The sequence below is a fragment of the Nelumbo lutea genome, chromosome 8 (genome assembly GCF_056320005.1).
Source record: "Nelumbo lutea isolate HS-2025 chromosome 8, American lotus-T2T, whole genome shotgun sequence".
Lineage (NCBI taxonomy): Eukaryota > Viridiplantae > Streptophyta > Magnoliopsida > Proteales > Nelumbonaceae > Nelumbo > Nelumbo lutea.
Window position 1 is genome coordinate 8,156,877 of NC_142691.1, and position 60,606 is coordinate 8,217,482.

A 60,606-nucleotide genomic window follows, 5' to 3' on the forward strand; every position below is an offset into this window, starting at 1 on the left:
GGCATTCAAATTCAATACCTACAGAAAGGACATGTGATTAAAAGTAACTGTGTCACATTAAAAGCATTTCGAAAGCTATAAAAAGAAAATAATAATAAAGAGAAAACGCGGAATTGCTTCAGCATACCAAACCAACCAAAAAGCAAAGAACGTAAAGTGAACAACAAAAGGACCAATAAGACACTAGTCATAGTCATCTTTATTGAAAATAATTGAAAAAGCTACTAATAGACAGACTTGTGCATGCTTTTGGAAGTACTGAGAGAATGAAAGGAACAACCACAACACCTAAAGAAATTCTATGCATCATAAGCCCACATATAATGCTCATGATGAATCGGGTAGTCTCGTGGAAGTAACACCTTTTGCACCTTCATATGTGGCTTGTGATGCTATTCTATATATATATGCGTGTGTGTGCAGAGAGATCTCTTCCAAGTAATGATCACAAGTTCAATCCATCTTCCCCTATACTCCGTTTTCTTCTCCTTCTGTAACTCGCTTGTTCTTTGCAGAAAATAAAGCATATCTACAGATTCACTGCAACACTGAACTCGGGAGGAAGAGGGTGAAAGAAAAGAGATGAGATCTTCCAAGGAGCCAGTGAAAGGAGAGATGGGAAGCAAAGATAGGAAATCTGTAGCTGTGATTTTCAGGTATGCCGATTGGGTTGATGTTGTACTGATGTTGTTGGGTACTGTTGGAGCAATCGGAGATGGGATGTCAACAAACTGCTTATTAGTCTTCGCCAGCCGTCTCATGAACAGCTTAGGATTTGGAGAGACACAAGAGAATCAAGGAAATTTCATGGGTGGTGTAGAAAAGGTTAGATATCAGATCCCCATTCAATTCTTTTCATCATCTGGTGTTCTTGTTGGTTTTCTCATCCCTTTGCTCTCTTTTTAATTAGCTATCTGCTGGTTTCCCTTCTTCCACACTAAAATTTTGGGTCCTTAATTACAGTGCAGTCTGTACTTTGTATACTTGGGCTTAGCAGTCATGATGGTGGCTTTTATGGGTAATTCCTGATACTAACATCTCTTGATCATGCATGATAACTTAAGTTGAGAATGAGAAATGGGACTTAAACTGATTTTAGTGAAGAAGAATATGTGCAGAAGGCTATTGCTGGAGCCGAACCAGTGAAAGGCAGGTACTGAGGATTCGTTACAAATATTTGGAAGCTGTTCTTAGGCAGGAAGTTGGCTTCTTTGATTCACAAGAGGCAACTACTTCTGAGGTTATAAACAGTATATCCAACGATACTTCACTGATGCAGGAGCTTCTAAGTGAGAAGGTATTAATCATTTCAAAGTCAAACCATCATATCATCATTTAGCTCATCTATCATGTTCATGACATACCATACGGTTGCCTATACCATATATATATATATATTCTGTGCTATATATATATATATATAGTAGTATAATAATATAAAGCGGAAAGAGCGCAGTTTCAGTCAGGTTGTTTGATTCTAATTAGACTTGGAAATCTGTGATCCCTTCCTACTTTTAATGGGTGGCCACTGACCAGACTACCGCCAGAGTGAATTTGAAACCAAACTTTCTTGGAAAGAATCAATGGGTACTCTGTATAGAGCATATAAATAATTCACCGCTAGCTTCCAACTTCTTAATATATAAGATTTATAATGCTAAAAGAAGCACATGGGTAAATAGGATGTATATTATAAAAACATAGTTTATACAATCTAGATCCCGAAAACTCTCCTAGACACCTCCCCATCCCCGAATGGCAGCCAAAGAAAAGTTGTTTGGTTGTTCACCACTATCTGTAAAACTGTTTTTCAAGTCTGCTCTAGATTCTTTCTTAATTTTATTAGGCGCTTTAATTACTGGAAATTCTGCAACAAATTAACTGATCAACTTGTTATAATTTGTTTTCTGTTATTTATATATTTTTGGGTACAGGTGCCACTGTTTCTGATGCACATGTCTGTGTTCATCTCTGGACTTGCATTCTCGATGTACTTTTCATGGAGGCTTTCCCTGGTAGCCTTTCCTCTGGTTGCTCTTCTGATTATTCCTGGAATGATATACGGGAAGTACCTTCTCTACCTTTCCAAGAAATCCTACAAGGAATACGGCAAAGCAAATACCATCATAGAGCAGGCTCTAAGCTCCATTAAGACGGTTTATTCGTTCACCGCCGAGAGGAGAATTGTGGAGAGATATTCAGCAATATTGGATACAACAACAAAACTGGGAATCAAGCAGGGTATTGCCAAAGGGCTGACGGTGGGAAGCACTGGGCTTTCATTTGCCATATGGGCTTTCCTTGCTTGGTATGGAAGCCGATTGGTCATGTACAAAGGAGAAAGTGGAGGACGCATTTGGGCTGCTGGGATTTCATTCGTCTTGGGTGGACTGTACGTAGTTAATTTTCTCTTGTGATCATATGATTGCTAATTAGATCTTTAGTTTATTTTACTAAATTAATTAATCTGATGTGGTTACTGGTTACCCTCCCCAAATGTAATGCGTGCAGGTCTCTGGGCATGGCTCTCCCAGAGCTGAAATACTTCACAGAAACTTCAGTGGCTGCAACTCGTATTTTCAGTCGGATTGATCGAACTCCGGTCATTGACGGAGAAGACAGGAAAGGTCTAGTATTAGAGCAAGTTCGTGGTGAATTCGAATTTGAATCCGTCAAATTCACATACCCATCTCGACCCGATACCGTTGTGCTTAAAGATTTCAGTCTCAAGGTTGAAGCAGGAAAGACTGTAGCTCTTGTAGGTGCCAGTGGGAGTGGAAAGTCGACCGCAATTGCATTACTGCAACGATTTTACGACGCCGACGACGGGGTAGTGAGGATCGATGGAGTGGATATTAAGACGTTGCAGTTAAAATGGATTAGGGGGAAAATGGGTCTTGTTAGTCAGGAACATGCCCTATTCGGGACATCCATAAAGGAGAATATCATGTTTGGAAAACCGGATGCCACCATGGATGAGATCATTGCTGCAACCATGGCTGCAAATGCTCACGACTTCATAAGACAGCTTCCTGAAGGCTATGAAACTAAGGTGGGTCCAAGTATCCGGGTCGTCTTTCATCTCTTGCTTATTTTGCCGTGCAACTACGGGGTGCTAATTAAATAGCTGGAAACCGGGTCGGGTCCAAGTAAAACCAAAACTCACCCCCTATATATACACGGTAAATTAGTTACATGGTGAGAGAAAAACAAAAAAAGCATTGAATATAAAAATAAAAGAAAAATATGATGAAGTTTGATTTGATAGAAACTTACAGAGAATTGAAAATTAGGGGAAAATTCATAACAGATAACAGATTTTGTAAAATTCTTTAAGAATTTCCCTTAAATTTTCTATTTCTCTTTTATTTTATATCAAACCAAACACAGCCTAAGATTGTTAAAACCGAACAGATATGAAAATGGAAAGTTCACTGGATCATGGGTTGACCACTTTAACCAATATGGTCCGATTATTGAGTCCATATAACCATTAAAAACATCATTACCAAAAGAAGGAAAAAAACCATAAAAAACGATTTTTTTTCTGAAATTTGAAAAAAATTCAGTCCAGAAAGATTATTAATTTAAGCTGGGGTTTAAAGCAAAATTTTTTATTATTAGGACTTTTGCCATTTCATTCCTTCGGAATAAAACAAAATTTCTTTCTGAAATTTGAAAACATTTTTTCCAAAAATTCAGCAGATAATATATCATATATCTTATATTTTAATATATAATATTTAATTGTCTTTATTCTACATGTGGACCATTTTTCATTATATTTTAAAACTCCTTGGTAGGTGTTTACTTAGATGAATATATTAATTTATAATATTTTCTGCTTGCTTTTATAATATTGATAAAAAATTTCATCAGTTAGGCCGCATTTGTCATTTCTTATTTTAAAGACTTATCTGATTTTTATGGTTAAAATGCTCATATGAACACTAAATGTAAAAAGGAGATATATCCTTAAAATAAAGAATTAATGCCAAATGCAACCTTAATGTCTCTAGATTTTGTCCTACAACTCCAACTCCTTTTCTTTTTGCATCTAGAACTTTCGTTCTAAATTTCTGGTCTATTCTTTGACCTCAAATTTTCGTAACTTTATGACAAAGCCATGGAATTAATGTGAGATTATTTTATTTAAACAAAATAAAACCTTAAATTTCCATAAATAGTTTAGTTAAGTAAGAGAGAGATGTTTGCATTTGCTCTCCACCGTTAACATCAACTCAACTAAAGGTTTGGGCTGCCCATCAATAAAAAAAAAAAAAAAAGAAGAAGTTTGGGCTCCACCGGTTGTTGGTGGGCCCTCGCAGCGCCAGCTTTAAATCCCAGTCAAATGAACGAAGTGTCTAGTTATTATTTATATATTTAGTCTATTTTGAAGACTAACCCAACCAAATGATTAGTTTTTTTTTTGTCGATAGATAATCCAAACCAAACCAAACCAAATGTGGATTGTGGATGCATGCGTCAACTTGTCTCCTTCTGGCCTGGCAAAAATGATGTTAATATCTTACACAATTGATATGTATCAGCTATGGGCCCCATACCCGTTATCACAACCACAAGCTTACGATATCGATCCACGTCATCACATACATCGATGGAATGGGAAACCCGGAGTCATCAACCCGACCCGACCCGACCATATCCCCCTTCTACAAAGTTGTAACATACTAACATTCTAAATTAATTGATGTGTTAATTTGAGCTGTTGGACAGGTTGGTGAACGCGGAGCTCTTCTATCAGGGGGACAAAAACAACGGATCGCCATTGCTAGAGCCATCATCAAGAACCCGGCAATTCTCCTCCTTGACGAAGCTACGAGTGCCCTTGATTCAGAATCCGAGACACTGGTCCAAAATGCCCTTGATCAGGCCTCCATGGGAAGAACCACCCTGGTGAGACTCGAGACTCACTGCTGACTGCCCTAAGAACTACTTAGGGCTCATATATATATATATATATATATATATATATTAAAAGTCAATATGATTAGATGATTTCAATTGTCATTCAATCAGTGTCTAATCTTTTTTATTCTTGAAAAATAATCAATTTAACAATCAGGTGATTTCACACAAGTTCTCGACGGTGAAGAACGCAGACCAAATCGCAGTGGTCAATGGCGGTTTTATTATTGAAATTGGATCTCACAACGAGCTCATTAATAAAACAAACGGTCATTATGCAAGACTGGCAAAATTACAGAGGCAGTTCAGCTGTGATGATACTGAACAAACATCAGAATTATGCCATATGTCTTCATCGGTTTCAAGAAGTAGTGCTGGCCGGTTAAGTATAAACAAGAGCCCCACTTCATTTGTGTCACCGTTTCCTGTCAAGAATCCGTTGCCTGTGTCTTATCCCCCTCCATCTTTCACTCGGCTTCTGTTGTTGAATTCTCCTGAATGGAAGAACGGCGTCATGGGAAGCCTCTCTGCGATTATCTTCGGTGCAGTCCAACCCGTTTACGCCATAACCATCGGTGGCATGATCTCTGCCTTTTTCGTCCAGAGCCACGGAGAGATGCGCGCACGGATCCGAACATACTCCTTAGTCTTCTCCTCCCTTTCCCTCATCTCCATACTCATCAACCTCTCCCAACACTACAATTTCGCCTACATGGGTGAGCACCTCACCAGAAGAATTCGATTGAGAATGCTAGAGAAGATCTTAACATTCGAAACCGCATGGTTTGATGAAGAACACAACTCAAGTGGCGCCTTATGTTCCAGGCTGAATAATGAAGCTTCCATGGTTAAATCATTAGTCGCGGATAGGTTGTCCCTTTTAGTGCAGACCTCTTCGGCCGTGATCATCGCCATGGTGATGGGTTTATCAGTTGCTTGGAAGCTTGCACTAGTCATGATTGCCGTTCAACCGCTGACAATACTATGCTTCTATACAAGAAAAGTTCTACTCTCTAGCATTTCACTGAATTTCATAAAGGCGCAAAATCAGAGCACCCAGATCGCAGTGGAGGCCGTGTACAATCACAGGATCGTTACATCATTTGGAAGTTTAGGGAAGGTCCTTGAGCTCTTTGATGAAGCTCAAGAGGAGCCAAGGAAGGCAGCGAGGAAGAAATCGTGGCTAGCCGGGGTAGGGATGGGTTCTGCACAATGCCTGACTTTCATGTCATGGGCTCTGGACTTCTGGTTTGGTGGGAAGTTGGTGGAATCAGGACAGATATCAGCTGGGGACGTCTTCAAGACCTTCTTCATATTGGTGAGCACCGGGAAGGTTATAGCTGACGCCGGGAGCATGACGTCCGACCTAGCCAAGGGCGCCACTGCAGTTGCATCGGTGTTCGAGGTGCTTGACAGACAATCCCTGATCCCGGGGTCTTACTCTTACCATGTAAGAACCAATTAAGAACCTTTCTCTCGGTTTTAATTAATTAATTAAACTCGATCCTTAATACTTGTTCATATGAGCATTAGCTAGCAAGCTGCACTAGATGGCTGCCCTAGAGATGATTCAACCAATAATATAACACCTCATGTCAGCCATGCCATGCACGCGAAGGAGATTAATTGGATGACGTGGAAAGTTATTATTGGTTGAAAAAGCCCCTAACACAGCCAAAGCGCTCAGATAATCCGAACTACACTTGGGCTAGCTAGTCTTGAAGCATTGTTCTTGGGCTAGTATATAATATATGGGCTTCCTGTACCAAGCTATGCAATTAATTGAGCAAGAATTTGGCTCATCATGCTGCAAGGGTTAGCAATCTGGGTGCCACAAATCAAAGTTGGGCTTTAGCTGGGGCTGTTATTTTCAGTCCATGTTGAAACCAACAGATCATATTGAATTCAGCCCATATAATGCATGTCCACATCTATGTCATGCATATATAATTAAGTTGCACGTATTGATTGATGGAGTTGATTTTGAATCAGGGGCCGGGAAACGGTACCTGCAGTGGCAGGAAGTTGGACAAGGTAAGTGGTTGGATAGAGATGAAGAAGGTTGATTTTGCATACCCAAGTCGACCGGGATGTCTAGTGTTACGCCAATTCAGCCTAGATGTGAAGGCCGGCAAGAGCATCGGCCTAGTCGGAAAAAGCGGGTGCGGCAAATCAACAGTGATAGGATTAATTCAGAGGTTCTATGATGCAGAGAGAGGGACGGTGAAGGTGGATGGGACGGACATAAGGGAACTTGAAGTTGGGTGGTACAGAGGCCACACCGCACTTGTGAGCCAAGAGCCAGTCATATATTCCGGCAGCATACGTGACAACATCGTCTTTGGAAAGCTAGAAGCCTCCGAGAGCGAGGTGGTCGAGGCTGCCAAGGCTTCTAATGCACACGATTTCATCTCGTAAGTATTGATCGATCGATCATGTATATCATCCATCAGGTTTCCTTAATTACCATGAGACGACCCAGCGGCATCACATTATAAATTATAGTCAGGCAGTGGTGATGATCCATGAAGCTAGAAGTGGATGAATTCTTATGCATAAATGCACCTTAGTAGTTAGTACCTTACCTTATTAAAAAAGGCTTTGCTTGGACCACTTACTTTAGATTCGGGCCGGCCACTACTAGGGGGCTAAGGGGGGAGGGGAAATGAATTCTGCCCCACACTGAATTCTAAATGATTAGCCCGCCCTAGGGCGTGCTGCATGCAAATGGATTATTGGATATCCAATACCAATAGCTAGGAATTGAATCTTATCCACAAATATTGGAAATTGGATCAATTCAGATATTGGGTCATTACTAATAAAAGGCTGCATGCATGCTTAGATAGATTTGGGTTGTGCTAGCAATATAATCGGAGATTGGTAAGTAAGTGCTGATGATCAATGTGATATATATATATGCATGATATGTGATATCATAAAATTTGCATGTGAATAGGGCGCTAAAAGATGGGTACGAGACAGAATGCGGGGAACGTGGAGTGCAACTATCAGGGGGGCAGAAGCAGAGAATCGCAATAGCAAGAGCAATCATAAGGAATCCGACGATACTGTTACTGGATGAGGCTACTAGCGCCCTCGACGTTCAGTCGGAACAAGTTGTGCAGGAGGCATTGGATAGGATCATGGTGGGGAGGACCACCATTGTAGTGGCCCATCGCTTCAACACCATCAAGAAGCTCGACTCCATTGCTTTTGTTGCAGATGGAAAGGTGGTAGAGCGAGGAACTTATGCACACCTCAAGAGCAAGCAAGGTGCTTTCTACAACCTTGCTACCCTTCAAACATAAGCCATCTATATGTATATCTATCTCTCTCTCTATATATATATATATTGCACTTGTCACTTGTGTGTGATCAACTACTTGTTAATTTGTCACTCCTAGCTACCTCTTAACTAATTAATTAATACGCAGGAGGAAAGAATGGAGTAGTAATTAAACAGATCTAGTGGCCGGCCGCCATGTAATGTAAATTGCCGCCTCATGTTATATATATCATATCATATCATCATAAATGAAATTAGTATTGTAAATTGGAGTGATCAACTTGTGAATTCATATATAGCCTAATTAATTAAACCCGGCAATGGCCTACATATATAAATTAAATGGGTCAATCTCCTAATTACCTAAATTAACTTGGGTGCAGCTCAAGAGTCAGGATCTAGTAGTAGAAACTAGAAATTAAGAGAGACCCAATAACAATAATTATTAAACGTAGGATTGGGCTTGAATTTACTTAGGCCACAGAGGTAAGGGGGCCTAGGGAAGAGATGGGGCTTTATTTGATTCTGCAACGGACCAACCCGGCCCTTGTGTACAAAATTCAAATGAAGTGTGAAAGACGGTGATTGTTAGAGTAGAGCAGACCCATGAGAATAGATAGATTAATAGAATATGGGCTATATCATATGCATCAGTCACATCCTGTCTTATTTGAAGGGTGAGAAAGCGAATAATGGCGCGGGAGTTTGTTGCTGGTGTGACTTCAACTGGGGATGTTGGAACTTGGCGATGTATCTGGCAGGGTTCAAGGGTTTTACGTACGTGACCTGCTATTTATATTATATACGCTTGATGCTTGAAGGAGAGTGCAGAAGCTAAGAGTGGAGTGGTCCCAGGTGTAAACGTGGTGGAGCTCTAAAGCTAAGCGTGAAAAGAAAATTTCAAGTGGGCGGGCTTTGTAAAAGTGAGGGGATAAGAAGGTTGGCGATGACATGCACCCATCTTACAAGCCCAACAGAATCTATCGACAGTCCTATGAAAGGATTCTACATATATCGGTCATCACTCATCGGTAAGGGTGTCAATGGACTGGTTTTGGATTGGATTCCGTCTAATTCAAAATCAATTTGGACGGATTAGATGAATCAATAAGACATATTAGATTGGACCAATCCAGTCCAAAATATTTATTAGATTGGATTAGACCTGATCCTTTCATAACAAATTTATATTGGATTGGGTTGGATTAAATCAATATCCGGTCCATTGATATAAGATAAGAATATATGTATTAATGGACTGGGTTTGGATTAAAATCAATCTAAATCAAAATGAGTTTGAAGAGATTGAATGGTACAGACATTAAATTAGACCACTCCAAATTGGTCTAAAACATTCATTGAATTAGATTGGACCTGATCTATTTATAATGAATTCACATTGGACTGGATCGAATTGGACCAAATCCAGTCCAAATGACACCCTTCATCAGAATGATGAAGATAAGGTAGTAGTGATTAAGATGATTAAAAGGTCAAGCACCCACCATTTCAGGGGATGCGTGGCTGGATGCAAACCAACAGACGCCTCTATCTTCCTTTTTCAAAGAGTTGTGATGAATCCGCCGGTACATTATTCTTACAGTACTGGCTTAAGAATATTTCTAATCAGGCTTTGAATGGTATAAGTGAATCCATCATTTCGTTCGGTTACAGTTACGCCACGTAGTGGTCTTGGTGGACCAAAAGCAATTCTAACGATAGACTAAACGGAGTTACAGTATTTCCGCTTAGCAATTTTCATTCTTTCTTTATTAAATTGGTATAGGTCATCCGAAGTTAGATTGTGGTTAGCACAAATCAACCCGTTGCCAGTATTATGTACGTTGCAAGAGCGTATTAGGCGAAGCATTTGGTGAATGTAGATGGTTGGAATGGGGCTCTCTCAAAACCTCAACTTGAAAAACTAGAGAGAGAGAGAGAGAGTTATTCAAACAAACATCTTATATATTGATTCATGAAAGCAACGACAAAGAAATCGAATATTGAGCCTTACTACACTAATGGCACCTAATTAAAACATAGAGATGTATTACTAAAACCCTCATTTTTACTTGAGAGTGAACTTGGATGCAAATGCAGTTGGGGTTCATGGAACACATTTCACCAGACTGCATTATGGTTTGTACTTGTCTCGTCAATCGTTATCCTCACTTGGGGAGACTCGCTGTCTCAGCCGGTCCAGCTTGTCTCGCCAACTTGAATATCAAACACATACACAGAGAGTGAAATTTAATTTAACTTGACTAGCTGAAACAAATGTGTCTTTATTGGGTATTAATTGAATAAACAAAACACAAATAAAAACCACTAGGAAGTTATGATTACCTGAAAGTATGTCTCAAGTTTCTTTCTCAAAGTTGTATATTCTTTCTTAAGTTGTCGATAAGTCCTTAAGCATCTGCAGAAAAAAAAAAAAAAAAAAGGCGGGCCCACCAAGAAAAGATTATAAGTTGGAGGAAGGAATCTCTTGTTATCTCTCTATGTCTATATCTATCCATCTATCTTCTTTTTCCTATCGTGAGGGGGACCTTATAATGTTTGGATAATATGCTAGCTAATTGGAATGAGAAAAAATAAGTCATTGTTATGCCAAACATTGACCAACAGTTTACGGAATACATTTTCTGAATTTCTAATTAAACAACTCAATATTTTATATATAGTCCCAGATTATATGTTTCTGCTGGTAGGATAAGTCATTTATCAAGGAGCTTGAACCCAATAAGAACCTGTTCAATTTCAGACGTCTAACTGTATCTTCATTTCACTAATAACATGCATGTTTTATGAAACTTGAGAAATAGAAAGAAGAAGAAGAAGACCCTTCAGCATTTCCTGCCTTGCAGAACTCCCTGAACTGTGTAGCCTCGCTCTTTACCTTTTTAGCTCCAATGCTGCCAACAAATGACCTTCCGTTAGTGTCTTTTTATTATTAAAAGTAGGTGAAAAGAAAACAGTACTAAATCTTCGCAGGGCAAATTACTAAGACAAATGGCACCATAGCAATGGCATGTGGCATATATATACGAATAATTAAAATTCCACCTCTCTATAAATGCAAGCTAAATTGAAGACAATGACTCTCTAACGTCATTAGGCCCATATATATCCAACAACTCATTCTGTCAACTATATATCATCTCACAATTAACCTAAAAAGAAAGGTATATGCCATCTCACCGGAGTTATGAAAGAAAAAGGCATATACCACGTTTCTTTAATTTGTACATCAATTTAAAGGAAATTTATTACATAGTTTCGCCAATTTCCAAGTATTCACTTTTTAGACCCAATTTGAATTTCCTTTTATGAAAAGACCAAAATAAACCTCTTTTCTTATATTAATTACTTTGATAATGGCATAGAGTGAATCAGTGCAGCGAGAGTACGTACGTAGTAATTAATTTCTCCGGTATTATATGAAGATCAATTATCTTTTTAATTGTACCTTGAACTACTACCCTTGAACTGGTGCATGTAGGTGTCCAGCTTATCGAAATCAAGAGGGCTCTTCTCCCTGCATAGACATAGACAAATGTAGCTCCTTATTATTATTTTTATTTTTATAATCGTTATTATTAGAAAGCAATGAAGTAAGAATATATATGCGTCTACTTTAGATTGCTCACATTGCCTGCTCTATGTTGAGTATTAATCTTGCTGAGTCCCTATAAAACAATGTCACGATTTCCTCCACAAAATTAGGATTAACATCATCCTGCAAATCCTCCAGCTGAATAAATTGCTCATCAAGGTATCCCTGAAACAACCAAAACATTTTTATTTTTGGTATTTCTTTTTCTGTTGAGAGGACAAAAAAACACTTTAATCCAGTAAAAAGAAGAAATTCTATAAAACAACAAAGAAGGATATAGATGCATGCATATCTCTTTCTATCCCTAAGATATCTTATCACTTTTAGACACCGGCTAAAAGTTGTATAATCCATTCCATTCAATGAACAATTAAATTAAGCATTGCAACTTGCATGCTAGAACGATATCCAAGGCAACCTCATCCTACTTAAAGAAAACCAGATATGCTATTTTCTAATGCAAATTAAGCTACCAACACAAATTGAGTACGTTACCTCATTTTGATATTCCTTGACTACAGATGTACATGCATGCATATAAATTTCTTACCCAAATTTAATAAAAAAGATACAAAACTACCTATTCTGGAAATTAAATGGGCTTTCATTTCCTGAGGAGAAGAAGCAGAACAAGACCTGATCAAAGAGGGACCTTCTCATGTAGGCAACCTGACGTTTCAAATCCATCCTTATATGTGAAAGAAACGGTAGAACAGAGACAAGGGTTTGAAGCAATGGACAAGAAATAATGGAGGTAATAGATAGAGATACAAAATCCTCCTACAATAAGCTAGATAGGGAATAGAAGCTTGGGTGGGAATGAATACAGATCTACCCATGGCAGAGTATATATAGCAGAGGAGGGCAGAGATCTAGAGAGAGATGGCACAAGGATGAAGGAACACATTCTCTGGTGAAAAGGAAGTATGTATATGCACGCCTTGCTGTAAGATATGTGAACAATGGATTTCCATTTTGATCCCCATCAGAAAATAAATGTTTGTATTTGACCCACGTCAAGAGAAAAAATATCAGATACTTAGCTTTTTTTAGGCCCCGAGTTAAATAATAAAATAAAATAGAATAAATGCATGCATTTGAAAAATATCAGATATTTTAGCTTTATGAAGACCATGTGATGAAATGCACGTGGATTCCAAAATCCAAAACGTTTCTCTTCGTTAGGAACGTTTCCACCGTTTGGGGCGCTTTATTCACTCCATCCCCAGGAATTGAATTTCTAGAATCTTTTAAAGTTTAAACCCAGCTACCCCGGCCGGCCGCCCATTCACATGTGACGATAATACATAAATAATAACAATAATATGACGCTCTAATTATAGACCCGGCCTGATCGGTGAACCAGTGAATTTCGGGACCTGAAAAACATGAAACAATGTCGTCCCTAGCTTGTTGAATATCCATAATCCAGCCTATTGACAAATTTAACTCCAATGTTTTATTATTATTATTATTATTATTATTTGATAAAATGTCAAATCTATATTCATATTAATTGTAGGAAAATTTTTTCAAAAAGTGTAGATGGGCCCAAAAGTGAAAGTAATGATGTTTTAGGAAATGGACTCAATTGGGTTAGAGATTCGCTAGCCGGAGTCGGAGGTGGAGGGGATTCAGCAGCAAAGTTTGAACAGTTGGGGCACTGAATGGCCAATATTCCAGACTAGCGGCTGAGATTGGGCTTCAGGGAATCCTCTATCATATCGCTTGACATTGGATGGTATGAATTCCGTCCTTCGGGTTGCTTTTATAAACTACGCTGTTTGTGTTATGGTGGCAAGAGGCCTCTTTTGAACAAATATAAAAAATAAAAATAAAAAACAGATAAACTTGGAACACGTTTTGTTCTACTGTCCTGTAGTTAAGCCAATCTGGTTTGGTTTCACTCTGTTTGCAATATGGAGTGTGATTTGAGTAAAAGTGTAGCACAGTGGCTGATTGAATGGTTGGAAAATGGATCAACCCCAACCCCAATAGGAGAGACATGTCCTATTGAGTGGGGTTGTATCGATGTAGTTCATCTGGTGGCATCGGAATTTGAACATCAACCTTTTAATTTTGCACTCTATATATTTACATTTGCACTCCTTCCAAACATAGCCTTATAAGAACACAAGTCTATATCAACTGTGCTTCAATCGAGCCAAAGAGTATGTTCCATTGGCTGAACTGGAGCTTCCAGCACATGTTTCAAGTGAATGGATTAAGCCTCCTCGAAACTGCATTAAAATTAAGGTTGATAGAGCTACTAGTACCGAGGCTGCTGGTGTTGGTATTGTGTTTCCCATTTGTTTTCATGAGCAATTCCCGTCTTCATGCACATCACTTGAAGCGCAAGCTTTCGATGCCCTCATTTATAGGTTTTTCCCTTTTCAGTTTTTTTTTTTTTTTCTGAAAGACCTTATTCAGTTCTTAAGTCTGACTACGATAACGATATTTCAATTTGGTGGCATTTGGCATTTTGGTGATTTTGATTTCTTGTAATTAAGGTTGTGTTTGGTATCATTCCTATTTTATGTGAAACGCTTTGGGTTTATCAAATTTGATGTTCCAAGCATATCATCAGTTCCACACATACATTTTCTAATTGAAGCAATTCATACATATGATTTGATATCATACTTCTCACCAATTTATATTCATTCAACCCAAAATTTTTTAAGGTAAAAACAGTAATGGTACCAAATACAACTTAAATTCAAAACATTTATTCATAATCAATTGTTTATAAAGCACTTTTAAATCCTGAGATTGGGTTTCGTTTCCTTTTTAGTCTTTTGTGTGCATGTGTAGATCATATTAGCTGAATGCATTTGAAGTTCAATGGGCTGTGGAACCAATGATAATGCCCCATGCCCATCAAAATACATAGGGCCCATACTGGTTCTACATCCTGCTATACATTCATCCTATTCAGCTAAATGTTTGTGTTGTGTATGTGCGTGTGAGAGAGAGAGAAAAGAGGGCTGCCAGCTTCGCATGAAAGCCTTTTTTTTGGCTCAAGGACAACATATTTGAGCTTTCTAGATTATTCTTCAGACATAGCTTATAGGTTATCCATGTGCATGTGGAGCCCATCTTACAAATCCAAAAGCCGCTTTGTGAGAACCTCCCAAACGGTGCCAAATTTGAAATGAACAATGGAGTTGGATTCTATGAAAGGCATTTTAAGGGAAGATTAGACAGATATTCCGATCAATGACAACTTTGTTTCCAACTTTTAACAAAGGTAACGATTATTTTATTTGATTAAGATGACTCGCTAGACATGGAATGGATCAATGGATTCCCCAAATTAAAAAGCGAAAATACCCATAAAAAATAAAATATGAAAGCTTATTGAGATAGATGATATTTCACCAAACAACTAATTCAACTGTTCTTTCTTTTGTTAATGCATAAAGAAAATGATCATTTACTAGAACACCTTTATAGTTTCATAGATTTTATTTAAGCTTAACCTATAATTTTTATTTTACTAAAACACTTCCTATAGGTTGCAACCTATTTACTTCATCTACCTTTTCTCTAATAAATGTATGTTTTTCCATCTGAAAATAATAACATGATCACCTAAACTGAGTGAAAAATGTTTAAGGGCATGGCCCCATGATTGTTCATTACTTTATTCCAAAATTATTCCTAACACTTCTTGGTATAGAAAGTAAAATTGACATAATATAACCAAATAAAGTGATTGCTTGTATCTTATTAGGGGAAAAATGATATTTTTTATTTCAATTTCTTTTGGTTAAATTTATTCAAATAGACATTAGGGGTCAAAATTGTATCTTCCACTGTCATCTAATTTAATCAATAAACGACTCTTAAAAGAAATAAATAAATAAAGGTAAGGAAAATATACCCACCCATCATGTTCATGTTTAGCTGGGTAGATAATTCTGAATGCATTGGCAAGTAACAGCCACCATTACTTTTTCTTCTTTCTGTTTCATTATTTTGAAGTGAACGACATATCATATACATTGTATGCTACTTTTATATGATTTCATTATTTTGAAGTGAACGACATATCATATACATTCTATGCTACTTTTATATGACACGTGTCAAGTATGATGTTCTTCACAAAGCACGTATACATCAATAATAATCATCTCTATTTTGTACAGCAATCCTAGAGATACGACGCCTTCTGGAATAAACAATCTGAGCTTTCAACTCGCAACCCTAATCTGGGTTGGCCCTACCTATTTAGTTCTGTCAAATGCTATTATTTCCTATTCACAGGTTAAGATTAATTCAGCTTTAGTTATTATATATATAATATTAAATACGTAAATATATATATATATATATATATATATATATATATATATATATATATATATACATATCTATGTAATATTTGTATATACAAGTATAAAGTTAAATAGTGTTCATACTTTCAACTCAGCCCAACCTTTTTCGAGTTGGGTGTGCCTAACCTGGTTGAAGCTGCAGCCCTATATTTGCATTGTTGAGAAAGTGGAAATGAGTAGCAGAAATTAGATTCACCCCATTTAGCTCCAAACTAGGGGCAAGAATTATATATAAAACATTATATTTTTAGTGGCATTTTCCGCCTGATCAATGGAAAATGGAATGAGGAGGGCATCATCATGACAATAATATACAAGTATGAAACTTGTTTGAGATGTGTGGGTGATCTTATGGGTAGTAAATCCAATCTCTAGTCATTCCCATCACATCAAATTATTGTTTGAGCAGTGTGTTTCCACTTCAGCTCTGAAATTCAAAATATACATATTCCATGTGATTAAAGATTTCCGCTTTCAAAAAAGAACAAAATGTATATATGTAAAGAATAAAGATTAAAGATTAAATTAGGGTTTCTGCCATTTCAAAAATGGAAATTGTTAAAATGAAAAAAAAAAAAAGTGTTATTTGTAGATTCTAAATTGTCGTCAAATCCAAGACATTCCAAAATGTAAATATCCCCTCTATTGACGAATCACAAATTTGAAGGTTCTTGAATCTTTTTGGGGCCCAGTCATTCTGAGGCCCACTTACAAGTTACAAGGGAAAGAATAGGGAGAATTGGTTCACATTAAAGAACGCAGTGATGTTTTGTGCATGTGGCTTCAAGTTCATAACTAACCAGATAAGGGAATAAGTGTGGGCGCAGTTTTTTTTTTACTTCATGATTTCATGAATCATGAGGCTTAATGTGGGCCCAGTTTTTAACAACCCGGAAAATGGTTCAAATTGGCAAAGAAACCACCTTGGAAGCAAGCTTTTCCCATTGCTACTTGGTTTTAAGAGAATAAAAAAGAGAAGGAAATTGGACGATGTTATTTCACCAGTGTAGACTATTTGACAAGTTGGTGGTTCATTCATTGAATTTCTTTTCTGGTACACCAGAGCATAAGAATCAGATTGGTAGACGATTTTAAAACTCAGAAGCAAACCTTGCTGATATTCAAGTATAGTCTAATAATCTGATTTTTGACCAGTGCCCGCCCCACTGCTGATAGGATGACTATGATGAATAATTAGCAGTCACAGTAGGGTACCCAATTTTCTTTAACCTAAATTCCATCTCTTATATACTAACCAGTAACCAACTATACAGTAATCTGAATCTCTGATGCAACAGCTCTTTCTAAGGAATACACAAGACATAAAATTCCTGCCTTTTTCAATGATAAATGGTTCTTGTAAGTGGAGAATAATAAAAACAGCACAACCAGAGGGTAAAAGAACCAAACCATGAATTGAGCAAAAGAGAAATATCACCATAATGATTGACTGACATGAGAACTTTAGCTTTTAGAAGATAGGCAGTGGTCCCTGTCATGTCTCTCTCTGGCTGCAATTTTGAACAAAACATTCAAAGGGAAAGAATTGTTGAGAAGATATGTTCCCTTTATTCCTTTGCCACCTACCCAAGACAGAGGAGAGGGGAGACTGTGAGGTTACAATACGAAGCTATCACACATAAACATCAAGTCTGTCCCATGGTTTTTTACAATTGGATGGTCACATCCACTCATTTGCCAAAGAAACAAAAGCTGTGGGTGTGTGGGTGGAGAGGGATCAGAATATAATTTTATATGTTTTTCATACAGATTATGATTCTTGCTTTCCATCATTGTCATCTCTGTTGATAAGAATCCCAACCTCAACATGATATACACTACAAGTAATATCAGGTTTGATTGGAATCAATAATGAACAGTGAATAATATTACAAGTGAAAGTGATATGCCGATAAATATCAGTTCCTCATCTAGAGTTAGAGTTGTGCTGACCCAAGAATAATGTAGAATAATTTCTTCCATTTCTTCGCCAAAAGAAAATGCTGTCTAGTTCTAGGGTAAGGCTGTGTTTGTTTTCATTTCTGTTTCCACCTGAAACTGGATACGACCTGAACTGAATTAATCACCTATTTTTGTTTTAAAAAAGAAAGAATTATTCACCTATCAAGATCTGACACGTAGCATTAACTTTTAAAGATGGAGTCGACAAAGATGCTAACTCACCACTTGGATAAGCCAGCACATCTTCTGTGACTGATTACAAGCACCTGCTCAGGTCGACAAGGACACTAGCTGAGCCGAGATATTTAAGTGGCAATGATCGAGCATACAACCAACACACACCACTTGGCGATAGTATGATTAGGCATGACCACACTGACTCGATTACTATCATACTTATACAAGAAAATGGGTTCCCCCTGGCTCACATACCTTAACCCATCGGTCTAATACTCTAAGACACACCCAACACTCACACCTCACATACTTGGGTCAATCACACCTCATCTCTCCTTCCACCTCACCTACTTCTTCCTCTTGTTACTCTTATCCATACTAACTTAATCCGACTTTGAGTTTTATTGATTTGGGCATCATCAGAAACATTTTGGGTTGGTCAGTATAAATTGATATAGAACTGTTATTCAATGATGTTTATAGTTAAAACAGGTATACCTTAAAAATGCTTGTGTGGGAGGCTGTTTATAGAAATGTCAAATTGATGCTTCTTGACCAAAGGGGGTAAAGCCTAACCAATATTAACTGAACTGAAGTGACTCATGTGATGTGACAACGCAAGAATACACAAGCAACAACAATATTAAAGATCAATGGTTCAAAGTTTGAGAGAGAGGAGAGGGGAATGCTAATAAAATTTGTTTATTTTTTAGAAGTTTTCTTGCTCCTTACCTTATCTATTTATTTATTTTTTGGTTTCACTACAAACTTCATCAAATATTTGTGTGTGTCATAGACTCATCACAGTGCAATTAATCAATTGCAATGCTTAATAAAATATTTGTATGTTTCACTACAAACTTCATCAAATATTTGTATGTGTCATAGACTCATCTATGGCTCACATTATACCAATGAAAAATTGCTATGCTTATTACTTAATTAAGCAATTGTTCTGCTTCCAATTCACAAAGGTATTGGTATCGAGTCCTAACTCCTAAGGCATCCCCTGTAAAGAGGAAGTACAGGGTCAAATTGTGGAAGGCAGGCTGTCCACGTTGTGTGCCAGTGGGTCCTGTTTGTATCCTGTTACTAATCCCACTAACCCACCACTAATTAGGTATAGCATACAGCACCCTGACCCCTATGGGGTTAAGGTCACATCAAGGATACCGAAAAAAAGCAACGGTCTATTAATGTGCTCTTTTTATTTTATTTTGTCACTATCATCTTATTCCATCAAGAGGTGAAAGGTCCATTCTATGTTGGTTTAAATTACTGTGTCATATCACTCAGCTTTATTGAATTCCATGAGTATTGAAGACGAAGAAATTAAGATTGTTAGTGACTGTTTTCAATACCAAGGTTATTTAGTTTTTGAGCTAAAATAAGTAAAAATAATTAATATAGGAGGATGTAATATAACTGTCTGGAAAGGTGAGATCAAGTTTCCCACATCAAAGAATTACCTTCTCGTGGGACCTTCTTGACAAGCAACCTTCTCTTATCAAAAACTCTGTTCAGGAATAATTCGGAAACATGTGGGCATTAATGAGATCATCCAAAAGTTTATTTTGAGGTTGCCTTCTTATTTTTGCTCATCTTTGACAGAAAGTCTTGCTGCAGCATTGATTCTGCTCATCTCTGTAAAAAATCTCATTGTGTGGTACACATCAATGAGAAAAGCATCCGCTAAATCAGAAGCTTTTACAGCTCCCTCTACTAAAAACACTGTCCAAATTAGTTGAATTGAACATGATTTCCTCATAGGAAACAGAGAGGCAGAGGAAGGGATTGAGAAACTAAAAAGACAGCAACTCAGTAACATCAACAACAATGTAAATCTCCATAGGCACAACTTTCAAATTAACAAAAAATCTGCCTCTGGCTTGCCCATTGTAGTTAGAGTTCGTAATGCTAAATGGAAAAGGCTCACTGTGTCCAAATTAAATGAACAAAACAGAAACACATATGCATACGGCTACAATAAAGTACACATGTATGTATCCATTTACATGCATCAAATTCATACTGGATGCTACAAACAAAAACATGCACAACAATATCTATAAAATTTGGGCAAAATATTTATCAAAGTAAATAGGTAATCAATATCAATGTTTATTGATTATGGTTAGCTACTATATAATAAATAATATGCATATGACATACTGATGCCTGTGGATCTAAAATCCTATGGCTTTGGACTTAAAACTGAACTGAGGTGGAGGCACATTTCCAGAAGAGAATGAATTTTTAGGACAATTAGCAAGGGCCTTGATTCTTGAAAGATCCCAAAGAATCAGGGTTTCTTTTGTTACACATTAAGACATAAGGATTTCTTTTCTTAATCTTACTTCTGGCACATAAATAGCCATATAGCCACTTTATTTCTGCTAAAGAATCTGCTATTTGCACTGCAACTTTCTTTGCTCTCAAGGAATTAGATTCATATCTTATGACAGTATGACCACACTCATCTTCCCTTTTGTAGGTGAGATTCCAAGGAGCTATAATAATTAGCATAACAAGGCTCTGTACATGCCTTTCCTTCCCCCTATCAATTCTATGTTCTTTCTCTTTCCATCCTTTTTTTTTCTGTGAGGGAAACCATCACTCTAGTTTCTCCCTTATACAAAGTCCATACTTTGAGTTGTCCCACGTAACAATGTTTTAAAACACAGAGGCGTAAGCCTCCCAAACACAAAGAGGCATAAGCCTCCCTGAGAGGAGGGGGATGAGGAGGAAGAAGAGGAAGGAGGATCTCATTTTTCTTTATTTTTAATAAAAATCTCACGTCAGTGTTGACAATGGTACTTAAAGAGCCAATAATCTTGTTAAAATGGAAAGCCCAAAGTTGGTATTGGCTATCTGTGATTTTGGGAGGGGTCAACTGGATATGGACCTAACATTCAGCATTTTTCTCACACAAAGCCACAAAGTGACTTCTTTTAAGACCTCAAACCCATGTTGTCATGCTTGTCATCCAGAAATTTTGTCATTGCACCAAGCAATGGCCTCTACTAAACCAAACATTCTTGTTCAGTTCATGGACTCCAGAAATATCTCAAATACTGCAACAGCTTCCAGGGCATGTATGTAGAGGCGAGATGGAATTAATGATTGTCTATAACCGTACAAAAAGAGAATGTGGAGGCATGATGAAAACTAGAATAGATGCTCAGGCAAGTGAACTAATCCTCCACAAAGAACAGGCAGGCATCTAGACCTATATTACCAGACCATCACAGTAGCTCCATATCATATCTAATATATATACACACTAAAGTAATGATTTCAAGGCAAATCTCCCTATAGTCAGACATGCGGCTCATTTACATTCAGACATCTGTCATTCCAAAGATTTAAACAAAATGGATACATGTCAAATTTTGATTAGTGGTAGTTCACGAACAGAGCCCACTAGACATGTGCCAAATTCTAATTAGTGGTAGTTCAAGAAAAGAGCCAACTAACATGGAGAGTGGAGCCTACCACCATGTAGAGTTGTGAGAAGTGGGAATCTCCCACTTTCAATCATTTCCTAAAAAAAAAAAAAAGGAAACTGTGTTATTAATTAATGTTAACTATTAAACTAATTAATTAATTCTAGCTATTATTACTTCTAATTAATTAATTACAACTATTAATTACTAATAATAATTATTGTTAATTACTAATTAATTACTGTTAATTATTTCTAATTAATTAATTCCAAGTATTAATTACTAATAATAATTACTCACTGATAATAATTAATTACTGAAAATTATTTCTTATAATAATTACTGATAATTTATTACTCACAATAGTGCTCATTATTAAATCGAAATGATGATTAATTAATGACAATTAATAAATATTTTCATAATGGTATTAATAATTCGGAAATAATCATTTTATATTTATATTAACTCATATTAATTATTTAAAAAATAATAATAATGCTAACTATTATCAGAAATTATAATTCATACATTTATATGAAATAATTAATTATGTTATTATAAGTAGTTATAATTAATAAGATTATATTAGTTAATATAATTACATTATTATTATTGTTACAAGAAATTATAATTAATACTACTATTATCATTAATTCTTATTATTCTCCAATAAATACTTCATTTAGTGAAAGTTAAACTATATATTCAATATTGTTAAACTTAAAGAATTATAAAAGCAAATATTATTTTATGAATTAACTAAAAGTTGTATTTATAAAAAATTAATTACTTAATAATAATAATAATAATAGTAGTAGTAGTAGTAGTAGTAGTAGTAGTAGTAGTAGTAGTAGTAGTAGTAATAGTAGTAGTAGTAATAATAATACTTTAATATTACTGATTTCAGAATAAATACAAACATAATAAGAATATATTATTAGTTAATAATAATAATATGCTTATTATTATTACTGATTTTATAATTATTAATACACTATTAATCTATTAATAATACTAATTATTATTAAAAAATGTTAATAGAAAATTTTAATTACTTAAAAATGTTTTCTGAAGTTACCCATTTTAATTCGGATGGATAAATATTTTTCATTTGCAATGCTAACCATTTTATTTTACTCTTATTCAGTTTTTCAAAAGATAAAAAAAATAAATTAATGATATTTACCTATTTTTATCAAATTATGTATTTGTCAAGTTATTGTCATTGATGATGACGATGATGATGAGTCAACTTTTTGAAAGAGAGGAGTACTAATAATAATTAATGATTTCTAATTAATTAATTTCAGCTATTAATCACTAATAATATTAACTCACTGATAATAATTAATTATTGATAATATTTTCTTATAATAATTAGTGCTAATACTTAATTACTAATATTAAACAATTACTGATAATATTTCTCATTATTAATTTGGAATGATAATTAATAACTATTTTCACAATAGTAATTAATAATTCGAAAATAATCATTTTATATTTATATTAACTCATATTAATTATTTTGAAAATAAATATTTAATGTTACTTATTTATATTATAATTATTATGAGAAATTATAATTCATACATTTATATTAAATAATTAATTATATTATTATTATCACTAATTATAATCAATGCTTATATAAATTAATATAATTATAGATTTATATTATTATTATCAATAAATATAATTAATTATAACTGAAATAACGATTTCTGATAAAAATTAATTACTGATTATAATTACTTACTGATAATTAATTCCTTAATTATAACAATGATAATTATTACTTTGGAATGTTAATTAATTAATGATAATTAATAAGTATTTTAATACTATTAATTATTAATCAGGATAAAATAATTTTATATTTATATTAATTCATATTAATTATTTTATAAATATATAATTAGTGTTACTTATTTACATTATTATTATAAGTAATTATAATTAAACTATTATTATTCTCCAATAAATATTTCATTTGGTTAAAGTTAAATTATGACCTTTCAATTATCCATTATTTTTAAACTAAAAAGAAATATAAAAGCAATTATTATTTCAGGAATTTACTAAAAATCATAATTATAACAATTAATTATTTCATAATAATAATAATAATTTAATATTACTGATTTCGAAATCAATACACACATAATAAGAATATATTATTAGTAAATAATAGTAATAATAATATACTTATTATTATTATTATTGATTTCATAATTATTAATATATTATGAATCTATGTTATTCGATAAAGACATGGAATAAAAAATATTCGAATTGCTACTAAATGAATGATCTAAAAATCTATGAGTATTCTGATTGACTTGAATTTGACACATCAACATGCCCAAAATTATAATTTCAGCCTACATTTCCTATTTCTATCTCCTAGTTCGCATAATTCAAACAAAGCATTATGTTATGTACATGTTTCCCTACCTTTTTCCTAAAGATAAATTCTAGCCAGTCTACGTACACAGTGGGGAGCCTAGACTTAAAATCCATAACCATGATCGACAATAAGAAGCGTTGCCACCAAACTTGGAGGTGACTTCCATACTTAGGATGGTCCCATTATTCTCCTTTCTTTCATGTTTTCTCTGTTGGATGGGCTTTGGAGTTCTGATTAAATTATTAATTGATTGTAGTGATACATGATTATTTGATTGTAGTCATATATTTTTCTTCTCTTACTTCAAAGGATGGATGCATTTGCAAATATTGTTTAGCATGGATTGTTTTTCTTAGCAGCTCTTTGAATGATTTTTTTCTTCTTTGCCTCTTTGAATGGATATCATTTAAATGCTTTTTATCCATTCATATGTCCCTAAATATTAAGTAGTATTGGTGATATTTTTATAAACATCCATCTAATTTTACTATTTTATAAATAGATTAATGATTTTAAAGTTATTGATACTTTTTGGGGGTGGGTTGCTCAACAGGACATTGATTTTTTATTGTTAAATAGTAAATTTCAAATTAAATGATACTGTAGTTGCCCCTTACTTAGTATGGGGTCATTGTCTAGATAAAACATGGTAAGTCTCTTAAATCAAATAAATAGACTATCCTAAATGTCTATTATAACTAATTAAAAATAAAATAATTCAAATTAAATCAAATAATTACTTGCTGAAAATTACTGAATTAAGTAAATAATAATAACAATCAATTATTTATAGAAACAATAATAGTAATAATAATAATAATAATAATAATAATAATAATAATAATAATCAAGTGCTTAATTAAGTAAATAATAAAAAACAAAATAACAATCATCAATTATCATTAATGTTTATTCAAAGCATGCCCCATAATAATTACTGAATACAATAATTAAACCTTAAATAAGAATCGATATTTATTAACAGTCATTAAAATTGTTAAGCCAAATCATTAATGTTTATTCTTAAATTCAAAATATGAATTAACAAATCTATTATATAATAATTTTAGTCGATTGGAAAATAATTATTTAAATAATTACAAATTTAGCTAATATTATTACTATATAAAAAATAAATTAAATACTAAAATAAATTAATAATAAAAATGATTAAATTAAAGTAATAAATGGTTCAAGTTGAATTTAGTGACCCGTATAATTTTACGGATTTGACATATAAGGGTCAATTTATGTGAACCCGTAGACTGTATGAGTGTCTTAAAAAATGACAGCTTATAAACAATAATAAAAATTGGTAATAAAAATCATTAATGTTTATTCATATATATATGTATAACTTCCACGTATTTGCATGCAATAGGTGCAGAATATTCAAAATTATTTTAAAATTTGAAATTTATAGAAAATCTTGAAAAATAATATCAGATAAAAAAATGGTAGCATGAGATTCAATCCATTTACATTAAATCGTATGGTCAGTATGGAATAACGAAAAGATCTAGAATAGTCATGATTCCAGGTGATTTTAATGAAAAAAAAAATACCATTTTTTCTTTAAGCACATCCCGGACAGGGGAAAGGTAAAAAAGGAATATCATACTTAAAAGGATACTACATTCTTCTAATTATTGTTTGGTATATATATTTAACGTCAAAATTCTGGTGGGATATGATACATTAGTGCTGATATGATCGCACCCAATTTTCCAAATTTTAGATGCATGAAGAACTGTTTTTCGTTTGGTTTCAGCAATTCCATAACTAGCTGTATGACACCCTTGAAACAAATTGAAATATAAATATTTCATCATTACATGAATATGAAAATGAGTAGATGGATTTATCAAAGTTACCAAGTTAGACACCTTTAGAGAATATCATATATGTATTATATTGGTTTCTTTTTTCATCTTTTGATTAAAAAAAAAAAAAGTTACCTATTAAGAAGAGCTGAAGAGGGTATGAGAAGTATCAGTCCTGACAAGGCTAAAAACTAAACACATGGAAGAACCGTACACCAAGCAATCAACCAGCAGCACTATGGAAGGAAATATCAGATTTCACTGTTCGCCAAGTCTCTAGCAAGGATATGGATACATCTGTAGATTATTTTCTAAAATCCTTAAATCTGAATTCCCACCAAACCATGACATTGTAAATTTCTTCTCTGAATAGAAAAGTTTACTTTTTTAATATTAAAAATCAGGAAATATCACTTGTTGAATCTTTTGGTTCAAAGGCTCAGTTTGAAAGGAGGACAAATACAAATATGTAGAGTGCAAATACTTGAATATGGAAATAGGGCTACATTACGGAGGGAAAAGTCCTTCCATTAATAAAACTGGTAGAACTTCTTTCCATTATTTTTCTTCTTCTCCATTTTGATCTTCATTTTAACAAACCGTGTTGCTACTTGCTCTGTTTTATGATTTCTAGTGAAGCAGCAACCAACATGTTCAGAAAGAAATTGTTCCGGCACAACACACTGAGGAAGTCATAACTATTTTGCTTACCTCCTCCTCCTTACGAATGACAGCACCGCTGGTTTCCTCACTAAAAACACTTGGCCGCATAGTCATGGGTTGGCTTTGGAATGGACAAATGAACTCAATTATGCCGCATTGCATTTGAGGGCGGCAATGTGAGCTTGACATCTTTACATTATGCTCTTAAGCTCAAGGGGCGATCATGGGCCTGGCTGAGCCGGGCATCTGTGACTCTGTTTCTACTTTGTATTGTATGTGTGCGTGTAATAAATAAATAAATATAAATTAGATTTGTTAAGTCAAAGCTAAATAATATAAAAGGTCATTTATTAAAATACCTCGTGTAATTTTATTGATTTACTAAAATATATCTTATAGTTTATATTTTACTAAAATACCTCTTATAATTTGTAATGGATTTAATTAATCTTCTATTATATGACAGTGAAAAAATGGTAGTATCGATCTTAATGTTCATTTAAATAAATTTAATCAAAAATAAATAAAAATATTATTTTTTTCTTAATAAAACACAGCCAACCACTCTATTGTTCACTGCCTTGCTGTAATATATATAGATTGCAGGCTGGACCAGGCTATGCCTGAATACCAAACCTAAGCCTAAACCTGGAATTTCCAGGCTGGGCTTGAGATGATCACCTCAATACAAGGCTTGAAATGGTCTCCTCAATGCAAGTCGAACCAAGTTGTTTGCTGAGGAGACTGATTTGTCCCTGGGCACCAACAGGGGTCAAAAGGTTAGAAGTTATCAACTACCTGTTTAACCGACCTACCAAACATTCTTGAAGATTAAATGGGTAGTTGATTCCTCTATTAGAGTTATGCTGGGTGGTTCTAAGTTCTAACTTCTAATCCTTGTTGGTGTTCAGGGACAAATCAATCAATCTCCTCAACAAACAACTCGGTTAGACCAGCATTCGCCTTCAGTTGAACATTTTGATGTTATCTTGAATGCGATGGTGGGGGGTGGGGGGGAACTTTTTACTATAAACTCTGCGCTGGAGCTTGCTGTTCAGAAAAATTGGCGTCCTGTTTTGTTTTGATTTTGTCTGACGCCAATACTATAGTATATTTTCTTTCTTTAGGAACTCTTCTCTACCCTGGTTTGCTGGGGATTGGACTGATTCCATAAACTCTTTACCTCTTACCTCTTTTTGTTAAAGTTTCTTTTATGTTTGTTCCTCGTAGGTTTAATATGGCCGCTCACTGTTTGCCCAGCCCAGGTGGCTAAGAACCTTTCTTCTGCTTCTATTTGTGGGATATTCCTCGTTTCCATCTGCTTGTATAGTTGGTCCTCTTCTTTTGTTAATAGATCTTTGTTTATCATCAAAAAAATATATGTTGGGCCCTACACACGGTTAAAGGAAGCTAAAATTCTGTACACAAAAGCAACAAGATGGTGGTTTCTATTCCGTCTTGTTTTATCTCTCAAAAGCAATTATTTCAACAACTTAGCAATAGCAGCAATAACATGGAAGCGAGTCTTTGAGAGTACTTCTAACATAATTGCTTTGCTATCATTAATAAAGATACAGCTAAAAAGAAGACAAACAGAGAAGTAGATGGTATTGTTCTGAAATTCAAAGAAGAGAAATCCATGTCATAAAAGCGAACAATGAAATTAGTAGGTAATTGCAGACTCGAGAAGCCGCTCAAAAAGAAACACCTTCAATTGACATTGGAGAGCATTTACAACATGTACAATTAATGGCAGTATTGACACACGGATATATAACTGCCCTACCCAAAATAAAATAAGGATTGATAATTCATACATATACAACTGCAAATTAGGGGGGAAACATATTGAACAAGGAAAGACCAACACAACCCCATTAACATTACATCTCTACAATGCAATACTGACAAGCAGGTTGGTCCTCCTTGGACAAGTTCTATGTTCCATGTTGTTCCAAAGAAGAGAGAAACCACCCTGTCATAGAAAGTTGGAACAAAAATAATAAAAGCTTGAGCCTTCACGTCAGTATCTTCCATCCGACAAAAATTTTCATATAAAAATTAGGCCATTGTATCCAAATAGAGTCGGCAAAAACCAGTGGAGAGCACAGAGAAATGGATGCTACCAGATACACAGCCTTCATTGCACCATAAGCTGCATTTTTGTCCACATCTCTAAACATAACTTTTGCCCACGATGAATCTTTTCCAGACTAAATTTTAATGCCAACACAGAAAATGGTAAAAAATAAGACAATAACATTTCTTGTGGCTTTAAAGCTTTCGACTCAAAAAGTATTTTGTTCAAGTCATTTTGGCAAGAAAGAAAACAAGAAAAAAAAAATGTATGTTTTCATGGCTCAAAGCTCTTTGATGACTTAGGATTTTTTTTTTTTGTTTCTATGCTCTCTCCTTTTTCTATTTTTTTTTTCTTTTCATATTTTAGGACTGAATGAAGGTAGGACTGAGATCTTCAAAAAAACCCAAAACACAAACTGAGAAAAAGGGATTAAGGATTTCTTTTCAGGAAAAAGAAATGGTTCAGTACCTTTATCCCCATCCACCTCCAAGGATCAAACCAAATAAAACTAAGGATTGATTTAGCGTATTGCAGTAACAGACCAAATTTTGGCTGTTACAAACAGAGCACCAGTACCCCATCACAACTGGACGGATGAGAATGTTGAAGTCCATCACCAATCAGCTATACAGATTAAGCAATAACCGCAAGCGGCAATGCTATGATATCCACATGGTGCTCTCTCCATGGTTTCACTATTGAATCACTAGATCATCCATCAGCAATAATCTTATGATGACCTTACCCTTAATCCAGAAAGAATTTGGATTGTTGCAAAGAGGGACTTGGGAAGAATTATCCCCCATCCTTCTCATTGTCTCTGCTGGCGCTTCCTCTTTGATTTTAAATCGACAACAATGACTGAAATGTTATCAGAGCTGTTTTTCCTGAAAGCTATGTCAGTAAGATGGTCAGCAACAGCTTGTGCTGGTGGTGATGAACTTCCATCAGCTGTTGCACACCTGCGACGCCACCTTAATATTTGACGAGCCACCTCCCCGACCTCATCATTGGACATCACATCCCAAAGCCCATCACTTGCCACTATCAAACATTCATCATCTTCGCTTCTTGTCATGAAAGTAACTTCAGGTACTGGAATGATCCATGGCCGTAAATACCGATCTCCTGAAACACAAATACAGTCAGTAAGCAATAGTGCCACAAAAGGTGCATGGGACAAATTACATGAGAAAGAAAAACCATTTGTTTAATGACACATTTAAAATCAGTTCAACAGAACTTGCTCCTAATGAGACCCAAGCTTTTTTTCTGTGATTAAAAAAAAAAAATCGATCTAATCAGTGATATATGATTTCTACCAAAGCATTCAGTTCAAAATAGTCAATCAGATCAGCGAAAAATGAGTATCCATTCATAACATAGCTTAGTAACATAAATATCACACCTTTCTGACTAAAAATATGAATATTCAACAAGAGAACTTGTAAGACCTGAACATCATAAAATGCCTTTCACTTAATAAATAAGCACAAGGAAGATGCCCCTGTTACAAACCAAGACAACAAATAATACTTATAATAAAAAAAAAACAATTTTTGTTGATAAATAAAAAAAATCTTGGCCTGTCAAGGAACCATTCAACCTAAAAGCTTAAGCTATTAGATAAGGTCCCTAAATAGGTTTTTATTCTCTAATATGCCTCCTCACGTAGAAGCTTATTGGGCTTGAAGCATGGACAAGCACAGGCCCACCATACCTTGTCCTGGAGTTTAATTAATTATAATATGGTGCAACGGATCGAACACTAGACCACTTGGTCAAACAGACTTTGCTACCATCTCAAGGAGCAATTCAACCTAAAAGCCTGAGCTGTTAGGTGATGTCCTGAATGGGTTTTTATTCTCCAACACACCCCCTCATATGAAAGCCTATCGGGCTTGAAGTATGGACAAGCACAGGACCACCCATACTTTGTCCTGAAATCTAATTAATTATAATGGGGTGATGAGAATTGAATACTAGACCACTTGGTCAAACACAGTCTGATACCATGTCAAGGAACCATTCAACCTAAAAGCTTAAGCTGTTATATAAGGTCCCCTAGGTTTTTATTCTCTAACAAAGTCAACTTCATTTTTGGTAGGACTTTGCTAATAGATGCATCATTATCCTTTCAGAGTTGATGATGCTTTGACAAACTTGTTTTTATTACAATATTTTTGGTATTCCAACTACAGCATGTACGTTCTCATGTCAAAGAGAATGTATGCGTGAGGATCTTTAGAAAATCCATCAAATTCTGACAAACCATTTAATAATGATTAGTAAGCATAAATCTAGGATAGTTTTTAATATGTCAAATCACAAATACAACTATACAAGCACACACATATATACATATACAAGGCATCTCAAGGTGTGATGTATCTGCTCTATGCTTTCAGGAATGAACCTCAAGGATAAGCCTTGAGGTGTACATAAGAGGAATTTTCCTTGAACCTTGCCTCCAAAAAAAGCCTAAAGTTGGTTCAGTATACTGGAGAAGGCTCATGCTCAGGTTGATCATCTCAAATTAATCCCTAGGTCAGAGCAAGCGTTTTTTTTTCATAATAAATAGAACTCTGTTACAGAACAGGATAATACAAAAAAAACAAAAGGTGAAACAAGCACACCCTTGTAAGTAACTTCAAAATTTAAAAGTCTAGAATAAATTTCACCTTAAAGGGGAAACTGGACAATTTTGTGATTGCTCTAGTGACTAATATGTTATAAGCTGTGGTTGACATAACTAAACATAATTAATTTCAGTAATTTCTGAACACAACAGGCAAAAAGAAGTTGGGAATGTGGGGTAAAAAGAGAACCTATAGCTCGGGACATAGCAAGTACTCCAAATACCCTAGCACCATTCCAGTTTATGACTCTCCCCCCCCCTCCTTCAATCCTCACCAGTTCATCTTCTCTATCAGGCTGTAAAAACAAAAATGACAAATTGCATTTAGAGTTAGATTCAATGACATGAAGAAAGATGATGCAAGATCATTAAAAGTTAGTCAATCAGGATATATTGTATGATTGATAAAAAAATTCAGGATACATTGTATGTATTTATATATTTTCAATCCAATGACCAATAAGTCAAACCAAGTCGCATGAAATTTCATTGAAATAATAACAGAGTCCATAGAAAGGACTGAATAAAACTAAGTGGTTAAGAAAAGCAAATGTGTGGATTCTGGTCAATTGCAGTATTTTCAGGAAATCCAGTTTTCAGCCAACATCCGAGGCATTTATCCCCTATATGAGGTGAGACTGAAGGAATGGAAAACAATCCAAGAGAAACAGAAATATGCATAGTTGAACGTGGAGATCTTGATAAATAATACATTTAATTTAAAGGTAATCAACATCCATATGGGAAAAAAGCAAGATCCATTAAAAAACTAAAAAAAAAAGTTAGAGATGTCTAGTATAACCTTGTGATCAACAGTTAAAGGGATGGCTTGAGTGCCTCGACAAAGCACCGCCCTTGAGTCACCGCAGTTGGAGGAAATAATCTGACACCCTGATACAGCTACTGCTATAGCAGTTGATCCAACTATTTCTGGCGCTATTGCTTCTGTCACCACCTCATTGTCAGCCCTCTCAAAACCACTATAAAATGCTGCTTCCCACCTCTTACGCCACTCATCCCCACCACCTCCTAGCTTGTCCCATTCCTCTGCTACTACTTCATGGATCCGCTCAGAACAAAATTTGGCCACCTATCAATAAAACAAAGTGCACTAATGTTGGCAATCCATTTGTGGGATTCAAATTGCCTACAAGTAATGTCACTTAGAAACAGGATCAATGAGGACAGACTATTGCAAGGCATGCCATTTGAAACCAACTACTTATCAAAAGAAGTGATTCACCACTGTACAAGTTCAGAAATGGCTGTAAATGCACCCAATGTTGGTCCCAACTATTTGGTAGGGTTAGACTCGATAAAGTCCTAACCTTTGGCATTTTGATTGCACAAAGTGGTCGTTCTCAAACTCGAACCCGCATTCTCACACTTGCCAGCCTGAGATTTTACCATTACACCATGTAATGGCCCCTTCAGTAATGACTGTAAAATGAACCCAAAACTAGCAATCTAAAAATGGCCTAAATTTCCTAGACCGTGTTGTGAATCCATGGATCTGTCATCAAATAAGACTCCCCTTAAAAACCACCAATTTGTCATCAAAATTCAAAGGTTTCAACTGCATGGTCTCGCATGAGAATGCTTACATTGAATTATTTTGAAAGAAGCAAAGTGGAAAAATGCCAACATGGGGTTGACCAATAGAGGTTTAATAAATGGAGACCTACAAATCTTTAATCCATTATATACACAGAGGCATGCATACAAGATACAACGATCTACAGAATTACAGAAGTCCATATTAATACAAAACATAGGGAGCATAATGTGCAATTTCCCAAAATTTGCTAATACAACCCATGAAGTATCCAATTTAAGGTGTCCGAAATACCAAAAGGAATTTTCATGATTATAAAATTTCATCATCATCTAAGCCTTGTCTCAATTATATGGGATCAGCTACATTAATCCTCAATTTAGGCACGGCCTAAATGCAACCGAGGTGATGCAAATACCAATCCTGAATTTAGACATGGCCTAAGTATCAAACAATCCCCACGCCACCCACACACAGATCACAGATCACAGAAAAAATAAAAAAAGAAAAGGAATAATGAAAAGGAAAATTAAAAAAAAAAAAAAAGTACAAGACTCCAAGCCCCAGAACCACCATAACCTCAGCTAAATTTAATTGAGTTCATGATGCAAGAAAAATGCTTTCAGAATAAAAGAGTCAAAGCTGTCAACGGCCAGACTGAGATTCACACAACACCACACCCCATCCCTGAATTTGCACGAGGCTACCTCATATGCCAATCCAACGGTTGACAGATTAAAAGCATGTGGTCATGATAGTTTCAAATTACTTTCACCGAACACACCGTCAGAAAAGTCACTTTTTTTTTCTAGCGGAGCGATTTCGGAGGAGGAAAGGCATAAGCATGCATCAATGTCATGCTATTTCTCCTTCTTTTCTTTTTTGCTTTCTGTTTTGCTTTTCGGTTAACCATGAGGCCATGACCACGCCAATGTTGTTTCAGGACTCATGACTCGTCAGGAGAGGAGAATATACCCGCCCCACAGGCCACAACAGAACATCAGTCATCCCTTTTCTCATTCTGTGTACCCTTTTAGGCCTTAGCCTACACTACAGACTACACTTACACAGATGACAGATGCACTGATGCACACACATGCTCCCCTCTTCCCACTCCCCATCCCCAGTAATCGGAAGGGTGGCGCCGCGACCTAGCTTGTGCGGGGCCCACTCGTTTGGACCAATCAGAACCGTGACATATCCCCATCTACATATAGTGACATCATTCAAAAACTACTGACATCACAGCCTGAAATTACACGTGTCCCATATGGAATAGGACCGGACACTACAATAAATAAAGTTTCCTGATATGGAGTTTGTTTTCTTTTAGAGACCACTGTTTGTGTGCAACGTGTCCTTTCTCTGTCATAACAATTTTTTTTTAAATATATCCATTCATTCAGGACTTTTTGTTGCTTATAAGGCGAGAATTTAATTTTCTCGCAGTATCTCACAAGATAAAGCCGATCTGCTCACGGGAGTTGGAGTACCTCAGTTTCTCGTGAGATTATGGTCGTGTTTCTTCTCATTAAAAAGAAACAAAAAAAAAGCTTTTTTATTCTTCTCCTATTATTATTATTAGGGTATTATGAAAAAGAAAATATTAAAGAAAAAGAAAATAAAATAAGAAACCTGGGAGCCTCCATGACCGTCGTAGACGCCGAAGAAATGGACGGGCGAGATCTCGCCGGAGTTTCTAGAACCGGAGGCCGTACAACCGCCAACATGATCGCATGTGCAAGACATAAAACCAGGAATAACGGCGACGGCATCCTCCATCTCTCTCCGCCTCCCAATGATGGAAGTGAAGCCCCACGTTATTCCTTTGTTCTTCCTCCCCACGCACCTCTCCCTCGCCATCAGCGTCACCGAGAACTCCTCTCCTCCTATGTTGCTGTCATCGCATGGAGCAGGGCAAACCAGCCTCGGCACTACTGCCTCTGCGACGACTGCGGTCGGAATCTCGCCGGAGCTGCCACCACCGCCGGAGATGTCGCTGGAGCTAGTGGTGCTTCTACTGTCTTCTGTCCCCAAGAGTGAAGATACGCCGGAATCATTCGATGCCACGTCGAATTCCCGGTGAGATCCGACTGGATGGAGATCTTCGTCGTCCAACGGATCCATCTTCCTCTCGAAACCCTCACATTCACCAAAGCAGTCAATCTGATATTAGATAGCGTGGAGAGAGAGGGAGACAGGAGTGTGTGCGGACTAAGGACAATCAGGGCAGGCCGACAAGGAGAGAGAAAGAGAGGAGGAGAGAGAGAGAAAGAGAGAGCGGGGAGGAGAGAGGAGAGAAAAAGAAGGAAGAGAGAGCGAAGGAGGGGCGACGATGGGATAAAAGGGAGAGGAAGTTAAGCAGAAAAGTGACACGTGTGAATAGATATGAGTAAGATGGCACACGTATCCGTAGTGTGAACAGGAAAAGCAGTTTTGATTTCAGTCGTACTCAGCTACGTTCCGTGGTACCACCACGTGTCGATGCTTAGTCTGTGGATGCGAACCGTCACTTGAGCCACGGCTTTGGGAACTAGCTTATATGAAAGCGAAAACTAGGAATGAAGTCAGTCCATGATTCACCCGTGTTCACTAAGGACAAAATCCCACTCCTAACATCCCATTCGAATCTCATTATACCTTTACCTATGATAGTAAGTAACAACTAGGTTAAATCTTAATACTAAACATTGTTGGTTAAAATCAAAAAAATCGAATCGAAATTTTTGGTTTCGGTTTGTTTGGTTTCATTTTTTTTTGTTTTGGGTTTTTTATTCGGTTAGTTCGATTTTAAAAAATTTTGATTTTATTTTCGATTTTCAGGATTAGAAATTTGATTAATCAAAAAAATTGAATTAATCAAAATTTATTATATACATAATATAATATATATTATATAATATTAATATATATAATATACAGTAACATATACATATATTATAATATATATAAATATTAATATATATAGTATATAATATGTATTAATATAATATTAATAAAATTCGGTTTTAACCAAAATAATCGAATACAAAATTTGGTTTTGTTTTTTTGATAATTTAATAATTTGGTTTCAGTTCGGTTTTATATTTTATAAATTCGGTTTATTCGGAATAAACTGAATTCTCACCCCTATATTACATGTTGTGTGTCCACCGGCACTATTATACTAGGCTCTTTGTTTTTCTGAAAGTGGGGCGGGTTTTAGTGTGTCTTGAAAAAAATAAAAAATTTTTAGCGATTCATTTACTCATCTAATTAATATTTTCTTGGACAAGTTAATTGACTAAGTCTATCTTTATTGTTATTTATTGTTTGACTATTATCTTGCACCACCCCCCAATTGCTTAAAACCTCTCTTATCTTTATTGTTTGACTATTATCTTTATTGTTTGTCATAAGCGGTTCACATGTGACATACCGATATCTTTTTCAAAAATTCCTTATTTACCCTTTTATGATTAAAACTGCCCTTTTTGGTTTGGGCAAGACGTTTCTCCTCTTTCTCTCTCTTTATTTTTTTTTTTCTTTTGATTGTTTTTATCTTCCCCTACAAAACTGTTGCTTCCTCTCTCTATTCTTCCATCTCTTTCTCTCCCCCCTTTCTTCCATTGTTCGATTTTCTTTTTCCCTTCATTTTCCCCCTCTTTCCCTTCCCCTCGTTTCAATCTGGCAACGGAGCGTCGCTCTTTACACATTCTCTCTCATTTTTTTACTCTTCACACTACATCACTCTCTCTATTTCTTTACATCATTCCCAACCACACTAGGCTCATCACTCTCTCTAACTCTGTACATCATTCCCAACCGCACTAGGCTCATCTTCTGTCAGTGGGTTCAAACCCAATTGGCAGCCATTTTCTTTTTCGCATTTTTTATGAAGATGAGCTAGTTGGGTTTCAGTTGAGTAGAATTGAACATGCTAAAGCCTAGTTTCGTTTGTTTTTTCTTTTTTTTTTCTTAGCTTAGCTTCTCCACATCATTGTTGTGATTGAGATGTGAGGTTGGGGAAGAAAACTGACGAATGTGGTTCTGTCAAACCGAACCCTATAGGCCTTTGACCCCAACCCAATCCGTATATTGCTTCCTGCTAGGTTTTAATAGCATGTATATTTAACTCATATCTGTTAGTCTCAAAGATTGGACCGTTGTTGGCTTTGTCTTTCTTCCCAAAACCAATTTCATACTCTGATGAATGTTGTTAATAATATTGTCTTTAGTTTTATCCCCAAAACCTATTTCATGCTTAGATGGATACCGTCGGTCAATATTTTCAAACTGTCGTTAACCCAGACGGCCGGACCGTTTGGCCCAAGAGCCATCTAGGCAACTGGCTCTGTTTTGTCCCGAACTTGGAATCTTGTAAAAAACCATTGAAAAAGTCAACAAACCATTGACCCGGGCGGTTGAATCGTCGACCCGTTCAAAGGGTTTTGATTGTTTTTAATTTTTTTAATTTTTAAATTTTTGATGTCAGAACAGACTGTCCTTTCGAACCAAACGGTCAGACCGTTGACCTAAAAATCGATGCCCAGAACTATTCCATTTTTAGGTCATTTTTTAAAACGTTGCCATCGGTAATGATGTCTTTATTTTTTCTTTTATATCAATCTTATATATGCTCTGATGGACATTGTTGGTAGTGTTGTTGTCTGTTTGATCTCATTTTTGTCTACTTTAAATCTGGCTTTTTACTTGGGTTTCAATTTAGGTGTGTTGCTTGAATCTGAATTTTGTATGCCTGTTTTCAGTTTTATTTGAGTTAGATCCAGAAAGTGTTATCAGTTTGTCGGCAAATGAAATCCATTTCTTGTTTAGTGGTTAGAGGTAGTAAAAATAAATGAATATTACATTAATAAGAAGAGTAAAAAAGATGAAGGATTCCTGAAAATTTTCCTCAGTTGGGTTTTATTTTGAAATTTTGAAAAATAATAGAAAGCAAATTTGACATTTCATTTTTTTGTTAGCACTTAACAGTGGTGTCAATTGTCAGAAACAGTAGAGGTATTTTAAGATAATCTGTAAACAGTAAGGGCAGAGTTAGTCAATTAGCTAAACCATAAGGATAGTTTAAGAAATTTGTCCTATTTTCTTTATTTGTAGAATTATAATTTTAATAATGTTACTTTTTTAATAAAAATGCATAACTTTACCTCTAAAATAAAATAACACTAGAAAATATACTGCTAACTTATATAAATGCATTTACTCAAATAAATCACTTATTGAGACGAGAATGAGGCCTTAGATGTGGCATCCATAAAACGATCGTATGATGATAGGTGCATATCCATCTTATAAATAAACTTTTCATTGCACGTCTCGAAAAAGAAATTAGAAAGAGAAAAAAAACGAAAAGAGACGTTGCAATTTCATGGTCAAGAACTCAAGATGATCTGCTTACTTCGAACCAACAACAATTCAAAAATAAAAAATAAAAAATAAAAAATTGGTGGACCTATTGAAGTATCAGGTCTCCAAGTGGTATCTGTCTATTTGAATTGGAATTCAAAATTGGATCGATCCATAATGGGAATTATGAATTCAATCTAGCACGAATCCTAATGCTGTCTCGAGTGAGCTAGATGAGTCTTGAACTGGTAAATTGGACGAGTTGAATTGGATCCAGCAACATGTGAACACAAATGGCCAAAGACTTCAAGGTGGTTCTCTGGGAGAGAGATTTTGACACTCAAGTTAGTAAGAGCAAGAGAGGTCGGTTAGGCCAAGCTGTATTAGAAAGTAGACTTGTTTACAAGCCGAGCTTCGGGTTTGACTTACACACTGTATCGGGTTTGGACTTTTGGCCGAGGCTCATTTAAAATTTGACAAAAAGCAAATCCGAACTCAACCCATAAATAGGTCTACCGGAGAGCTGAGCTAGTCATATGAGCTGAAGAGTATAATAGAAGTTGAAGTGTTAGTATGCTTATTGCAGGAATGCATAGACGGTCTTACCTTGGGCAACTTGCCCTCATTAGATGTCTAGAGAACAATTACGCTTTCCATTCATGGGGCAAATGTCATCCTCTTAAACAGATTTCAGATCTGTTTCTCACAAAGTGTTCCTTACATCGATCTCATGCACAATACTAGTGTGAATAACAGATCCAAACTCTCTTTAAACAATCTCTTATTGAGCAGTCTCCTGACATGACCTACACACTCTATCATGGGTGGGGGGAGGAGGCTCCAAGCAACTGCACCAACTTGGGTGGTTAGTTCGAGGTCTACCAATGTTTGCCATTCAGACACATGGTGTTTCCTCGACATTAGCTTGTTAGTCATGCTCAACCTGTAGCCATGGTTCCTTGAGATCGACTAGCTTGTACATGTGTCCTTCCTGTCTTCTCCACGTGTTAGTCCTTGACTACTTAACCATGTAACGATCCTTGTTGGATGTGGGCTATGGTTCCATCAAATCCAAAAATCCAAACTCCATAATAGCGATCCTTGATTTAGATGTTTTATTTACTTTAGTGGCAAAAGTAAATTTTTTATTTACTTGGTATTCATATCCCCAACTTTGTTCTTGTTTAAAAATACAAAGTCATACACATTGGTCAACATTGAAACATTCCTAAAGTAAATAAAAAATACAATGAGAAAATGATTAGTGTTAGGAGGTATTTTCCCAAATTATTACACTTATTTGAAGTAATTATTTGGGGTGTAATGTTTGATGAGCCACTTAACAAATAAGTATTTATATTTATAGAAATGACAATTGTAACTATGAAGAGTTGCCCAAAACTAACTAAAAATGAAAAAAAAAAGAGAGGGGAGATTTATGCACCTGAATCTGCCACTAGTTTGTGTTGGAGTTCAAATGAAGATTCTGAAATGAGGGCATTTGATGAGATTCTGAAAGAATGATGGGGTCAGTTTTGTGGGTTGTTTTTTTAAATATTTATTTAAAAAATAAGTACTTATTCGCTCCTTTTTTGTCAAATTCAAATGAGTGCTTATTTACCACTTATTCTATGGTCTCACCACTTATTTTTTAAGTACCTATTTAAATAACTATTTAAAATAAGTGATATCAAACAGGGGCTAAAAAGGATAGTAAGAAAATTCAAAGGTAACATAATGCATAATTTAGAAATTTTAATTAAAATACAATCAAACTTCATAAAAGGATAGATTTAGGAGAATATCACCCATAGAACAAGGGTATCATTTTCATCAGCATGGCCCAAAAAAAATTCTCGGCTTAGGCCTAGGTTTTGTGCTCAAGGCCTCAAACCTATCCCAACCACAACCCACATATACTTACATATATATATTATTTATACATATGTATACATGCTACTTTATGTTATATTTTATATATAAATATAATAATTTGACACATTTAATATTTTATATTATAGAATTTATAAAATAAATCTTATGCACATATTATATGACATATAATATAAAAAGTTATACATATTTAATATTTTATACATAAAAGTTATAGGCCCGAAATCAAGCCAAGTTTTTCCTAGGTCTATGTAGGTTCGGGCTTGACCTATAGCCTTTTATCGCAGTTGCTAAGCTCCACCCATGATCATCCCTACCATAGAATTTGAGTAAGATGAACAAAATGGTGGGGTGCACCCTCTATCTTATGTGATATGTGAATAATACTTTGGTTAGGAGAAAAAATCTATAAAATAGTTATAAGGCTAGCTATGTTGTATGAAGAGTATTAAACAAGGATATTAAAAAAAATGAGTGTGGTAGAAATGCAAATGCTTACATGAGTGGTAAAAGTAAGAAGGGCAGGGTTAAAAAATGTAATCACTCGGGGGATTTTGGGGGTAACTCCTATAGATGATAAAATGAAAGAAAGTAGATTGAAATGCTTTGGTCATGCGATAGGTATTGGTTTTGAACCCATCAAAAAGCCACTTAAAGATATCTATGAGGTGTGGGTTAAATATTAGACCCCCTATCCTACCTCATCTTGAAAAGGAAAGTTAAAATAAAGTATTGCATTCTAGTGACATGCATAGAAAGCCTTTATAGAACTTGTTAGAGAAAAGTGTTCTATTACAAGTTGAAGGGGATAGAAGATCTAGGGGCAAACTGAAAAGGACTTGGATGAAAATACTATGAAATGATTAAGTGTCCATTATTTAACAATTGATATAATATTGAACAAAAGGGAATAACGAAACAAGATTCATGTACTTGACCCTATATAGTTGGGATAAGGCCTAGACAATGATGATGATGATGATGAATTAAAATACAATTAAATGGAGATGGATAAAAAATGTCCTTAGGAAATTAAAACACAACTAGTTACTTTAAATTTTTACTTAGAGGAAATTTCTACAATGCTAAAAGGGCAGGCATGCTACTAGAAGAGCTTTGACCAATCATAACTCTATCAAACTTTGACCATTTCTGATATATTGGTTTAGTAAGTCATAACAAAGGAGGTATTGAGGATGATGTTTACCCAAAGAATTAGAGCAGGGTGGAAAAAATGGAAGGGGTGCATTTGGATTTTTATATGATAGGTGAATACCACCTAGGGGCCATTTTTTTCTGGATTTTGAGAGGGGGGAAAGTTGGTCAATGGGATTTTGATTCCCATTGACCGAACATCCCATGTTCTTTTTTCAGATTTATGTGGAGACTAAGGAAAGTTTATTTTCTTGGGTATCACTTACCTAGGAAAATAAATTTCCCACTTTGGGGAAAAGTTGTCAATACTTGAATGGGACAAAAATGCCCTTTGTAATAATGATTTTATGACTAAAATGGTCATTGTCTTGTTTGCATGGAAAATAAAAGAACATGGGTAAATGCACTTATTATCCGGGTAAATAACTTACCAAAAAGTGAACGAGGCCTTAGATCAAAAGAAAATCTTAAGAACAACTATGTTATATGGAACAAAATGTTGGGCAATTGAAAAACAATATGCCCAAAAAATGAGTGGAAAAAATGTGAATGAGTAGGAAAATTATAAAATATAGGATCATGAATGAAGTCATCTGTAGGAGTCTAGGAGTAGCTCCAATAGGTGATAAAATGAGAGAACAGACTAAGATGATTTGGTCACATACATAAAAGATCATTGACAGTTCTAATTAGCAAAATTGATTTGTTACAAGTTGAAAAAATTAGGGTTAGACAAAAAATAATAGGAATGAGCAAATGGGTAGATTCTGTCCGAAATCGACCTCAACAGGAATCATATAGCAGATCCCATATAATTGATAAGGTATGCATGATGATAATAATAATAATAATGATAGGTTTCGTAACTTTTTTTTTTCAGTGTCCAAATGTTAAAAAGGAAGTATGGGTGAAAATTGTACACCTGAGCTGAATAAATACTGAACTCAGGCCCACTCAAATTGCACTAAGGTTACAAATAACATCCATGAATTCAAATTCAAATTTAACCCTAATCCAGTCCAATTAAGGTAATACGAATTAGATCCATTTACGACAAAGTCATTTTTAGTTCATTTTGTCAATATATATACATAACGTTCAAATCATACGCCAAAGTAAGGCATTTTTAGATCATTTTGTCAATATCTACATAATATTCAAATCATTTTCAGTTTGATCATCAATAACAATAACATCCAATATTCGGGTCCAGTCAAAATCAATCTGAACCCGATGGATAGATTTGAATACGAGTATAAGGAACCAAATTTAGATCTATGTGTATCTAATTGGATCCCATCCGTTTACAGCTCTCCTGCGCCCTCTACTCAAATTGAATGTTTAATTGTAAATAAACTGCATCATTGTCTGTTTTTTTTTTGGTTTTGGATGTATATGTCAGTACGTCTGTGCTGGCAAGCTGAATCATGCATTGCAAAAGAGTTGATCCATGTGGAGGTGCTGACCCATGTGTCAGACTTACCACCTAGGATAAAACCTAAACGGCTTTGTTCATTGAATATAATACATGAAAGGATGCAACCAATACAATGGCATTACAAAGTACCAAAGGTAGTTTTTGCATTTGCAAGGACAAAAATCTATTCATCTATACCCCCCAATATCTTATGTACATTATAGAATAACCCTTAAATCTTTATCCAATGAGAACTAAAATGAAAAGCCAAACACTACCCTCCTTACAAAGGGGCATCCACATTCATAATAGCTCAAGAAAAAAAAAAAACCCTCTGAATAATAGAGGGTTTGAGGCCTCTCATCAGGATGACATGGCATATCATGATTGGTGTAGGAAACTCTGAATCATAATCCTTAGAGATGATACAAGGCCTAAAAGGAAGGATATGCCACATCAGCATAATAATAAGCTGATGTGGTATACAATGACTGGCCATAGTTACGTGTAGAAGAACTACTGCAGATGATTGGGGGGTCTGGTCATAGTTTGATTTTTTGACCAGTTTCACGGCACTAAGACCATTGGTCGGCAAGATTTTGAAAAATGATCGCCATCAGAGAGTGGTTTGCTTTAATTTTTGGTAAAGGAGTGATTTGCTTAATCATAGGATCTCCCACAGAGTAAAGAATTATTTATTAAAATTTTATAAAGAAGAAAGCCGGTAAGGAATTCTGCTTCTGCACCCAGCTCACACCTTTTTGGAGAGATAAAACGCCAATTTTAAACAGTGAAATCTAAAGAGCAATCATGGGTTTGAAAGAATACCAACGCTTTAGAAGGAATATTAATAATTATTTGGTGAGGTGAAATTAATTTTTATTTTTTTAAGACCTAGAAGCTAAAAAAAGAAACTAGACCCAGCCGTCCAACCCAAGAGGATTAGAGGCTGGGAGAAGAGAAGTTTATTAGTTTGGGCCAACCATTAAGTGGGTCCATATCCGAATGTTGATCATAGCCACTCAATTAATCGCATTAACTGACGTATGGCTATTGAGCTATTCTTGTGTTTATTGAGTTTAAAATAAAGCAGCAGCAGCCAGCTGGGTGATGCGTCCAGCAATTCAACGGCTGGGGATTAAAGCATTCAGAAAAAATATATGTTAATTGAAGGGTTGGGTCACACCTCCTTTCCCTTTCATGGCGGGAGCTTTTCTGGAGGATGGTTTGTTGGGTTTCTACTTGGACGGTGGGAAAGTTAAGGTTGTTTATATTATTTTGGTATCTCCTGGTTTTGAGATTTTCTCTCAAATCAGAGATAAAATAAAGTTTAATACATAGCTCTTAAATTTGTCAGAAGGAAATGGATTCTCTGCGTTGGTAATCCTCATGAAAATTCCTGATCTGTATGGGCCCACAGCCACGTGGGCTGAGGACATTGACCATAATAACAAAAACGACCTCCATGATTTCCACGTGTGTAGAGTTTTTATTGTCGAACTTTAATTTTCCTACTAAACAATGAAGAGAAATGTCACCCTTTTGTGTACGAAGAGAGATGTAATAAAAGGGCTAAAAGTAAAAGCATCCATTGAGAAATGAGAGTTGGACAGCCGTAAAACGAAGAAATTCCCAAAGGCTTACATAATCAACAAAGGTAGTTAAGGTTATCAGATGAGTCCGGTCCACACCACAGCTTGTCTAGAATGGCAAAGGTTTCAGGTTTCAATTGTCTTTAGCAGATTTTACGTATTAGGAGGATCTCAAAACTAGAAAATGCACAGGTTATAAATAAAGAAGAGGTAACGGAGACAACCTACCGACACCTCAATGAAAAAGTAGCCAGCAGAGAAAGAGGGTCTAACTAACCAACAGAGAACACAAACTAAAGAAACAAGGGGGTCTAATTCTAATGAACGTAGTAGACCAATTTTGAGGGTTATTGGGATCCTTGACCCCTTTTAATGGTGAAAATAAAATTATCAAATTGTCCGTTTGAGTTGGAGATTCTTTGGAAAAAAAATCCTCATTATATTCTTCTTTTTAAACATTTTATAACCATGAAAAACCCTATTCCAAACCACGGTATATTCTATATTCTCGCTAGAACATGTATGAATTTGTTTTCATTTGTTTTTGGAATAGTCACATTAGCCAAAATAAAAAACATATTCTTGAATTTTGTTTTTGTTTTCAAAGAGAAAACAAGTTGGTTTTGCTTTAAAAATAATTTATGTTTTTTAAAACAATTTTTTTAGTATAATAATAATACACAACCAAGAATATGTTTTTTATGTGTTTGTTTTAAGATACAATCTGTTTACAAACAAAAGTGGTTTTAATTTGTTTTTCGAAATAGCAATAAGAAAAATTGTAAAACACCCTTTTAGTGGGTATTTGACTATTTGTCAACAAATTTACATTGCTTTTGATGATATGTCAGTTGTTTTTGATGGAAAAAACAAACCAACAAACAAAACCAAATCATGTTATTGAACCACCCCCAAATTAAAAGGGAAAATTTGTCTGAGAAATAATATGAGGGTAATTTGGGGTTTAAAGAATGTAGCATCCCTTCACAACTGCCACATGAAAAGTTTTCATAACAAGGCAACGTGATGGAATCAAAAGTATTGGGGGTCTTTGTCGCAAAACAAAGTTTCAATGGGTCAAGTGTCATGTGTCTTTCCTGCCATACATGATTAGCTTCTTCTCCACACTGAGCTAAGAGGTGTCTCATTGTGATAGGTGTACCAGCTTTCAGCTAGATATACAATGAGTTGAACTGAGCTAACAAGCATGAATTGGGATGTGCTCTTCACAACGCGTGACTCACACCAACCCCACAGTCACATCTTATTGGGAACATCTCCCCCATGAACAATAATTATAAATATGGAAGATGTTTTCTATGTGCAGCAAAGACATACTATAAGGTTTGTGATGCCTATTCTGTGAGGAGCAGATCTGGACTCAACAACTATTCTAGCTTTTCTGAGCCTTTGTGAGTGAGGTGCCAGTTAAGCTGCCACGTGCTAGTTAATCATCCTGCTTGGTTGTGTAAGAGAACAGTTTATTTCATTGGTGGATGGTGTATGCATCAATTTCTTTGACCAATTCTTTGTTAGGTTAAAGCAAGTCAAGAAAGCATAACGGTTGAGGCTGTGTTTGGTTTCGTAAGCATTTATTGAAAAAACTCTGCCACATTAACTTCACATAGGCATTGGTATTTTATTACATATGAAACAATATGAAACAACTGTTTGATTTCACTGTTTATCGAATAAATGGTACAAAATTGAGATGGTGTTTGGTTCACTTTAAATGAAACAACTTCACATAGGCATTGGTGGTCATTTAATTGTGTTTTTTTCACTTTAAATGTTTATTTATACTTTTTCACTCGAAATGTTTATTGTTTTTGTTGTTTGGTTAGACTTCACTTTAAACGTTTTTTATTCTTCATCTCAAATTAATACCCATTAAAGTGAGACAATCAGCATTTAGTTTCAAAAAATGTTGGGGCATTGGGGGAAACAAGAATTTGGCATTTCCCCAAATGCCCCATGCACAAAAATCAAAGTGTTTCAGTTTTTTATCATTTATTTGATAAACGGTGAAACCAAACAGTTGTTTCATTTGGTTTCATATGCAATAAACGCCAACGCCTATGTGGCACTAATGTAATAGAGTTTTTTCAATAAATGCTAACGGAACCAAACACATATTGAAACACTTTGACTTTTATGCATAGTGCATTTGGGGAACATCAAATTCTTGTTTACCCAAACGCCCTAATGTTTCTTGAAACCAAATATTGATGTGGCACACTTTAATGGATATTAATATGAGGTGGAGAGTAAAAAAGTTTAAAGTGAAACAAATCAAACAACAAAACGAGAAACATTTAAAGTGAAAAACATTCAAGGTTTTTAAAACCGACCCGGCAACGAACCAGTTAGGGGTCTAGTTCTCAGGTTGAACAGTCTGACCATTCAAACTGAATGGGCGGCTTGTTCTGACAAAAAATAAATAATTAAACAGTCAAAACCGTTGAACGGTTTGAACAGTTCAACCGCCAGGGTTAGAGGTTTATTGACCAAATCAACGTTTTTTGAAGAAAAAAAAATTGGTTTTTGGGGAAATTGGAACCCTGACTGGTTCCCGATTTTTCCGGTCCGACCGTTCAATCCGATTCAGTTTTGAAAACCATAAAAAATGAAAAAATACAAATAAATGTTTAAAGTGAAAAAAATATAAAAATATATAATCTATCCATAAATGCACATGGAGTTATGGAACCAAATACATACCAAGTAAGATTGAGAAATAAACCAGTAGAGCCTCATGATCGATCCCTTTACCTGTGTTAGGTTTGAAAGAAAAGGTGGGGAAACAAATGGCCAAATACGCACCCGCATTGCTTCAAAATGTAGATAAATGATAGTGTGGTGTAGACAAGGACAATCAGTAATTCTTTCCACGTGGCAAATCGAGACTCATTAATACTAAGATGACTTTTGTAGTGTTTTTAGCAATATCTTCCAACAGTCCTAATGAGCAAAAGGCATACTGAGCTTTTGGAATTTTTTTGGCAAAAGAGAATGCATTACTAAATAGCCAAATTACAATGTTTTTATTAAAAAAAAAAAGTGTTCGACCCAAGACATACTGAGCTTTTGGAATTTTTTTGGCAAAAGAGAATGCATTACTAAATAGCCAAATTACAATGTTTTTATAAAAAAAAAGTGTTCGACCCAAGACATACTGAGCTTTCGGAGTCTTGTATTTAAAGATAAAGATTGTTTGGTAAATGGCTTGGTCTATCAAGCTTTTAAAAAGATACTAGTATATGCATGCATATGTCATAAATTTGTCTTCATATTAATTACTTGAATTTTAGATATATCATACATAAGATAGAAATTGAAAATTAACAAAAGTGACAATATGATTAAAAATAAACTTAAATGCTTATAGCAAATAATAATAATAATAATAATAATAATTATTATTATTATTATATTATCATCATCATCATTATTATGATTATTATTATTATTATTATTATTATTATTATTATTATTATTATTATTATTATTATTAATTTTGTATTGCATTTTTATCATAAATAAAAAAACTTTTATTTAATATGATGAATATATAACATCAGAAATGTTCTCAAATGTTTTCGACAAAATTCTATACATTTTTATTTTTAGTGTTCTATCTTTTTTTTTAAATATTTATTATTCAATTATGACATCATGGGTTTCTTTGAAAAGTTGGATCATTGACTTACCATTTTGATAAGAAAATAGCTTTGCTTTTGTATTAGTTTTAAATTAGGAAAATATAGTCAGAGTCGCCTGTACATTTAAAATTATACTACAAGTTGGTCCATAAGCCAACAAAACTCAGACAACCGGCTCTACATTTCAAATTACCCTTGCCATGTTATCGGAAGCTTATGTGGTTGTTGCCAACATAGGCCTCTTAATCTATATTGGACACAACAAAAGACTTATACTTAAATTCGCCTTTAATTGGGTGATTTGAAAAATAAAAAAGGGTTTTTAGTTTCTTTCTCTCTCTCTCTCTTAATCTTTCACACTCTCTCACTCTCACAATCATTTTTATCTGCTCAACGACTGTGTGATTTTAAAATAAATAAAAATGGTTTTTGGTTTCTATATTTATATTCTCTATATCAAATTTTCTCATTCTCTCTCTCTACCTATCGTTCTCCTTCAATCTCTCTCATTCTCTTTCCCAACTGATATCTCATTTTTCCTTAATTTCTATCGTTCTCCCTTAGTTTCTCTTCTACTCCCTCTCTTGTTCTTTTTTTTTTCTTATACACTTATATGGTATTAATCAAATTATATAAAAGAACGAAAGACCAACTTGGTATAGTTAAAAAATCATTACACCAATTTGATAAAAATTCACAAGAAACTCTTGGATATGAAATTTACACCAATTGGAGAATGATAGGGATTGAGGGAGAAGGAGATATTGACTGAGAGGGAAAGTGAGGGAGAAAAAAATGTGTGAGAGAGAGAGAGAGAGGTTTTGATTTGGCTACAAAACAAAGTTAAAAGAGTGGGAGAGATAGAGGGAGCAGGAGGTCGAGATATGACTATAAGAGTGAGAGAGAAGGGAGGGAGATCAAGAGACAAATGGAATGGGAGAGAAACTGAAAACATATTTTTGGTATAGGCTTTTTGTTGTGTCCAATATAGACTAAGAGTCTCATGTTTGCAACAACCACATAAGCTTTCGATGACATGGCGGAGTTTTTTATAATTTGAAATGTTAAGCCGATTGTCATAGTTTTATTGGTTTCTAGATCAACCTCCAACCTAATTTTAAGCCGATTGTCATATTTCATTTACATTATATAAAATATTTTTTACTTATCACACTTAATTTTTGTTTGTCTGTGGTATCATTTGACTCAATACACTAATCCACCATATAAAAAGAAAAAATAGTTTGATTTCTAGGTTGACACTAAATTTTGTATTACATTTCCATCAGTGATAAAATTATTTCTTATGTATAAAACTTATGGAGAAGTACGGATACATACGATGCAAAATTCTGAATTCCACCCCCCCTACTACTAACTCTCTCCCCCCTATAAACCACATCCTGCTCGTGAATTTGGCGTCAATTAACGGTTAGGATGCATTCCCCTTGTACTTTGGGGCTATAAAATTCTGATATGGGCTGATTGGTCATTCTCCCTAAAACTTATTTTTGTTCAATATAATGAATGCATAATATTAGATATGTGCTTGATATTTTATTTTTTATAAATATATAACATTAGATATGTGCCCAATTTTTTTATCTTTTTTTTTTAATTTTTGTGGTTCTTTGTATTTTCTATTATTAAAAAATTTATTATTTGACTACGACATCATTTCATTTCTAGGTAGATTTTAAATTTAGCATTCCATTTTCATTATTAATAAAATATACTTCTTATATTTCATAGTTATTTATTTTAACTTTTTATTATTTAATTATGACATTATTTATTAATCCATTTGGCCCAAAATGGTTGAATTTCTTGCCCACCACCGGGAGGGAAGAAAATGGTTTTGTTTTCAAATTACTTTTCAAAACATTTATTTTTATACTATTAAAATTAATATTATGGATTTAATTATAAGAAATTAATGATAAAAAAATATCTTAAATATAGGATTTAGTGAGTAGAATAGAAAAATATTTTTATTTCTAATTGGTTTAAAATTTTACATTCTATTTCCATCATTAATAAAAATATTTCTTATTTATAATACTTATTATTGTTTAATATATATGTTAAAAATGTCCCAAATTTTTGTTAATTTATATTTTTTTATTTTATCATTTAATCGTGGCAACATGGACTGATCCATTTGACCCAAAATGATTTAATTTCTTACCATCACCTAGATGAAAATACTATTTTTGTTGGGTAGACTTTAAAGTATAAGCTTTTATGTTATTAGAATTATTAATTTATGAAGTATGGATTTAATTAATAAAACTTAATGGTGAGAATAAACAAAAATGACTTAAATATATGATTCAATGAACATGAATGCAATTTAATAATTTAAATGTTGGATTTAATGAGAGAGAGTTGAATGCATTGAATATCTTAAAATTATCTCTTTTAAACTCATTTATCCTTAGAAAATTCCAGAAATATTCTTGAGGCCATTGGTGCTTTTTAAAATAGATATATATGCTATTTATCATGCAGAAAGACCCAAAAACTTTATTTGAAGATTCCCAAAATTCTCTAATTTTAGTTCTTTTTGATATTTTTGGATGCATCTCTTATGGTCTTCTTTGCCTTGTTTTTATCAAATGGAATTTGGTTTATACAGATAGCGCAGGGTTAGTTGAATTTGCCAACACAGATCAAGTAAATCATTGGATTGAGCAGCTGCATAGAAGCTATCTAAGAAGATTAATATCCTCTTTTTGAAACTATATGTTTTGTACATATACCGCAGCCCATCTTTTTGCACCTCGGCTCCGATTTTTCTATATTATATAATTGAAAGATCTTTCTTTGCCAAAAAAAAAAAAAAAAGCCATGATTTCATGGTTTTAGGCTACAGATTTCACCTCATATACCATTCAACCATTTTGTCAAGAGCTGCTGCTGGTTAGGGGTCCACTATTGAATCATCGATCACCAATAAGAATGCACCTTTCTTTTGCACCTTTGAGTGTATAAAAGTAGACTGCACATTGCATTAAAGTTCGAATCTGTATTCATTAGAATCGAGCTTATGTGTAATTTAGCAATCCGGAGTGTCAATTATTGGAAGAAGTTCCTCATTAACCTGCTTAATAACTACTCCCTTTATTATGTTTGTTTTTTATAAATAATAAAAGGAAGTGAGATATTGAAAAGGTCACCCGTCGGGTCTCTACTGTTCTATTAATGTTATAATAATAAAAAGGGTAAATTAATGAAACCTCTCTTAAAATTTTTAACCATTCTGCTGAAATCTCTTCTCAAGTTTAGTAATTGCATTCACATCCCCTGAATTTTTCAATACAATTGCAAGTAGCCAAGTAGACCCCCTTTGATAGAATCTTCTAGGCTGTGTTTGGTTTGAAGGAAAGAGTAGGGAAAGGAAGAGAAAGTTAAGAAAGCCTTTACAAATTTTGTGTAGATTTCACTACCTTTTCCTTCAAATCAAACATAGTCCTAAAAAATGCATGAAAATGTCCAAAATGCCCATATAGTTATTATTGAGGCTGTTTTTTTTTTTTTAAAAAAAAAAAAAACTTCATGAACAACAAAAACAAAGAAAATTTAAAATTGCAGCTTTACATTTGAATGATTGATATGAAGGGCAAAGTTGAAAAATAATCAATTTCAGAAAAGAAATTGGAAGGATTTGGAGTAATGATTCGAATGAAGAGAAATTTTGAAAAATAAGCATTTTTATTAAAAAATAACTGCGTGAATCTATTTGCAACTATGTAAAAAATTGAAAGGAGGTTATTATAATTACCAAACTTCAGGAAAGATTTCAGGAACAAACAGAAAACTTGGGAGGAAGTTTCAGCAATTTATGCTAATAAAAATGATAGATGGGGCAATAATTTATTGAATTGACTTTTGACTTTGTAACAAGTTTTTTTTTTTTTTTTTTGTTAAGTTGCACTATAGCAATAAAAATAATATTTATCTCCTTTTGCTTAAATAAAAGCAATTATTAACATAACCGAATGAATCATACCTCATCCAGATTTTTAGGCGAAATTAAATTAAATGGACTTTGATTTTTTTTTGTACGATAGGACGTGAAGCCAAGCAAGTAGCTGCACTAATAGTAAAGATTATAGGGGAGAAATATAGAACAGGGCATTACATGGTCCTGACATGCATGACCCAGTTTGGATGGGCTTTGTAGGGTTTACTGTTGATATCATACTAGCCATACCGCGGTCTACATTCAATTAACATCACTCTATAATGAGACTGTCAATGGACTATGAAAACCAATTTCCGTTCAGATTATTCGAATTTGGATGTTAAAACCTGCGTTCATTTAAATGGATTTGATTCCATCGATCCAAATCGAAAAAGAAAAATTCAAATTTGATTATACATTATAATATATTAATTGAATTTGATTAAATTCAAATCTTTTTCGATTCTGATAGTTCGGAATTGGATTTAAAATTTCAATAACTGTATTCCATTCGATATAGCTGACTCCAAGTCCGACCCAACTACAGCCCTAGGCTGTATGCCTATTTTATAAACAAATAGTAGTACTCATAAAATACAACTCCAACGATCTGTAATTGAATGGATCATATGGGATGCCTGGTACGAGGAGGCAAAAATTCAAACCCGTGGGTAGACGGGCTCTTTGTAATGTGACAGTGAATTCTACATATATTCTGTCACTAGCCCCACCAGCTCAGTTATGAAGAAGTATGACGAGCTATAGAACTAAGAACCTTGCTCCTGTGAGGGGCGGCATCCTGTTACTAGTTGGCAATTTTAGTCTTAACACTTAGCAGTTTCATCAAATTTGTAACTGCTGCATGGAATAATGTTTGCCACGTGGCAACATTTTAATTTATTTTTTTCCAATTGATTCTTCGCTTGAATACAAATACACACGAGAAGCCCAACTTCATGTGGCAGCAGCTGAACGTCAAAAGTTAAAAACTGAAAGGAGAACATTGAACTGCACTGCTACCCGAGTGCCCGTCTAATCAGAAAGTAATTCTAGTGAGATCACATCTCCGCCATACATTGAAACATCCCTATCCCACAATGTCCCACATCACATCCCCATGTATTAGAAACATCTCCTGATGATACTATCGGTCTTAATAGTGTTATTACTGAGAGATGTTTTCAAAATGAGATAGAATTTGCTCCTCACACCTGACCTCTCACCACATTTATTATTCACCGGAGATATTTCAAATACACGATGAATGTGATTATAATCTATCACTTTCAATACACGGCAGAGATATGCTGTGGGGCGTTGTGGGGCAGAGATGTGAACTCAATTCTAGTAAGGCTCACACACACCGTCCTCCCCACGTGACGCCCCTTGTGACCATATTTATATTTTCCACGGGATTTATAAATATCCCACATTTATATTGAATGAATTATGAATGTGTGACAGCTCGCGGGCTTTTGTAAGTCAGTCGAGGCAGGCCCAAGGGAGCCCACATGAAATGAGAGTGAAGTGAATAAAGGAGAAGACTGGGTAACACATGTGGGTTCCCTTTGGCCTGTCTCGACTGACTTACAAAAGCCTGCAAGTTGTCACACATTCATTCAATAACGTTTCCTTTAATAAACATTTAATTGCGATCACTAAAATAAGTTAGTACAGGGCCTACGGACTATATATGAGCCCACGTGTTTTTTACTCAAATAACCCAGTAGCAGTCTCACAGTCTGGTTAAGGACATTAGGTCTCTATAATGACCCCACGTGTTAAGGTGTCAACTGGATACTGTCTCAGTTGGTAAGATCTCTCCACCTGTGGAGACGTGGGATCGGTTCTCACCTTCACCCGGGTTTGGAGATCAATGGGTATGGGCTACTACTCCTTTGTGTGGCCCATTAAGGCGAAAAAACTCCTCGTGTTTCTCTTACCATCAGGCATCGGCTATTATGTCTTTGTCATGTATGAATAAAAGGACACATGTATTGCATGAAGGAAGGAAGTAATAGTGGAGGGGTCCGTTATCCTCACGAATTTAAAATAGATATTCTCCATGTGCTATTTTCCCCTACAGGAGATTCCGACCGTAAAGTTAGGTTTCGTTTGGCGTGAAAAGACGTGCAAAAAAACATGTCTTAATCAAATGGGTTTAGGCTGCTCAAATCTTAATGCAAAATCTTAGAACCTCCTTTGATTTTCTCTAAAAGACTTGACAAACAGTCTCTTAGATTTTCTTCTTGCACTGTTAGGCTCTATTTGGCAATGTTCCCACTTGTTCCTGTTTCAGAATTAGAATTTTATTTCTTATTCTTCAGGAGTAATAGATACGTTTGACAAATTGTTCTTTAATAACAACTTTTTGTTCTACATGAACAAAAATAGCGTTTGGATATATTTCTTAATATCAGTTTTGCAAGACAAATCATTGTAAAAGATGTTGATCAATCAATCAGAGTATCTATGCTTTCACTGAAAATATTAAAAAAAAGGAACAGAATAACCAAGACAAGTCATCACCATCAAGTAATTTTGAACAACCTAGGCATCAATAAACCTATTCATGGGCAAGGTAGCCTGATGGATTGGCCCGGCCCGACCCGTTATAAGTGGGGCTTGGTCATAATTTTTGGCTCGCGGGCTCAAGCTTAGGCCTAAAGCACTGGGCCTGACTTTTTTTTTGGGTCGGGCTCGGGCTTTCTCATAAAAGCCCAACCCGAACCCAAGCCTAAGTCTAACTTGATATTATATATTAAATAATAAAAATATATTTTATTTAATAATATATATATATATTTCTTTGTTCTCTTTTTTTTTTGGAGTAATAGTGAGTTATTTATTACTTTTGAGTTTTGCAGGTTTTCATATAAATAAAATACTTTTTATTGAATAAAAAAAATTGTTTTTAAATTTTTGGTTGGGCTCAGGCTTGGGCCCGGGCTCAAGACCTAGGCTCGATGGTTGGGCCAGGTTCGGGTTTAAGCCTAAATATATTCTATTGATACATATACAAAACCTGACATCAATCACCTCTTGGTAACAAACCAAAAATAACTTCTAAATGATTGGGTTTGCGGTGGGTGCAAAAACATATATAAGAAATTCCAGAAAACATATATAAAAGAAAAGCCATCATCTTCTTCCGCCTCCTCTTCCAAAATTTGTTCCCCCTCCAATGCCCCCCGATGGTGTGCGAGTTTCATCAAACTTGACTCAGAGAGGGAACACTACATCAGCTAGCGAAGAAGAGAATTTGAGTAAGAAAACCAATCCAAATGGCAACATTAGTGATGAGTGATGAGATTTCAATTTCATACGGAGGAGATAACATTAACGGTTGTAATAGACTCTATTAATGCATGGGAGCAAAAAACGATTTCAGAGGTGAATCTGGTCGGAGTTTAAAACAGATGCCAAAAACCATACTTGTTGACGCTCGCCAATGAGTTTAAAACATTTGAGCATTTGGTTCAAATGATCGGACCGTTCGACCCAATAATCGGACCCCTGACCGGTTTGATCACCGGTTCAGTTTTAAAAACCATGATAAGGAAGAATCAGCACGATGCCAAATATCACACTAATCTCCTTTTTGTATGAGAATTGGATGATTGGGATTGCAGTTATCAACTTAGATGTCGTTTGATAATGGTTGAAATTATTGAACTAAAAGACTTATTGTATGCCTTTTGGTCACAACCTTCTTAAAATTTTATTTACTAAGGCTGCTTTTGGAAACGATGCAAATGGAGTGTAAATCCCAGTTTAGGGTAAATTTGCACTTTGGTTCACTTTTGCCCGTGACAACATTACATTTATGCATTAACAAATGATAGAAAACACATTTACAATGCATATTTACATTGATAATAAGATGTAAAAGTATATCAATAAAAATGAAGTAAATTTGCATTCAAGTGGACTTTTGATAAAAAAGGAATATGCTTTATTGGAATTTGTGTTTGCATCCATTACGGTTAAAAATCTGTTTGGTAACAAGGTAAAATTGTCAATGCACAACTAACCCAACTTTACAATCTATATGGACCATTTTACATTCTACATATTTGCATTCACACTTATTTGCATCATTTCCAAATGCAGCCCAATGCTCAATTTGAAAACAGTACAAATATAAATATATAATGTAAAACCTTGTATAAGGCTCAATTTGGAAAGAGTACAAATACCAATATATACAGTGCGAGGCTTTGTATTTTGTATTTTTAAACCTATATATTTAACTATACATATTTGTATTTATACTCTTTTAATACTGAGTTGTATTGTACTCTTTCCAAACAGAGCCTAAAAGACAAACCAATAAGCTTTCGGTTCAGCATCTTTGGCTGTTATCAAACGGCCCCTTTGATTGTAGGGCTGCGTGAGAACCCATGAAGGTCCATCCACATAATTACTCTCATGCTGAGGTTTGATCTAACTTGGGGTAAAGCAGGAGCTATCCAGCCCAGGCGCCACTTGAACTTTAGTGCTAGCCCAACTCAGGCCAGGCTCTCTTCTCAACGGGCCTGAACAGGTTGGTCAAGTTTGAGGCTTTTTCTTATAATCACTTTTGCAGCTTTAATCTTTTAGACTATCAATGGTAAAAGTATCGTTATATTCTACACTATGTGGGAGAAAAGGGATCCAGTGATTGGTCCATTTGGGAGGAACCCAAAAGGAGCCGACATTTATTTTTCTGGCCAATTTCCAAGAGGCAAATTTGAAAACCGAAGCACCCCCAATTCCCATATGTCCATAATAAGGCGTTCTTTTGAGCAGGTTTTCAAGTAAAGCAAACTTTCAATGGTTGATATTTGTTGGAAAAAACTATTATGTGTTTGATTCTGTGGGCGCTTATGGATGGAGTGTTTCTTAGATAAACATTTTATTAAAAAATAATATAACTTTAAATGTTTTTTGTTGTTTGGTTGGACATTTCAAGTAACATCTTATAAAATTATCTTCCACCTCAGCTTACAATTCACCAGAGGGATATTTCTATTTTCTAATATTTATCTGATAAACATTGAAATCAAACAGTGGTTTCTTGTACAATAAATGTCAATGCCAAAGTGATGCTGATGTGGTGTCTTTTTCTAATAAATGCACATAGAACCAAATATAGCTAATATAGGGTGGGATATAGGACTAATGTGGACTTTAGGCCCCGTTTGTTTTTCAGTAAGTTACTTACCCAGGTAAGGTAAGTGCATTTACCCATGTAAATAAGGCAATGCCCATTTTAACCATAAGAATCCATTATTAATAGGGACGTTTTTGTCCCATTCAAGTATTGCCAACTTCCCCCTAGGTGGGAAAGTTATTTACCCACCTAGGATATGGGTATCACTTACCTAAAAAATAAACTTTCCCTGGGTAAGTGATATTCAGAAAAATAAACTCTCTAGTCCTCACAAGACCGGCGGATTTGCTCCTCATGCATGATGCCTCACACCGACCTCACAAGAATATCCCACCGTGCATCGGAAACATCTCCCGTACTTATGTGTTATTATTTATGGAAAATGTTACTAATACATGATGGGAAATATTCCCATCTCGTACCCACATAAATCTGGAAAAAGAACATACTCCCCTCTCAAAACCCAAAAAAAGAACGCCCTCTTAGAGAAATGAACATCTATCCAATTTAAGGATATCTACACAATTACACCGTAGCGAAGTGCCAATGCGCTGGTATGAGTTTAGGCTACCCCTATTGTTTAGTACCATGGAATACACAATAGTGAATAGACACCCTGAATCTAAGGATCTGCTGTCAATAGGGGTGAAGCAGAGATTGAACATTTGTTAAAATTTGAAAGGGCAGAGCCTTGGCCTATTATGGTGCATTTTTTTTTTCTTTTTCCAAATATACATTACTCATCCAATACGAGAAATAATGCAGATCATGTAGTAAAGTTCCTTACGCCACCCAATATGGCCAAAGGTTCCCTAGTGGAAGCTTCCCCTGCCAAGTGCCAAACCTAACCTATTTCTAGTTGAGATGATATGCGAGTGTGAGCCAGCCACTCTGGGTTTGTTAATACAAATAAGCAAACGGCTTTCAGAATAAGAAAGGACTGAGTGCCAAAATCGAATTTCGTCCTCACAAGACTGTGCACAATCCCTTACAATCTTGTATTGAAATTTTAAGTATAGAGATATTCCAATGCACAGCTGTAAAAGACTATACTAACACGGTGTTAACACAGTCTTGTGAGCACTCATTCGAATCTTCTGAGTGCCTTAAATTTGCAAACAAGTCAGCGACATAATAGACCTATCTAAATGCATGTACATAAGATACTTAATCGATCCTTTAAACAAATTGAAATCTAGAACAATTTAATACAATAGGTGGGGGGTGGGGAGGATGCTCAAAACCTTTCAAACGTTGATGACAAGTCTCGAATCACCCTATATTCTTTCTATTCTCCCTGTCCAACCCTTATGCCCCTTTGCTCCACCTTTTATCAGTGTTTTTCACAAGTAACAAAGATGGTCTAAAGTTTCAATGTTTTCAAATTGAAATTTGTGAGGAGAGATCTATTCTGGTCACAAGGCAAGGATTTCATTTCAAAATTTCACCCAAGGTTCAAAGTAGTGGTGTCAATTGGACTGGATTTGGTTCAATCCGGTCCAGTCTAGTGTGAGTTCATTACAAATGGATCTGGTCCAATCTAGTCCAATGAATATTTTGGACCATTTTGGACCGGTTCAGAGACTGTCCAATCTATTCAAATTCCTGTTTAATTTAGATTGGTTTTAACTCAAACCTGGTCTATTACACTTATGTTTTTATCTTCTATCAATGGACCAGATATTGGGTCAATCTAATATAAATTCATTATGGACGGACCGGGACCAATCCAATATGTCATATTGGTCCGTCCAGTTCATCCAAATTCAATATGTCTTATTGATCTGTCCAATCCGTCCAAATAGATTTTGGTTTTGACGGAGTCCAACCTAAAACCAGTTCTTTGACACCCCTAGTTCAAAGTGTCGTACTCTTATATGCCAAAAGTTTTCTTTTGAATGATAGTTTTAACAATTTCAACAAATAACTGACGATTGATTAACAACAGGGACCAATTTGACACTTTTTGAAAGGTTTAATACTGCAGTGACATGTTTGATAGATCGGGTGCCAAACTTAACACTGCCCCAAAAATTCAGGCTAGTAAAGTGGAATTTCAAGTATGATATACACAGATATGCATGTTTTGATATTTTGAAACTGTTTTTATCCATCACCGTCAACAACATCACAGAAAAGGAAGGAAAGAAAGAGGATTTAGCTGGACCCGTGGAACCAAATGATAACTTCAGTGGGGCTGAAGTAACCTTTGACACAGTTTCTATAGGAGAAGGCAGGTCGTGGGGCGATCGTTCTGGGATGGACTTGTGGAGGGAGTAGATCAGACCTGTTCATGGGCCAGGTAGCCTGATGGCCCGGCCTGAACCAGCCCACACCCCGATCGGGCTTGGACATGTAATTAAGCCCGTGGGCCTGACCTCAGGCCCAAAACACCAAACCCGATTGTTTATCAGGCCGAGCTCAGAATTTGTCATAAAAGCCCAACCCGATCCGACTCATTTATATAATATAAAATATAGAATATTTATTATATAATATATATATATATATTAATAATTTAATATATACATTTTTTATTTTTTTTCTTTATAATTTCTCTCTCTATTCAGCCACTTCAGCAGTGGCATGAACTATATACTTCGGGCTCGGGCCCATGGGCTTTTTATGAGGGCCAAGCTCGACCCCAAGCAGGCTCGAGCTTGGGCAGCATACTGTTAATACAGAGTGAAAGCCCGACCCGACCCATAAACAGGTCTAGAGTAGATACGCCAGCCTACTAATTGCCAGTGAATATGCTATGCTGGTGTTCGGTAAACATTTAGGTTATGATTGATTTGAAGGAAAAGGTAGGGAAAAGAAGGGAAAGACAGAATAACCAATACAAATTTCCCTACCTTTTCCTTCTTTCCCTACATTTTCCTTCAAACCAAACATAGCCTTAAGAGATTAAGATCCACATGTGGTGTGGCTCATGTCTATGTACACTGGCGTGTGCCCTCATGATAGGTATACGTGGCCAGTTGGGACAGTTGTGTTCGCAGCATATCTGATATCCCTCTTCAACGCGAGGAGCTGAGAACCATCAAGCTATTTGGGCTCAGATTTTCTAAATTAGTCTTTTGTTTTACAGCATATCTGGAAGACTGGAAAGAAGCTCGTATGGGCCCAAAAAAGAGAAATAAAACATAAATGCTAGGGAAATTTATAATTTTATATAAGGAAAACCAAAAAAGAAAAGCGGACAAAAAAAAGAACGAGTTACATAGAACCTCCATTCTCTTTGATCTAAACTGCATGGATTGCACTACTGCCGCTATTGCTCAAATCTGACCGACTGATGGGTGGGTTTGCATGGAAGGCTGATTGCCTTGATGGAGCTCCGATTAATTGCAGTGTAAGTGCTGAAGGTTCCATACGGCCAGTAGCAACATCCCCTAGGCTAAGTGTAGACAAGCCCACCAGTTCATCTACATTGACAGGATCCTTGGAATGGATTGGGGTTGGCTTTAGGACCTGATGAT

At 35.1% G+C, this 60,606-nt stretch overlaps 4 protein-coding genes across 5 annotated transcripts in view; 1 reads left to right on the plus strand and 3 right to left on the minus strand.

Moving 5' to 3' along the window:
* Positions 1-336: 336 nt before the first annotated feature.
* On the plus strand, positions 337-8,498 carry LOC148842516 (putative ABC transporter B family member 8). 2 transcript variants are annotated; one of them, XM_088959132.1, is made up of 10 exons: positions 337-438; positions 516-825; positions 964-1,018; positions 1,119-1,297; positions 1,935-2,392; positions 2,512-3,052; positions 4,738-4,917; positions 5,087-6,379; positions 6,922-7,343; positions 7,889-8,498. In XM_088959132.1, exons 2-10 carry the CDS (start codon positions 583-585, stop codon positions 8,238-8,240), a joined length of 3,723 nt encoding a protein of 1,240 aa, XP_088815258.1. In that variant the 5' UTR covers positions 337-438; positions 516-582; the 3' UTR covers positions 8,241-8,498. The 2 variants fall into 2 exon arrangements, with proteins under 2 accessions (XP_088815258.1, XP_088815256.1); XM_088959130.1 differs by having other exon boundaries at positions 437-825.
* A 1,664-nt stretch (positions 8,499-10,162) lies between these two features.
* On the minus strand, positions 10,163-12,652 carry LOC148842517 (histidine-containing phosphotransfer protein 4-like). The gene is made up of 6 exons (XM_088959133.1): positions 12,471-12,652; positions 11,869-11,999; positions 11,688-11,756; positions 11,062-11,133; positions 10,565-10,637; positions 10,163-10,434 (listed from the first exon to the last, which is right to left on the minus strand). The coding sequence occupies exons 1-6, from the start codon at positions 12,519-12,521 to the stop codon at positions 10,387-10,389; spliced, it is 444 nt and encodes a 147-aa protein (XP_088815259.1). The 5' UTR covers positions 12,522-12,652; the 3' UTR covers positions 10,163-10,386.
* Positions 12,653-28,349: 15,697 nt separating this feature from the next.
* Positions 28,350-35,268, minus strand: LOC148842518 (putative protein phosphatase 2C 6). Its single transcript, XM_088959134.1, has 4 exons — positions 34,570-35,268; positions 32,182-32,469; positions 31,570-31,675; positions 28,350-29,869 (listed from the first exon to the last, which is right to left on the minus strand). Exons 1-4 carry the CDS (start codon positions 35,059-35,061, stop codon positions 29,553-29,555), a joined length of 1,203 nt encoding a protein of 400 aa, XP_088815260.1. The 5' UTR covers positions 35,062-35,268; the 3' UTR covers positions 28,350-29,552.
* Positions 35,269-60,245: 24,977 nt separating this feature from the next.
* The window catches only part of LOC148842519 (transcription factor MYBS3-like), a 4,862-nt gene continuing 4,501 nt past the window's right edge, over positions 60,246-60,606 (minus strand). The window contains exon 3 of the mRNA XM_088956735.1: positions 60,246-60,606. This exon is cut by the window's right edge and continues 289 nt beyond it. Coding sequence (XP_088812861.1) covers positions 60,371-60,606 — 236 coding nt within the window. The 3' untranslated portion in view covers positions 60,246-60,370.

Bases quoted from the DNA above. Each gene is read 5' to 3' on its own strand.
- LOC148842518 (XM_088959134.1), bottom strand. From the start codon at position 35,061: ATGGATCCGTTGGACGACGAAGATCTCCATCCAGTCGGATCTCACCGG. The intron at 31,676-32,181 runs GTTATACTAGAC...TTGTTTTTACAG, and splicing joins CTTTAACTGTTGATCACAAG to CCTGATAGAGAAGATGAACT. The intron at 29,870-31,569 runs GTTCTCTTTTTA...TTTGTGTTTCAG, and splicing joins TGCTATGTCCCGAGCTATAG to GAGATCGGTATTTACGGCCA.
- LOC148842517 (XM_088959133.1), bottom strand. From the start codon at position 12,521: ATGGATTTGAAACGTCAGGTTGCCTACATGAGAAGGTCCCTCTTTGAT. The intron at 11,757-11,868 runs GTGAGCAATCTA...ATGTCTATGCAG, and splicing joins CTCAACATAGAGCAGGCAAT to GGAGAAGAGCCCTCTTGATT. The intron at 10,638-11,061 runs GTCTTCTTCTTC...TTTTTTCTGCAG, and splicing joins AAGGCAGGAAATGCTGAAGG to ATGCTTAAGGACTTATCGAC.
- LOC148842516 (XM_088959132.1), top strand. From the start codon at position 583: ATGAGATCTTCCAAGGAGCCAGTGAAAGGAGAGATGGGAAGCAAAGAT. The intron at 1,019-1,118 runs GTAATTCCTGAT...GAATATGTGCAG, and splicing joins CATGATGGTGGCTTTTATGG to AAGGCTATTGCTGGAGCCGA. The intron at 6,380-6,921 runs GTAAGAACCAAT...ATTTTGAATCAG, and splicing joins CGGGGTCTTACTCTTACCAT to GGGCCGGGAAACGGTACCTG.